The following is a 72,089-nucleotide window of genomic DNA, read 5'->3' as shown; positions in this document are numbered from 1 at the left end:
TACCCATTTTGCATAAAATCGGCGGCCATATTGGACGCCATCTTGGATTCTGAAGCGTTGTGAAAGCAAAATTTTGTAAGATTTAGATTTTTGTAAAGGAGAGACCATATATTTGCTCTGGTGTAAGTTTCAGATTTGGACAAAAATTTTGATTAAATTGCCCTTGGCTCTTAGGCTAAATGGTTCACCTTTAGCAAGTACATGCTGCCTTTCAATAAACATAACTTAGTGTACTAATAAAGGGAAGTAACCGCTGCAAGGAGTTTGCGCATTTCTGAGTTTTCCAATATTTACACAATTAGGCAGCCGAAGAATTAAAGGAAGATCACTGCGAGGAGATTGAGAACTAAGATGATCTTTTCATGGATTGGAGCTAGTTAAATTTTTGTGTCGCTTACGGAGTAGGAGTGGCAATAAGTAACACTCCTCCATTGTCTGTCCATCCGCCCACACTACCAAAAATACAGACAATCTATCTGTTAAACACAGAATGAAAGAGAACAAAAGATATCATTCTGTAACGACAGAATAAGAGGCTTATAGCCCTCTACTTAACAAAGAAATGGCACCTCATCCTATTTTCAGTCGCCTGTCCATCTGTCACGAAACTGTCCATCTGTTGCAATTTCATCTGAACTTTACAGGAATGGTCAGAACCAAGTCTAGTTGTGCATAATCGTCGGCATTTTTAATAATTTTCAATAAGGTTTGTCATAGTTATGGCACTTAAAAGCTTTTTATGTTGCCTTTGCAGAGTAGTGGTGACATATAAAAATCACTTCTCTGTGGTCTTTCTGTTCGTTCTTCACAAAACTTGTCTGGACTACTCCAAAAACTACTGGTGCAATTTCATCATAAATTTAAAGACTGACCAGTGGCAAGTCTAGTTTTTCGTATCATCGGCATTTTCCAGTTCAATGATTTTTGTCAGAGTTTTGGCCTATAATAATTTTTATTTTTATGCCTCCCCCCCCCCCCCCCCCCTCCTTCGAGGAAGAGGGGGTATATTGTTTTGCTAATGTCTGTCTGTCGGAAGACCACATGATTTCAGCAGATTATCTTGAAAACAATTAATCACAAAGTCTTCATATTTTACTGAGTGATTAATCATAATAAGTAGATGACCTCTATTGATTTTTGGTCAAAGATCAAGGTCACAGGGACCTTAAATGTCAGAATAATTTCCGCTGATTATCTTGAAAAGGAATCATCATGAAGTCTTCATATTTCATTTAGTGATTGGTCATAACTAAAAGAACACCCCCTATTGATTTTGGGGTCACTAGATCAAAGGTCAAGGTCACAGGAGCCTTAAATGGCAGAATGGTTTCTGCTGATCATCTTGAAAGTATTCATCACATAGTCTTCATATTTCACATAGTGATTGGTCACAACTAGTAGATGATCCCTTGATTTTGGGGTCACTTAATCAAAGGTCATGGTCACAGGGACCTTAAATGTTAGAATGGTTTCTGCCGGTTATCTTGAAAAATATTCATTACAAAATCTTCATATTTTACATAGTGATTAATCATAGCTAGCAGATGACCCCTATTGTTTTTGGGGTCACTAGGTCAAAGGTCACAGGGCTCTTAAATATCAGAATGGATTCCGCTTATTATCTTGAAAAGTATTCATCACAATGTCTTCATATTTCACATAGTAATTGTTCATGACTAGAAGATGACCCCTATTGATTTTGGGATCACTTAATCAAAGGTCATGGTCACAGAGGCCTTAAATCTCAGAATGGGCTCATTATTTTGGTTACAATTCATCACAAAGTCTTCATATTTCAGATATTGATTGGTCATAACTTATAGATGACCCCTATTGATTTTGGGTCAAAGGTCAAGGTCACAGGGGCCTTGAATGGCAGTATGATTTCGGCTTATTATCTTGGTTACTATTTATCACAAAGTCTTTATATTTCACATATTGATTGGTCATAACTAGTAAATGACCCCTATTGGTCACCAGGTCAAAGGTTAAGGTCACAGGATCCTTGAATGGTAGTATGAATTTAGCTCAGTATCTTGAAAGATAATTATCACAAAGTATTCATATTTCACATAGTGATTGGTCATAACCAGCAGATGGCCCGTATTGCTTTTTTAGTTCAAAGGTCACGGTCACAGGGGCCTTAAATGTCAGAATGGTTTCCGCTCGTTATCTCGAAAATTATTTATCTTCATTATTTTTTTCCCATAATTGAACACTACCATGTACCTTTTAATGACAAGTTTCTATAACAAAATTACCAATAATGTGAGTCAAGGGCTAGAAAAGGGGCCATACTTATGTGTAATTCGACATTTCTTGTTGTCCGGACCACTCCTCTGTAGCTCAAGTACTTGAGCATATTTCATTGGTTTTCCGGTTGAATGATATTGGCCGAGTTATGGCTATTGAATAAAAGAGGTGTTTTTGTGTGTTGTCAGCTAAGCAGAAGCTGGTCCAGACCACTCAGACACTACTGGTGAATTTCATCCAAACTTTACAAGAATGGTAAGTACTAAGTCTGGTTGTGTATGTGCATATCATCAGCTTTTTATGGTTCAATGATTTTTGTCAGAGTTATGGCACTTTAATTTGTTTCAAGTTTGTCCTGATACCACTAAAAAGCAGTTTCACTGGAACTTTTCGGTATTGATCTGCAACAAATATCACGCTACAAAATCTAGATTTCTGTTTTCTTCTTGATACCATGCGCTCGGTACTTACTACCCTATATTTATGAACATTTATGAGGCCTAAACCAGACATACGCTCACTCTCTATTGATTTTCAGAAGTAGTTTTTAGTTCAGCTGTTGCCGTTGACATTGGCATGACCATTGAAAAGGGTCAAACAATGACTCACACTTGGCTTGTAAGGAAATTGTTTCCTTCAGAAAAAATGGGGCCGCTGAGTTTGAATCAGTCCACCACATACGCCACAGACTATAATATATGAAAACCACGATCAACAAGGAAGGGTGTCATTCAATAAACGTAACTCCCACAAGGCCCAGCAACACAGGACCATCGGCAAGGACCCAAGCAGGACCCCCTAAACAAAATAGGACAGTGCACAAGGCAAATGCGGACGGGATAATACTTTAATTACAGACTTGCAGACAAAGATGAGTTTATCCACATTTAACGTTATGTAAAAGGTGAGATACAATGTCCTATGATCTCGGGAAAGGCCGTCATTCTGCACCTACATAATCAAGCAACTGTTATAACAATATATTACGAATGATAATGGTGTGAAAATTGTGTTTAGGTTCAGTGATGTTTTGGCATCCCCTCGTAATAAGTTATATATTTCATTACCTTACAATATATTAATCACCGCGTTATATTATACTCAAATATCTCCTGTCAGAAAATTAGTAATAACCATGTAGATTATGTAACTGGACCAAAATATAAAATTTACTTGAACTTTTTAAAGCAGCATGCCTCCAGATTCATGTTAATTTTCATGAAAATTTTATAATGTATTTGAAAGTAAATTATTGTGAGGTGAACAAATAGTTATTTACATATTGCACTCGACAAAATAACCAAATGAGGTCAAAATATGCAAAAACAGCCCTTGCTGTGTTAGAAACGCTGTAGAAATATGGTGATAAAATACTGCAAAATCGGTCTTAAATCGAAAAAAAAACAACATGTAAACTATAAAATGAATCTTGAATGTTTTTACTTTACTTAAAATTACTACATTTTTCTCAATTTTTATTTTCTTGAAATATTTTAAATTATTCTCATCTGGAGGCGTTCAGCTTTAAAGCATTTATTTTAGATCTTTTGTGAAAAAGGGTCATGATTAAAATGCATTGAAAGATATACGACTAAATTACCTTTAATAGTGATGCAACAGGGCATGGAACTGGCTTGATGACTCATCGCAATGTTTTGCTGACCATAAACACTGATAAAGAATAATTATAACACACAAATAAAATTTATACTGGATGGTAGAACATTGCGTAATTCTAGACGCTTTCAAAATATAAAATTATCTTGAACAGTCATACATTTTCTAAGTTTATAGGTCTGAACAATCTTTATATTGTTGATTATATAATGCTTTAAGTATCAAATATACACAGGAATTCTTGTGTACAATATTTCCTAGATTATATTTTGAAAAAGAGCTGGAAAGGTGATAATACAACGGCATCGCAATCATGGCAGTGTATGAAGGATACTTTCACATATTAATCTTAATTTGGAAATTATTATTGCCTGTTTATAAAATTAATGAAAAGAATTTTTTTTCAACGCAGCCAGTGGATTCGATTGCAACGCAGTGCGGTGGGTCCGATACCATTTATGCATATTTTGAGGGTTTATCTTGACATAACGCACTTTTCAATTGAGTACAGCCTTTTTTTTTACTTTGACATCTGAGAAAAGTGTCTATTTGATGTTTACAACGATTTTAACTATTATATATACGCTCGTACAAATACATATCCGAGTTCCGCTTATTGAAAATTCCTTTAGTCGTAATTATCATAGAATAATCCACGTTCAACTTTGTATAACTTTGTATATCTCGATGCAGACTGCATAGAAATCCAACACAAAAATGGATAATATAGAGGAGAGTCAGGAGGATAGAATCACATTTCGATTTTCTTAAAAAAAAAGATGAATTTTAAATAAATGTTTAAAAAGATGGAACTTAACCCTGCGATTGACCTATTTTTACAGTCACATCTGGTGTTATGCTTCACATCTGGTGAGGCGGAAATTCAAATATAATTTTTACCGATGCTCATTTTTGAGATACATATCAGGTTCAACCCCCGTGATCAAGGTTAAATATTATGACACCTTATTTCCGCCGGGTCTCCTACGGTTCGGGTTGTCAAATGCATGATCCCTGATATAGACTTGGAAATACAACTATAATGATAAGGGGCACTATATATATTCTTACTTTACTTTGGTAGTTGAAACAGGCAAGAATAATTTCCAAATTTTCAAATCAGGTTTAATTTGTGAAAGTATCATTCATACGATGTGATACCGTTGTATTATGGAGTCATTTTGCATACATTTGTACCTTTTTTAACCATAAATAAGCAAAAGTGGCGTCCCCTCGTACAGCTGTACAGAAGTGTTTGCATAAACGGCAATGAATTGCACCGTGTGGGTGTAATAAGTTGAAAGAGTCCATAATTTTTATTATGTGGGCTCTTTCCAGTAAAACATTATAACATAAAACAAAATTCAGTCATATCCTTACCGACAGTAGCAAACGGCAATATTTTTATCCATCGCTTCTGCGACGAATTCTCCACCTACGCTGCGATGGACCGAACGCTTCTGAGGAAGCTATAGCCAGTGTGAATGAAAGGCACCATTCTAGATTCTAGAGACAAGAATTCGACTAAATGACACAATTGTAAAAAAATGTAGTACATAGTATGCAATTTGCGTATAGTTCTTCTTTTTGTAATGCTTTCTCTTTATTTTTTTTTAAACGGATTGACACAACATCCATGAGAATATTGAAAATACGTAACACAAAACTGCAAATGAAAAAAAAAACACGCCCCAGTTTGGTTCGATCTCATGAAAACAGGTTAACAAGCATTCTGAGGTACCCATAGAACACGTTGTCGGACGTGCAAGAAGATTTCGCGCTTGATACACTTTTTCTGAATTTCTAGAATTCATATTGACATGTTTATAATAGGTGCTTAAAAAGCGATCGAAAAATAAATAAAAAATATTCAAAATGATAAAATATTGATAAACAAGAAATGTTGCTGGAGTTTACTGGTATATTTAGCGTATAATTTAACCAATATATGAATACAACTGTGTCGCATCATTTCTTAAAAACAATTATTTTCTTGGAAAATAAACAAAGCTTTTCAATGACCTTGCAGTAAGTGGTACAGTAGATATTTTGAAGTTCGTGGAAAAACTCTGAAACGGGTATACAAATGATTTGAAGAAAAAAAAACGATAGATAAAGCAATATAAACTGCGTCGTATCCACAAAACTTCATAAAATTCTGGCACGCTCCGAGTTGAAAGAAAAGTTCGCTATAACTTTTGTTTTACCAAATAGTTCTGCTAGCAACATATACCAAAAAGAGCAGAAAATTGTGGAGCGGGCTAATACATTTATCTGGTTTTCATTCATTTTCAACAAAGAGAGTAAGAAACAATAGGAGCTGTCGGTAGGACAGCAACGCTAGACTATTCTTAGTGCTTGATAGTAAAAGAGCCTTGATAATGTAAAAAAAATTTGAGATAACAAAAGGGCAATTTTTTTCTTTAAACTCAGGTTACAGTTATAGGCCTTAGAGAGAGTCTTATTATGCTCTCAAAGAAGAGTATAAAATTTCAACTTGTTTCAAATCCAGATGTCAATAGAATATGAAAATATCTGAGGTGGTATGCAAACCTAAATGTAAATTTTAAGTTGAAAAGGGGGCATTATTCTGTCAAAATGCTTCATAGAGTTACCTCCCCCTGTCTACAGGTTGGGGTCATGATGTTTAACAAGTGTGTAAAGTTTCAAAACCATATGTCAATGGACTTTAAAAATATTTGAGGTATTACAAAAACTTTAACATAAATTCTAAGTAAAAAAGGGCATAATTCTGTCAAAATGCTTGATACAGTTACCTCCTCCTGTCTACAGGTTGGAGTCATGATGGTGAACAAGTGTGCAATGTTTCTAAGCCATATGTCAAAATATTTGAGGTATTACAAAAACTTTAACATAAGTTGTTACTCCGACGCTCGGATGACTACAGTAGCTCTACTTATTCTTATTGAATAGTCAGCTAAAATGTACCATTTTCATTCAAAGATGGCGGCGTTTGTGATAAGTCCACATTTAGTATTCATAACAACAATAATATGACACTCTTAAGCAATTTTCATAATACCTCTATAGTATTAGTTATACACGGGTAACATGTTCTACACCCCTTTCAAGTTTACGCTCAGCCGAATCTCAAAAATATTTTCAAAAGCTTGTTCTCGATCTAGAAGGATATATTATTGAATTTTTAATTTTTGTGGTAATTGACTGTAACTTGGTAATACATAAACGGATTAACTCTATTTAAAAAAAAAAACAACACTTTTTGACATGATCTTCTTAAAGGTTGAACTGACCTTGACTTTGATCTTTATATGACCTTGACCATCAACGTCAAATTATTAAATTTTGGTTAGATTGTCACAATTTTGTTATCTATGTACGGAATTGATTTATACCTGGACAAGTCGAGACTTTCTACCAGACAAACATGTTGAATAACTCAGATGTGACCTTTAATTGACATTGACCATCAAGGTCAAATTAATAAAATTCTCTTATTTTTCATGCAACTATGAAAATTGGACCATGTGCATAGTTCAAGATGTAAAATTGAACTTTGATATCAGCCGACCTAGATTTAACATAGTGACCTAATTCCTGGTCCTTTGATGTACAGCAATGAAATTTGGACCATGTGCACAGTTTCAGATGAAATTTTGAAAATTGATATCAGTTGACCTAGACTTTGACCTAGTGACACACTTTCTTGATCTTTGTGTAAGTACAGCTATAGTGAAAAATATTTTACTGTGCTAAAACTTTTAATCAGAAATCTTGATGCAGTCGCCAACGCTGGGTGGGTAGTACAGCTCTCAACCATCTATCCATATTGCAATATTGGACTGGCAGACAGATGAACAGAAGGTAAACCTAAAGTCAGTAGGGGACTAAGCAATTGTGTACAATTTTCAATCTCCCTTCTACAGATTATGGTCAGATATCTACAGCTTGAAAGAAGGGATCGCTTAGGAATTATTCAGGTCGCAGAACCTAGATTGCGTAAATAGTCTTTTTGTAATAGAAAAACATAATAACTCATGGCTGTTTAGATCCGACTTAAAATACCTTATAGAACTATTAATGTTGTTTTGTCCGAGCTTTCAAAATTAGATGCAAAGAATAGAAAGTGGTCTATCTAACAGAAAATACATCTTACTGGACAACTTTTAACAGTTGTTTTGCATGATGCAGATTGTTAAAGACTCCAATATGGTCTAAAGAATGCAAATGTTACATTTTGCAAAAAAAAAAGGAACAGTGTCTCTTGAAAATTTGCCAGGGATAAGGAAACATGTTGATGACATTGCAGTATAGGGCAAAGACAAGGCAGAACATGACAAAAACTTGACAGACGCTTGAGAAGATGCTGCTCAACGGGACTGGTATCAATTCCAACAAAAAGAAATAAGGAAAAGGGAGTTTCCTTTCTTTTGTCATCTAATAACTGATCAAGGTTTAAAACTAGATCCTGCAAAGATTAAGGCCATATCAGATATGCCCTCTTGTACTTCTTAGAAACTATTGCAAGCTGTTTTAGTCATGGTCATTTTCTTACAGACAATTTTACTGACAGGACATGGTTTTCATTATTTTACAAGACCATTGGGTAATGTCAAATACCAATTAAGCTCTGGGTATTAAGTTTTGTCTATTTTTTAAAGACAAGTTTACTGTAAAAGTCAGATGTAAACTTAATATGTAATCCTCACAACACTCGTTTTTCAGTGTATTGGAACTGAAGGTTATTACCAATAAATTAAGTCAACAATTTAATCTTTAGATTTATATTTATTTCATAATACTAAACATTATGTATAAATCAGTGTCAAGGTATAAATATATCAGTTTCTATATTAAGGATCTCCCACTTGTTTAAGTCCAAAACTAATCGTTGTCATGATTAAATGATCTGTGAAAAGATACTTTTAACATTGCTGGACAAGATAATATGGTCTGTGCTTTTATACTGCTTGCAAATTTCTATTGTTTTAAATTTGAAATTCCTCCATTAACACATTATCATAATTTTTTTTAAAGCACAACAGTTACTACTCATTAAATAAGACTTAACCTACACAAGTCAACATCTTGTCTCTATTCAAATGTAAAAAAATATATTCATGCATAAACATTCCTTTTTCTTTCTTATCAATTTTTATGCTATAAAAATTTAGTTCAAAAGTGCTATTTTTGTTAGGAATGTACCTTAAAATCTAGGTGGTATTGCTATATAATTATGTATCACAACAAATGTCAGCATACGTTTCCCACTTACCCATGTTTTTTAATACAACAGATTAAATTGATATATCAGTAGACTTACAGATCAATTTTTCAATACTGTACTAAAAACTACATATTTATACCTTTTAACACATTCATTACACTATCACAAGTGTTGAGATGTTGAAACATATGCAGATCCAGTGAATGGTTAAGAGATCATTATAAGAGATCATTATTGCCCCCCCCCCCCTCCCCTAATGAACTTTACTGAGATTGCAAGATCAACTTACGTTTTTTACAGTGAAAATCATGCAAAAACTATTCAGAAAATCAGCTATGACTCATCATCCCCTTTTAAAATGCCAGATCTCCACTAATATATGTTTACCTTTCTCAAAATATTGCAACCACCCTCTGGTAAATCAATCAAGGATCCACACCTGTTAAACATTTCATAAGATTATCAACTGTAAGTACCTATCATTCACTAATATTATTAGCTTATAAATAACAAACAATATTCTGTTACATAATAAAACAAGAGGGCCATGATAGCCCTGAGGTCGCTCACCTGTATATAGGCCTCCGGAGCGGGGCCAATTTAAACCCCAGGGCTTTTATTTGAACAAACTTGGAAGACACCCATTAGAAGATGTTTCATGATGTTAAGTTTTTACTACACACATATAATGAAAAACAATGACCTCTCCCCCCCCCCCGGCAGGGCCAATTTTAACCCAAGGACTTTTATTTGAACAAACTTGGTAGACACCTATAAGAAGATGTTTCATGCTAAACATCTAAGCTGTAGCTCATTGGGTTTTTTAAAAGAAGATTTTTTAATTTATTACTATACACATTTAGTTAAAAACAATGACACCCCTGGGGCGGGGCCAGTTTTGACCCCAGGGCTTTTATTTGAACAAACTTTGTAGACACTTACTAGAAGATGTTTCATGCTTAATATCTAAACTCTAGCTATTTGGGTTTTTTCAAAGAAGATTTTTAAGTTTTTGCTTTACACATACATGTATAAGGAAAATCAATTTTGCTTTTAAAAATGTTATATTTTGATAACAGGGATGTTTAAAAGATAACTTTAGAGTGTCCTTCAGTCCGTCTGTCTGTCTGTACATAAAAACTTTTTCCTGTGATCACTTTTAAAGAACTTTTTCAACAAATTTACTTAAAATAGAAACATAAGTGAATGGCCAATGGCCCTTCAGAATGTTGCTTGGGCTCTTACCGGTAGGGGACTTATGGATTGTTTGCAATACTATGATAATTGCTTGTTAATTTAGATAATCCTTATTTTGATCAAATTGTGTCTGACATTTATCCGCATGAACTACAACTTAATAAAACGAACTCTTGAAATTTTAGTACATCATTTTTGGATCTTCATATTACTATCAACAACAATTCTATTCACACAAAAGAGATGACTTCGACTTTTGTATAGTTAACTATCCACATTTAGATGGAGACGTACCCCATGCAACATCTTACGGGGTTTTTGTTTCTCAGTTTATTAGATTCGCTAGAGCTTGTAGCAACGTAAAGGATTTCAACGAGCGGAATATTTTTATTACCAGCAAGCTTCTAAAACAGGGCTACCGCTATCATAAAGTACGGAAATATTTTACTAAATTTTACAATCGTAACTTTGATTTAATTTCTAAATTCAATAGTGATTTAAAAACTCTTCTGCGACAAGGGATTAGCCAGCCTGGTTTTATGGCGATATGATTTACAAACTTCGTAAGATTTTGGGTCATGGTAATTTTTCTGCTGTTTTTACTAAAATCATTCAACTTTTTATTAAAAGAGGTTATGACCCTACTATTTTAAGACATACTGCATGTTTAGTGTTCAACCCTTTTACAGTTGGACACTACGCTTTCCTCTTTTGATTGCATCTGACGGATCAAGTGGGAGACTCTATGATGGATAGTTCGTTAAGCCCTTTGGGACTGAATTGTCTTAATGTTCGTCTTCTGCCTTGCTTCGTCGGGCCCTTGTAGGTGATTTTCTTGTTGCTCTGTCTTCCTTTAGGACATTGGGTACTTTTGTTATGGTCATTGGGTTTACTTTTATATGTTTCTATATGATCATTTTATTGTTTTACTTATTTAACCTTTTGTAACCATGACAACTGTTAGAATTTCACTTGGCGGGAATTCATTTTATTTACACTGTCTCGTTTATAGGAACATGGTGGGGCTAAGAGCGAGGTTTGGTGCACCATTAACCGGTTTAAACTCCCCAGCAGTCATTATTATGCTGCTGACCGTTCCAAGGCGGCGCCCCACTGTGTTCCTTAGATGTATGTCTATGTTGTTTCATACTGTTTTGATGATACTTTTGCTTGTGTCCCTTGTTGTTTTCTCGTCTACGGTAAGTATCTTCCCCATTGCCTCTAGTTTTTATTTCTTTGATTAACACCCCCCCCCTTCCCCCGGTCCCCTGTCCCCTGCACCCTTTGTGGGCCTATAATTATTTTCTTTGAATTCCTTATCAGTTACAAATTATTTATCATTTAATGATTAACCTGTCCGTGCTCTGTCTTTGCCCTGTCCTGTTTTTGTTTGGGGTCCGCCTGGGCTCCTTGCCATTGGTTCTTGTTGCTGGGTCATATGGGGGTTGCGTTTATTGAACGCCGCCTTTCCTTGTTGATCTTGTTTATCATATTTTATCCTACAATTTGTAAACAAACGCCGCCATCTTTGAATAAAAAGGTACATTTTAGCTGACTATTCAATAAGAATAAGTTAGAGCTACTATAGTCACCCGAGCGTCGGAGTAACAACTTATGTTAAAGGTTTTGTAATACCTCAAATATTTTGACATATGGCTTTGAAACCTTGCACACTTGTTCACCATCATGACCCCAACCTGCAGACAGGAGGATGTAACTCAATGAAGCATTTTGACAGAATAATGCCCCCTTTTCAACTTAGAATTTACATTTAGGTTTGCATACCACCTCAGATATTTTCATATTCTATTGACATCTGGATTTGAAACAAGTTGAAATCTTATACTCTTCTTTGAGAGCATAATAAGACTCTCTCTAAGGCCTATAACTGTAACCTGAGTTTAAATTTAAAAAAATGCCCTTTTGTTATCTCAAAATATTTTTTTTACATTATCAAGGCTTTTTTACAATCAAGCACTAAGAATAGTCGAGCGTTGCTGTCCTTCATACAGCTCAGGACTATTGTTTCTTACTCTCTTTGTTGAAAATGAATGAAAACCAGATAAATGTATTAGCCCGCTCCACAATTTTCTGCTTCTTTTGGTATAAGTTGCTAGCAGAACTATTTGGTAAAACAAAAGTTATAGCGAACTTTTCTTTCAACTCGGAGCGTGCCAGAAATTTTATGAAGTTTTGTGGATACGACGCAGTTTATATTGCTTTATCTATCGTTTTTTCTTTCAAATCATTTATATACCCGTTTCAGAGTTTTTCAACGAACTTCAAAATATGTACTGTATCATTTACTGCAATGTCATTGAAAAGCTTTGTTTATTTTCCAATAAAATAATTGTTTTTAAGAAATGATGCGACACAGTTGTATTCATATATTGGTTAAATTATACGCTAAATATACCAATAAACTACAACAACATTTCTTGTTTTTCAATATTTTATCATTTTGAATATTTTTTATTTATTTTTCGATCGCTTTTTAAGCACCTATTATAAACATGTCAATATGAATTCTAGAAATTCAGAAAAAGTGTATCAAGCGCGAAATCTTCTTGCACGTCCGACAACGTGTTCTATGGGTGCCTCAGCATGCTTGTTAACCTGTTTTCATGAGATCCAACCAAACTGGGGCGTGTTTTTTTTTATTTGCAGTTTTGTGTTACGTATTTTCAATATTCTCATGGATGTTGTGTCAATCCATTTAAAAAAAATAAAGAGAAAGCATTACAAAAGAAGAACTATACGCAAATTGCATACTATGTACTACAATTTTTTACAATTGTGTCATTTAGTCGAACTCTTGTCTCTAGAATCTAGAATGGTGCCTTTCATTCACACTGGCTATAGCTTCCTCAGAAGCGTTCGGTCCATCGCAGCGTAGGTGGAGAATTCGTCGCAGAAGCGATGGATAAAAATATGGCCGTTTGGTACTGTCGGTAAGGATATGACTGAATTTTGTTTTATGTTATAATGTTTTAGTGGAAAGAGCCCACATAACATGACCCTGGAAAAGCACATTAACTCAGTTTGTAGATCTTGTTATGGACAACTACGCCAGATTGGTCATATAAGGAAATACCTAAATACTGATGCAACAAAATCTTTAGTGAATTCTTTAGTCACCTCACGCATGGATTATTGTAATGCACTTTTATATGGTGTACCTAAAACGACATTGAATAAACTACAACATCTTCAAAACACTGCTGCCCGCATCATCACGGGAACATCCAGATTTGAACATATCACTCCAGTATTAAAGAAACTACACTGGATTCCTGTAGTTTATCGAGTAGATTTTAAAATCCTTATGCAAACTTATAAAGCCCTACATGACCAGTCACCAATTTACCTTAAACATTTACTGGCGCTATATCAACCAACAAGAAACTTAAGATCAAAGAACTCTTCAAAGCAACTTGTTGTTGCCAAAAGTAGGACTGTAAGATATGGTGAACGCAGTTTCTCTTCGGTGGCACCTAAACTGTGGAATGCTCTCCCAGACAGTATCAGAGACTCAAAAACAGTAGATGTGTTTAAGAAATCTTTAAAAACACATTTTTTCCAGAAAATTTATAGTAACTAACTGTGCTGTATTTGTCATCACTATGAATTGGCGTGCTGTCTTTTGTTATGAGATATCTGGGTACACATTTGAAATATAATAGTCTATTTTTGAATCACATTTCCATTACTAATTACTGTTTTCATCAAATTGGATTTAGATTTCAGTTGTCTTATCTTGATTTGTGTTGTTTTTTTTATTAATTTTAATAGTTTTAACGTTTCTCTTTACTTTATTTTCAAGTCTTAGATTATTCTTCATATACATTTTTTTATTTGATCGACTGAGTTTTAGACTTTTAGATTAATCATGGTATATTTTATACTTGTTGAATGTATACATAAATGTGTGTTATTATTTTTATTACTTTTTTTTTTGTTTATAAAGTCATTGTAAATGTATATAATTCCATTGTAAAGCGCCTTTGAACATTTTATTTTTTGAGAAGGGCGCTATAGAAATGTGGTAATTATTATTATAATAAAATTATGTACTCTTTCAACTTATTACACCCACACGGTGCAATTCATTGCCGTTTATGCAAACACTTATGTACAGTTGTACGAGGGGACGCCACTTTTGCCTATTTATGGTTAAAATAGGTACAAATGTATGCAAAATGACATAATTCAACGGTATCACATCGTATGAATGATACTTTCACAAATTAAACCTGATTTGAAAATTTGGAAATTATTCTTGCCTGTTTTAATTACCAAAGCATCTCCCGGGGATCAAACTCAACCAGAGAGAAGAGTTCCGCTTTTTTCCTTTGGCCGTTATTATCATAGAATTATTCACGTTCAACATTTTATTACGGGTTATTAATAAGTATCAAGTAATTTTTGTGCGTGTATGCACCATTTCAGTTGAAATGTGCGGTAAAGTAAGAATATATATAGTGCCCCTTATCATTATTTTTGTATTTCCAAGTCTATATCAGGGATCATGCATTTGACAACCCGAACCGTAGAGGACCCGGCGGAAATAAGTAGTCATAATATTTGACCTTGATCACGGGGGTTGAACCTGATATGTATCTCAAAAATGAGCATCGGTAAAAATTATATTTGAATTTCCGCCGCACCAGATGTGAAGCATAACACCAGATGTGACTGTAAAAATAGGTCAATCGCAGGGTTAGTTTCCGTCTTTTTAAACATTTATTTAAAATTCATCTTTTTTTTTTTAAGAAAATCGAAATGTGATTCTACCCTCCTGACTCTCCTCTATATTATCCATGTTTGTGTTGGATTTCTATGCAATCTTCATCGAGATATACAAAGTTATACAAAGTTGAACGTGGATTATTCTATGATAATTACGGCTAAAGGAATTTTCAATAAGCGGAACTCGGACATGTATTTGTACGAGCGTATATATAATAGTTAAAATCGTTGTAAACATCAAATAGACACTTTTCTCAGATGTCAAAGTAAAAAAAGGCTGTACTCAATTGAAAAGTGCGTTACGTCAAGATAAACCCTCAAAATATGCATAAATGGTATCGGACCCACCGCACTGCGTTGCAATCGAATCCACTGGCTGCGTTTAAAAAAATTCTTTTCATTAATTTTATAAACAGGCAATAATAATTTCCAAATTAGGGTTAATTTGTGAGAGTATCCTTCATACACTGCCATGACTGCGATGCCGTTGTATTATCACCTTTCCAGCTCTATTTCAAATTATTATATGATCTAAAAATAGCTGCAATCTCATTGGTCCAAACTGTAGTCAACATAACTTTTTATAAAATCATAATTACTGGGTGTAGTATCATATTAACTGGCTGAATTGGATTTTCCAAGTCTAAATATAGATTGAGACTCATATTCAATGACCATACACCGTAGACTGTTAATTACGTGTGTTTATTGCGTTTTGTTCTTTATGGCATATTTCTCGATTGAAATATCATTACTTTACTGTTATACTTAAAGGCTAAACCGCATAGATGAGTATAAACTTGAATTACTTTTGTATGCGCAGCGTTCGTGTAGTCGTTGCACGCCTAACACGTGCGTCTTTTTTCCCGCGCTCCAACGAGGCAAAATTTGTACATGTAAATAAGGATGTACTTTTTCGTGATTTTTTTTAAATTCTTAGCCTATTCATATAATAAAACAATTATTGACTGGTGAGCCATTGAATATGATGTGATATTCACCGGCAGAAAGTCATATTGACCTCGGCTATCGCCTCGGTCAATATGTCATCTGCCGGTGAATATCACATCATATTCAATGGCTCACTAGTCAATAATTGTATAATATAATCTAGGAAATATTGTACACAAGAATTCCGGTGTATATTTGATACTTAAAGCATTATATAATCCACAATATAAAGATTGTCCAGACCTATAAACTTAGAAAATGTATGGATATGCTAGATATTTTTATATTTTGAAAGCGTCTAGAGTTTTGCAATGATCTACCATCCGATGTAAAGTTTATTAGTTTGTTAACTTTATTAAATATAATTATTATGTTATACTTTTTAACTAGCAGTAACGTTATAGTAATTCATTCTGCTTACGTACAATCTTCACATGACTGTAAAACATCCTATGTTTCAATGAAAAATTTCATCTCGATTCTATGCACTTATTTAAAGGAAACGCCAGATTATTTTATAATTATTTTTATCAATGTTTATGGTCAGCAAAACATTGCGATGAGTCATCACGCCAGTTCCATGCCCTGTTGCATCACTATTAAAGGTAATTTAGTCGTATATCTTTCAATGCATTTCCTTAATCATGACCCTTTTTCACATAAGATCTTAAATAAATGCTTTTAAGCTGAACGCCTCCAGATGAGCATAATTTAAAATATTTCAAGAAAATAAAAATTGAGAAAAATGTACTAATATTTTAAGTAAGGTAAAAACATTAAAGATTCATGTTATAGTTTATTTACATGATTTTTATTTTCGATTTAAGACCGATTTTGCAGTATTTTATCACCATATTTCTACAGCGTAACTAACACAGTAAGGGCTGTTTTTGCATATTTTGACCTCTTTTGGTTATTTTGTCGAGTGCAATATGTTATTAACTTTATTTGTTCACCTCACAATATTTTACTTTCTAATACATTATCAAAATTTTCATGAAAATTAACATGAATCTGGAGGCATGCTGCTTTAAAAGATTCACGTGAATTTTATATTTAACTCCAGTTATTATCTACATTGTTTGTTATAACTAACTTTCTGACATTTCTGAAAGAAGATACTTGCGTATTATATAACGCGGTGATAAATATATTGTAATGTAATGAAATATATAACTTAATACGAGGGGATGCCAAAACATCACTGAACTTAGTCACAATTTTCACACCATTATCATTCGTAATATATCATTATAACAGTTGCGAGATTATGCAGGTGCAGAATGACCGCCTTTCCCGAGATCATGGGACATTGTATCTCACCTTTAATTTAACCTTAGATGTGGATAAACTCATCTTTGTCCGCAAGTCTTTGATTAGAGTAATTATCCCGTCAGTGTTTGCCTTTTGCACTGTCCTATTTTGTTTGGGGGTCCTGCTTGGCTCCTTGCGCTACACCACTTTTTATGTGTGACTTTGAGGCAAAATATAAAACTCAGTAGACGGTATCATTATAGATTGGTAGAACTACACAGTAGAATTCTATAAACCTTGGTCCTGTGTTGCTGGGCCTTGTGGGGGGCTACGTCGACCTTCCTTGTTGATCGTGGTTTTCATATATTATAGTCTGTGGCGTATGTGGTGGACTGATTCAAACTCAACGACCCCATTTTTTCTGAAGGAAACAATTTCCTTACAAGCCAAACGTGAGGCATTGTTTGACCCTTTTCAATGGTCATGCCAATGTCAAAGGCATAAACTGAACTAAAACCTACTTCTGAAAATCGATAGAGAGTGAGCGTATGACTAGTTTAGGCCTCATAAATGTTCATAAAGAACCGAGCGCAGAAAACAGAAATCAAGATTTTGTAGCATGAGATTTGTTGCTATATCATCAGTTTGAAGGTCGCACAATAACAAATTCTGTAACATGTACTAAAAATCGATTGTAAATAAAAAAAAGTGTTATGGTACATGTAACGTATTTTTTTCATTTTACATATTGTAAAATTAATAAGAAGAGTTTGAAATCATCACCAATATGTGGTCAATGTAGCCGATGTGCTATGAAATTGAAGCCCCCTAGGTACGGCAAAAAATACCTGCGAATGTACAGGCTAAAGGAACACCGTCTTTGCTTTAGAAACTCCTTATATATGCAAAATATCACAAAAAAACTGGTGCTCAACATTGTAGATTTTTTGCTACTGCTTAAAGTTTGTACCTACCGGCCCCGCCCCCTTTAAAATGAATTGTTTTATACTGTGCATGCCGTTTAAAAGCAATGTTTGCAAACAATGGCGACCTTGACATCTATAATACAGCATGTGATTTTTGGCCATGTTTTCGAATTGGCCAGTGATCATATTAGATGTCACAAAAACAAATTTCATGCTGAAGAGGAGACAGCAACTTCATAGAAGGTCGGCATAAAATCATTAAACTAGAAAACCCATGTAATATGCACAAGTACTTGACCAACAGATCAATACCGAAAAGTTCCAGTGAAACTGCTTTTTAGTGGTATCCGGACAAACTTGAAAAAAACTGAAGTGCCATAACTCTGACAAAAATCATTGAACCATAAAAAGCTGATGATATGCACAACCAAATGTTGAATGAAATTGCACCAGTAGTGTCTGAGTGGTTAGTACCAGCTTCTGTGAAGCTGGCAACACACAAAACCACCTCTTTTATTCAATGGCCATAACTCGGCCAATATCATTCAACCGTAAAACCCATGAAATATGCTCAAGTACTTGAGCTACAGAGGAGTGGTCCGGACAGCAAGAAATGTCGAACTACACATAATTATGGCCCCGTTTCTAGCCCTTGACTCACATTATTGGTAATTTTGTTATAGAAACTTGTCATTAATGGGTACAAGGTAGTGTTCAACTATGGAAAAAAAATAATGAAAATAAATAATTTTCGAGATAACGAGCGGAAACCATTCTGACATTTAAGGCCCCTGTGACCGTGACCTTTGAACTAAAAAAGCAATACGGGCCATCTGCTGGTTATGACCAATCACTATGTGAAATATGAAGACTTTGTGATAATTATCTTTCAAGATACTGAGCTAAATTCATACTACCATTCAAGGACCCTGTGACCTTAACCTTTGACCTGGTGACCAATAGGGGTCATTTACTAGTTATGACCAATCAATACCTGAAATATGAAGACTTTGTGATGAATTGTAACCAAAATAATGAGCCCATTCTGAGATTTAAGGCCTCTGTGACCATGACCTTTGATTTAGTGATCCCAAAGTCAATAGGGGTCATCTTCTAGTCATGAATAAATACTATGTGAAGACATTGTGATGAATACTTTTCAAGATAATAAGAGGAAAGCATTCTGATATTTAAGAGCCCTGTGACCTTGACCTAGTGACCTCAAAAACAATAGGGGTCATCTGCTAGCTATGATTAATCACTATGTAAAATATGAAGATTTTGTAATGAATATTTTTCAAGATAACCAGCAGAAACCATTCTAACATTTAAGGTCCCTGTGACCAAGACCTTTGATTAAGTGACCCCAAAATCTATAGGGATCATCTACTAGTTGTGACTAATCACTATGTGAAATATGAAGACTATGTGATGAATACTTTCAAGATGATCAGCAGAAACCATTCTGCCATTTAAGGCTCCTGTGACCTTGACCTTTAATCTAGTGACCCCAAAATCAATAGGGGGTCATCTTCTAGTTATGACCAATCACTAAATGAAATATCAAGACTTCATGATGATTCCTTTTCAAGATAATCAGCGGAAATTATTCTGACATTTAAGGTCCCTGTGACCTTGATCTTTGACCCAAATTCAATAGAGGTTATCTACTTATTATGATTAATCACTCTGTAAAATATGAAGACTTTGTGATTAATTGTTTTCAAGATGATCTGCTGAAAGCATGTGGTCTTCCGACAGACAGACATTAGCAAAACAATATACCCCCTCTTCCTCGAATGGGGGGGGGGGGGCATAAAAATAAAAATTATTATAGGCCAGAACTCTGACAAAAATCATTGAACTGGAAAATGCCGATGATACGAAAAACTAGACTTGCCACTGGTCAGTCTTTAAATTTATGATGAAATTGCACCAGTAGTTTTAGGAGTAGTCCAGACAAGTTTTGTGAAGAACGGACAGACAGACCACAGGGAAGTGATTTCTATATGTCACCACTACTCTGCAAAGGCAACATAAAAAGCTTTTAAGTGCCATAACTATGACAAACCTTATTGAAAATTATTAAAAATGCCGACGATTATGCACAACTAGACTTGGTTCTGACCATTCCTGTAAAGTTCAGATGAAATTGCAACAGATGGACAGTTTCGTGACAGATGGACAGGCGACTGAAAATAGGATGAGGTGCCATTTCTTTGTTAAGTAGAGGGCTATAAGCCTCTTATTCTGTCGTAACAGAATGATATCTTCTGTTCTCTTTCATTCTGTATTTAACTGATAGATTGTATGTATTTGGTAGTGTGGGCGGATGGACAGACAATGGAGGAGTGTTACTTATTGTCACTCCTACTCCGTAAGCGACACAAAAATTTAACTAGCTCCAATCCATGAAAAGATCATCTTAGTTCTCAATCTCCTCGGAGTGATCTTCCTTTAACCCATTACTTCATGAGCATTTTGTGAAAAATGGCTGTTTTCATTGAAAAGTCTCCCGTTACAAGTTTAAATTGCTATAATACTATAAAAACTGCTTCAACACTAATCAAACTTGGCACAAATGTTGACTCGACCATTGTCCTTGCAACAACATGTGCATGTAAAGGACAGTGTCGGATTAATGCAACTTTGATGTGCAGGTCGGTACTCTCAATTATCATAATTGTATACAATTTGATTAAATCATCCCCTTTAGGTGCTGCAATATACAAGGTCTTTAATCAGCATGGATTAGCACGTGTGATAAACAATACAACAGCTACTGTCCTCCACTGATGACCACATTGCTTTTCGGTACACATAGTATGGTCAAAATAAAGACATAACTGAACGAAAATTTATAAGTTTTTCTTAATTTTACATAATATAAAAATATAATAATAAAAAATATGGTTCAATGCTTTGAATAACTTCTTGGTACTTTTAACACAACATCTTTCTGTCCTTCACACAACCTTTAAAATATTAGAAATATGATACAATAATATATGGTATTGAAAAATCGTGTAACTAATCATAATATTTTAAAATAAAATAAGTTCAACTTAATAAATCAATTTATCACACTTTCACATAATTAATATGAAGGATTAGTGTGATTTATATAAATATTCGAGTGCTATTCGGTAAAGTAGTTGTACTTTAGCATTACCGGAAAGCAATCAATACAACTATGTAGCAACTTTGAAAATCGCGTAATGAAACATAAAATATTTATAAAAACGTCATGATATACAGATCTTCAACTACTAAATAGATTGAAAACACTTTCAAACCAATAAAATAAAGTTTCCATGTATAACTTTGATAAACAATATTGCTATCCGGTAATGTACATGTATCTTAGCAGGACCGGAAAGCATTCGATATATCTATTTTCCTAAATACTCGTAATAATTATCAATATATTTTTATAAAAATGACTTGTCTGTAAGATTTTGATCTAATAAATCGATTGGTAACACTTTCAAACCGATTAATTAACGTTTTCATATGTTTTTATCAGAAATTTGAGTGCTTTCCGGTTTTTCGGTGCTATCCGGTGCTTTCCGGTTTTTCTATGCACCGCATGCTCAGGCTTAAATTTTCTGTTACCATGGCAACGAGGGGACATCTCAAAATTGCCAAAAATCACCTATTTTGCGTTGATTTTTTCTATCATAATTAATTTCAAAGTGCTGCAACTTCTCAATGGATTGAGATAGAGTCAAATGCTTTTCAGCGTTGGTTACACGTTACCTTATGATCAATCTGAGGTCATTTATAGCCTCTCACAAGTCCAAAATTTTCTTGGCGATGAGGGGGACTCCGCCCCCCTTCAAACCCCCCAAACAGAAGGGGGCACATCCCCCTTCTGGCAACCCCCTGATGTATCTTTTGGTTGGGGAGCCGCGCCGAAAAAGTGGTCACTTTTTTTAACAACATTTCTCAAACAAAAACAAGTGTTGGGGGCCTAAATAAGGCATTTTTTCACCATTTGAGACAACAAAAAGGGTTGGGGGTGAAAAGGCGTTAAAAGGCGTGTATATGAAGTAATGGGTTAATTCTTCGGCTGCCTGATTGTGTAAATATTGGAAAACTCAGCGCAAACTCCTTGCAGCGGTTACTTCCCTTTATTAGTACACTAAGTTATGTTTATTGAAAGGCAGCATGTACTTGCTAAAGGTGAACCATTCATTCTTTTTTCAAAGCAATAAAAAGGGAACTTAAGTTGGTGAGCATAGGGATACCACATTTATGAAAATATCAGAATTTTCAATTATGGTTATAAAAATATTTTGTTTTACTGCACATTTTTTTTCACCAGAAATCTAGACAAGGACACTGAAGTGAGGATTGCTGTCTATATGTGGTTCATAAAGTCAAGTAAAACAAAATTCAAATATTCATTATATGCTTTAATCTCCATCAGTCATGCATACAAAGTACACATGCACATCAAAATAATATTTCACAGTAACACAAATATAAATACATTATAACGTAAAAAAACACGGTTTTTTGATTCTTTGGTCTCTTCAATGATTGTATTCATATCAAAAAACAAAATATGTAAGGAATGCAACTAACTACCATAAATATAATGTGATAATATCCTTAACAACCATATTAAAATCAAAGTACAAAAATGTACTAATGATCGGCGCAGTACCAGGTTTAAATTCTTTTCAGTTCACATTTTGAAGGGGAGATATAAATCTGAATAAAATCATTCAATAAAGATTCATGACCCAATCCTTTGTGATAACTTTGATATTGGACGCCAACTTGGATTTCTCGAACCGCACTATGATTGAGGCTATCACCCGACCATAATATTCTTGCAATAGCAGATTCTACAACAGTTATAAGGGATTCTTTCATGCATACTGAGATCCCTAAGAAACAAGATTATTGTCGTGCTACACTACTGAACTTATCAGATCCCTTAGGGGAATGGAATGCTGCATCTCAGTAGTCAAAGTAATTTGATGCCTTTGAATTAATTATAAGAGAATCGCTGTATTTAATTTTCAAATTAAATTGTGTCATAATATTTCTACGGCATAGAAGAAATTTGTTTCTTTACACATTTTCTTTAAAATGCTTGGTTCTGATTTACTAAAATGACATCAACCTTATATAATACTGTAATTGGTATGCATGGATGTTGTAGCTGTTGGGCCTATACAATTGGTCCCGATAACATCACCTTCCAAACAGAAATGAAGTGTATAATTTTTTTCAACACATACTTCTATTGTAAGCACAAATAATACATCATTTAAATACATCAACATTAACTAAATAGTCATCACAATCTCGAAAGTATTCCAAGTCACAACAAAGTGTTTCATAAATTCATACAGTAAAATTTTCAATGTTTTAGTTTAAACATTGGAATAACTTCATGAATTCAATTGAAAAAAATTCTTTTGTGTCATACAAAATTTATGATGGTTTAGACATTTGAAATATTAGGTGTTGTTTCCATCTTGTGTAGCTGCAAACAATTAACATTCTTATATACAAATGTATATAAATATAAATGTTTATAAATACAAGAGGGCCATGATGGCCCTGAGGTCGCATCTGTATATAGGCCTCCCCCCAGCAGGGCCAATTTTAGTCCAAGGGCTTTTATTTGAACAAACTTGGTAGACACTCATAAGAAGATGTTTCATGCTAAACATATAAGCTCTGAGCTCATTGGGGTTTTCAAAGAAGATTTTTAAAGTTTTTACTATACACATATAGTTAAAAACAATGACACCACTAGGGCGATGCCAGTTTTGACCCCAGGGCTTTTATTTGAACAAACTTTGTAAACAGTAACTAGAAGATGTTTCATGCTTAATATGTAAACTCTAGCTATTTCGGTTTTTTCACAGAAGAGTTTTAAGTTTTTGCTATACACATATAAGGAAAATCAATGACCCCCGGGGCGGGGCCAATTTTGACCCCAGGGCTTTTATTTGAACAAACTTTGTAGACACTCACTAGAAGATGTTTCATGCTTAATATCTAAACTCTAGCTATTTGGGTTTTTTCAAAGTAGATTTTTTAAGTTTTTGCTATATACACATAAGGAAAATCAATGACCCCCTGGGGCGGGGCCAATTTTGACCCCAGGGCTTTTATTTGAACAAACTTGGTAGACACTCATTAGAAAATGTTTCATGCTTAATATCTTAGCTCTAGCTCTTTGAGTTCTTTTAAAGAAGATTTTTTAAGTTTTTACTATGTGCATATAGGGAAAGTCAATGACCCCCTGGGGCGGGGCCAATTTTGACCCCAGGGCTTTTATTTGAACAAACTTGGTAGACACTCACTAGAAGATGTTTCAAGCCAAATATCTAAGCTCTAGCTCTTAGGTTTTTTTTAAAGAAGATATTTAAATTTTTTTCTTTCGGTTGCCATGGCAACCAGAGTTCTGCATGGAATTAAATTCTTTGAACAATTTTTAAAGGTGACCACCAAAGGAACATTCCTGTGAAGTTTGGATGAAATTGGCTTATTGGTTTATGAGGAGATGTCATTTAAAGTAAAAGTTTACGGACGGACGCTGGCCGGACTCCGGACGAAAAGCGATCACAAAAGCTCACCCTGTCACTTTGTGACAGATGAGCTAATAACTATATAAATTGTCTTAGCATTGATACCTTAAAATAATCTCCTGAAAAATTGTCGCCTTTTGTTTAATAGTTCAATAATGTTCCTTTCTCTTATTCAAATAATGAGTTCCAAAGAAATAAGAAAGCTTGTTTATTACATGCTTTTTGGTTGATATTGATTTTGATAATTTCAGAGTCAGATCTAAATATGGATGAAAAAAAAATCTTACATAAGTGGAGATATTGGCAGAAATAGTCACTCCATCATGAGTTAAATTAGCCTAGTTTACAAGAAAATTTGCATAATTATATCATTTTAACTAGGTAACATAATTTGTAAAAATTTACAGAATTATACATATTTTGTTGCCATGATTTTATAGCGAAAGATCTAAATGTTAAGTTTTTCCAGATATCAAAAAAATAAGAATCTCTTTATACTAATACAATCTCAAGTAAATTTGCCATTTAACAGACTTATACACTAACAAAGTTGTAAAAAACTGGCAAGAACAAGTACATTTACTCCCAACAAGTCAATAAAACAATAACCTCATGTTGGCAATTATATTATATCATACATGTGACAAATGAAATGGGCCAAATCTGGATTTTCAGCTCGACTTTGAGGCTCAAAACTGGATTTTTTATTGACTCGAATTTCAATGCGTGTTTGGCACATTTGGTTCAAAGAATCTATATTACCCTCAAAATCATTAAATGATTATATTTTTTATGTTTTTTTTTGTAAATCAATATTAATAATAAATAAATAGATAAATAAATAAGTGTCGTCATACAGGCTATTTCTAAAACAGTCACATTTTCACATTTCATTATTTTCAGTCTAAATAATTATAGCAATTGAGGGGAAAAGCTTTTTGACAAGGTCCTTGTGACCTTGACCTTTGACCTGGTGACCTCAAAATCAATAGGGGTCATCTACTAATCATGACTAACCTCCATGCCAAACATGAAGACTGTGGGTCAAAGGAATCTTATGTTATTGGGCGGACAAGCTTTTTGATGTCAAGGCCCTTGTGACCTTGACCTTTGACCTGGTGACCTCAAAATCAATAGGGGTCATCTACTTATCATGACTAACCTCCATGCCAAATATAAAGACTGTGGGTCAAAGGAATCTTAAGTTATTGGGCGGACAAGCTTTTTGAAGTCAAGTCCCCTGTGACCTTTGACCTGGTGACCTCAAAATCAATAGGGGTCATCTACTAATCATGACTAACCTCCATGCCAAATATGAAGACTGTGGGTCAAAGGAATCTTAAGTTATTGGTCGGACAAGAAAAAACCGACGGACGGCCGGACAGCCGGGCGGACAAGCTGATTCCAGTATACCCCCCTTACAACTTTGTTGTGCGGGGGTATAATAATTATATCTGTCTTTTCAGTCATACAATAATGGCTAATAATTTAAAACACAAGCTATTTGAAACTACCCGCCTATATGACTGAAATACTGTTGGAAAAAGGCGTCAAATGAAACAAACAAACAAACAAAATTTTGAAAACATGCAACAACTATTCATGAACATAAGACTCAGACAGTTAAATAACGTAACATAAGTAGAAGACTCAAAATAAATGCAAGAATCGTTCCGTTAATTAAATCCACATTTTTGCCTCCATGATTGTGTAATTCCTAAACAAACAAAAAAAAATACCCACTCACTAAAAATAGGTTAATTAGACATGGTTTTGCCGCATTCTTTTTAAATATCGGGAATTCAAGCTGTAATATCGGGAATCGGGATCAGTGTCGAAATATTGGAATTTTCTTGTGACAGGTGAGCTTAACCCATGCTGTGACCTTGACCTTTTATATAATAACATAAACTTTTTACACAATACATCGTCTACAAATGCTAGCAATGTGTACAAATTAATGATAATATTCCACTTTAGAAATTCACTACCCTTTAGAAAATATGAGAATTAACTTAATTACATGGTTGCAAGTTAAAAATATCAGAAAAATTGGAAATCCTGAATTAAGCATTACTTCAATTGCCTTTATATAGAAAAAGAGAGCTTTCATGGGTAGAAAACAAACCTGAAGCTTGAACACCCATAAAGTTAAAGCCTTCACCTTCGACATAGTCAGCATTCATACTTTTCTGATCACATGCACAGACAGGGGTAACAAACTTTAACCTACCCAGCCCCCGCAACCAATTTTATAACAAGGACATAATTAGTATTACAAAAAAGAGACTATAAAAAGGACAAGATCTGGCAAATGTGGAAGTATATTCAAGATTCTTAAAAAAATCAAAATTACTATGAATGTGATTAGTTATTTGCGTGTTTTAACCATTAATCTGGTAGAACCAAATTTTATTAGATTTTGCCACCATTTACGAGTCAGGCCAGTAGTCTCACCAGACTCTACACTGTTGGTTAATTTCAATTTTTTGTTTTCATTTCCCAAATTGATAATGGACAGTTAAAAAAATTGAGGCTGGTAAAATAGATTTACAAAATTCAGTAGGTTAACAGTTTAACAGACCAATACCTACTATCAAATATAAATACATAAATGATATCAAAACAATAAAAGTACTAAACAAGAGGGCCATGAAGGCCCTGAGGTCGCTCACCTGTATATAGGCCCCCCAGAGCGGGGCCAGTTTTAACCCCACGGCTTTCAATTTAACAAACTTGGAAGACACCCATTAGAAGATGTTTCATGAAGTTAAGTTTTTACTACACACATATAATGAAAAATAATGATCCCCCCCCCCGACAGGCCCAATTTTAACCAAAGGGCTTTTATTTGAACAAACTTGGTAGACACCCATAAGAAGATGTTTCATGCTCAACATCTAAGCTCTAGCTCATTGGGTTTTTTAAAAGAAGAATTTTTAAGTTTACTATACACATATAGTTTAAAAACAATGCCACCCCTGGGGCGGGACCAGTTTTGACCCCCAGGGCTTTCATTTGAACAAACTTTGTAGACACTTACTAGAAGATGTTTCATGCTTAATATCTTAACTCTAGCTATTTGTGTTTTTTAAAAGAAGATTTTTAAGTTTTTGCTATACAAATATAAGGAAAATCAATGACCCCGGGGCAGGGCCAATTTTGACCCCAGGGCTTTTATCTGAACAAACTTTGTAGACACTTACTAGAAGATGTTTCATGCTTAATATCTAAACTCTAGCTATTTGGGTTTTTTCAAAGAAGATTTTTAAGTTTTTGCTATACACATATAAGGAAAATCAATGACCCCCTGGGGCGGGGCCAATTTTGACCCCAGGGCTTTTATTTGAACAAACTTGGTAGACACCCATAAGAACATGTTTCATGCTAAATATCTTAGGTCTAACTCTTTGAGTTCTTTAAAAGAAGATTTTTTAAGTTTTTACTATAAGCATATAGGGAAAATCAATGACCCCCTTAGGCTGGGCCAATTTTGACCCTAGGGCTTTTATTTGAACAAAGTTGGAAGACACTCATTAGAAGATGTTTCATGCTAAAAATCTTAGCTCTAGCTCTTTGGGTTCTTTAACAGAAGAATTTTTAAGTTTTTACTATATGCATATAGGGAAAATCAATTACCCCCTTGGGCGGGGCCAATTTTGACCCCAGGGCTTTTATTTGAACAAACTTGGTAGACACCCATTAGAACATGTTTCATGATAAATATCTTAGCTGTAGCTCTTTGGGTACTTTAAAAGAAATTTTTTTTAGTTTACTATATGCATATAGGAAAAATCAATGACCCCCTGGGGCGTGGGCCAATTTTGACCCCAGGGCTTTTATTTGAACAAACTTGGTAGACACCCAATAGAACATGTTTCATGCTAAATATCTTAGCTCTAGCTCTTTGAGTTCTTTAAAAGAAGATTATTTAAGTTTTTACTATGTGCATATAGGGAAAATCAATGCCCCCCTGGGGCTGGGCCAATTTTGACCCTAGGGCTTTTATTTGAACAAACTTAGTAGACACCCTATAGAACATGTTTCATGCTAAATATCTTAGCTCTAGCTCTTTGAGTTCTTTAAAAGAAGATTTTTTTAAGTTTTTACTATATGCATAATGACCCCCTGGGGCGGGACCAATTTTGACCACAGGGCTTTTATTTGAACAAACTTGGTAGACACTCACTAGAAGATGTTTCATGCCAAATATCTAAGCTCTAGCTCTTAGGGTTTTTTAAAAGAAGACAGGGCTGCCAACAGCAAATTGCAAAATCAGAGGAAAATACGCCGGGGGTCAAGGAAGCTGTGCAAGCCACCTTTGCGGGTCCAGGGCAGAACCATGGTGGGAGACCATGGGGCGAAGCCCCCAAAAGCTCCTGGATTCTGATGATTTGGTATGCCCTAAAATAAATTTCCTGGACTCTAAATTTGTCTTCCTTGGTTGCCTTTAAAGCCATTCAGAGACACTTTAGTTTGACTTCAGGTTTTCATCAGCCCTCAAAACAAATATCCGACATTTTGACGCATTTTGACAACAGACAAGAGCGACAAATTAAACTGTAATTTGATTGGTTATTCTAAAATAGAATGCCGGAAAAGACTCGATTTGACCAATGAGAAAAGCGCTTACAGACGTACCATAGGCGGCTAGCGTAACGATAAAAGCCGAAGCGTGCCGATTTTGGGTACTGTATAAAATATGACAAATGAAATTTATTGTCTTTGTCGAATTTACATCAATCTCAAAAATGACCCAGGAGCTCAGGAAATCCGCGGATTTCCGCGAATCCAAGGAAAATCGGCAGCCCTGAGAAGATATTTAAAAAATTTTCTTTCGGTTGCCATGGCAACCAGAGTTCTGCATGGAATTAAATTCTTTGAACAATTTTTAAAGGTGACCACCAAAGGAACATTCCTGTGAAGTTTGGATGAAATTGGCTTAGTGGTTTATGAGGAGATGTCATTTAAAGTAAAAGTTTACGGACAGACGCCGGACGGACGCCGGATGAAAAGCGATCACAAAAGCTCACCCTGTCACTTTGTGACAGGTGAGCTAAAAAGCAACAATGCATTAGAGGTGGAATAACTGACACTGTTACAATCATGCAAGATTATTTTATTCTTAAAACACCTTAATTTATCAAACATGAACAAAGAAGATAACTATGAAATTCATTGATAATTTTTAGTCAGATCTAATATGCCTCACATCATAAAATTTTACCATAACTTTTCAGCAGAGAAGTTATGATACTCAAAATGGAAAAAAGCCTAGTTTTAAAATATTCATAGGCTGATAAAACATGTTCATAGAACATCAAATTTGCTATCATATAACTTAACTATTAAGGATTTTTTTACCTGAAAAACATGAATTCACATTCATTTCCTATGTAGTGAATAGACTGAAATTAGATGTAAATTTTAAATAATTTCGTAACCAATATACCTAAATAATTTACCTGTTTAAAAAACATTGTAATTTGGAATTGCACTATTTTGGAATGTTCATTGGCTTTGAAATAAATAAACAAAGACAAGTTGCACTAAAGTGTGCTGGTTAAAAACATATGTGCTGAACCAATTAAAATAATAAAAGACTGCATAAAACTTTGCACTGAATTAAAGTTATTGCATAACGTTGTAAAGTGTCATATATATATTGCCCTTGTTTTCTATGTAATATAAGTATCATATATTATACAAATATGGACTTTTTACCCAGGTGATAGCCGAGGTCAATATTAATTTTTCAGTACATATCACATTATATTCACTAGCTAAAAAGTACATATCTATTTTATTATATAATTTATAAATAGCTTTCGGAAATCTTTATTTTTCAGGTTGTCTTCCTTTTCCATAATTTATAAATAAGAGTCAAATTAGACTATTTTAGTTACTGTCTTTACATTTTTTAGAATAATACGAATATTAGCATGCCAATGCGCTCATTTTAAAAATAGAAAGGGCCAAATTGTTGAAAAAGAAGAAAACCTGATTTCCGAAAGCTATTCATAAATTATATAATAAAATAGATATGTACTTTTTAGCTAGTGAATATAATGTGATATGTACTGAAAAATTAATATTGACCGAGGCGATAAGTCCATATTTGTATAATATATGATACTTATGTTACATAGAAATGGAATGTTTGTTTAAAACAAACATAGATAACAATATGGTCATCACAGAAAATGCTTGTATATGAAAACATTTATATTTTACATAAAAATACATTGTATAAAAATTAACAGTCCTGTCCTGTATATTAAACATAACTTTATAAAAACAAAATAACAGATAATAATGTAGGAATGTTTCAAATTGAAATTTCTTTAACATCACAAATTTTGAACTTAAGTCATTAAGAAAGGTCAGTATTCAAATTTTCCAAACAAAAACAGTTAAATGCAACAAGGGGTGAGACAGGCATCACATCATTTCAGTACTTCATTGCCAAACAAGAACCTTAAGAAGATACACATTTTAACTGATAGCCTGAGTGAAATATTAATTAGGTAAAATTCAAACCCAATTATTGAGAAAAACTTTAGCCTGTGTTTGCCTGTGTAAGAAATCGACTGTTAATGAGACACAATAACATCAAATCTAAACAGTTAAAATGCACCTGTGAAATTTGAATAGCACATTAAATTTTAACAAGCAAATTCGTTGAATTTATATCCCCCGCCGAGTACTGGTTATTACTAACACAACAACTGAAGACATTAAAGGCTTTATTTATATATTTATCATGGCATAAACAGTAATATTCTTTGAACTTGATAAATATTCAGGGCAATAACAGAGTCATAACTCTGTGTTAAATAGTTATATCTGGAAATGCCAATGAGATGTATGCATACTGTATAACTAATCAAGGGCCATAAATCTGAGTTTTAAGTGTCTGACTGGAACAAGGCGACTATATGCACATCTCCTCTTCGTATCCCATAAAGTTTCATTGAATTCCAGCCAGTAGTTACAGAGAAGTAGCACGGAAACGATTATTGCTCTGGTTGTATACTGCATAAGTTATCAAGGGCCATAACTTTAAGTTAAAATGTCTGACCCGAACAAGACGATGATATGCCCATCTCCTCTTGGTATTGAAGGTTCCCATAAAGTTTCATTGAATTCCAGCCAGTAGTTGCAGAGAAGTAGCGCAGAAAATAATATTTTTCTATATGCATACTGCATAACTAATCAAAGGCCATAACTCTGAGTTAAAATGTCTGACCCCAACAAGGCAATGTTATGCGCATCTTCTCTTGATATTGAAGGTTCCCATAAAGTTTCGTTGAATTCTAGCCAGTAGTTGCAGAGAAGTAGCGCGGAAACGATTTTTACTCTATATGCATACTGCATAATTAATCAAGAGCCATAACTCTTAGTTTAAGTGTCTGACCCAAACAAGATGACGATATGCGCATCTCCTCTTGGTATTGAAGGTTCTCATAAAGTTTCATTGAATTCCAGCCAGTAGTTGCAGAGAAGTAGCGCGGAAACGATTTTTACTCTATATGCATACTGCATAACTAATCAAGGGCCATAACTCTTGAGTTAAAGTGTCGGACGGGAACAAGCCGACGATATGCGCAACTCCTCTTGATATGGAAGGTTCCCGTAAAGTTTCATTGAATTCCAGCCAGTAGTTGCAGAGAAGTAGCGCGGAAACGATTTTTACTCTATATGCATACTGCATAACTAATCAAGGGCCATAACTCTTGAGTTAAAGTGTCGGACCGGAACAAGCCGACGATATGCGCAACTCCTCTTGATATTGAAGGTTCCCGTAAAGTTTCATTGAATTCCAGCCAGTAGTTGCAGAGAAGTAGCGCGGAAACGATTTTTTCACTATATGCATACTGTATAACTAATCAAGGGCCATAACTCTGAGTTAAAGTGTCAGACTGGAAGAAGCCGTCGATATGAGCATCTCCTTTTAATATTGATGATTCTCATAAAGTTTCGTTGAATTCCAGCCAGTAGTTGCTGAGAACTAGTCCAGAAACGAAATTCGGACAGACGGAAGGACAACGCCAAAACTATATCCCCCTCCCGATTCCATCGGCGGGGGATAATAAAAAATACCGGTACTGATGCTTAGGTGGAGATTAGTAGAACAGTACTCATTATTCTTAAAATAGACTTCTTGAAATTAACAAAGTTGAAAAAATAACTAAAATAATGATACATGACATATGATAAAACAAATTATTACACAACAATAAAAATTTGCATTAATGCTGAAAATGAACATATTGCAAAATATATAAAATAAGGTATATCTCAACATAACAAAAAATACTTCACAAGAACTGTCACAGGAGACAATGATGGTCAACTAATTAAATACTGGACGTAAAAAATACTGGTAAAGGAAGACAAAACTAGGAAAAAAAAACAATTATGATACAAATATATATATCTGCACCAGTATTAATAAAGCACTCAAATGTTCCAATATTTTTGCACCACATTAAATACATGTGACTATGTCAATAAAAGTTTAACAGACATTTCTATGATAACAATTTGAAACCTGCAGTCAATCCCATCAGTACAAAAATTGATATAGAGCAAAAGTATATAAAGTTTTAAAGTAAAATTAAAATCATTAATTCAAAGAGGACTCTTGAAATAAAGATGCTAGAGTTTGAACCTTGTCATGTATGATGTGAGTAATGACAAAGACCAATTATCTTAAGTCTAGAATAGATACCATTTATAATAAAAATATAACAATTTTCAAATAATTCCAAGTTTGGAGATAATTCTGGAAAAACGGGAGCAAGACGTATAAATCTTAATACATATGACAAAGATGTTGATAACAAACATATGTTTGAAGTCTTAAGTAAATCCCTGAAGAAATAAAGAAGTTACGGCAAAATTAACTTCAAGAGGAAGATAATTTGGAAAACATTGACACAAGAGATATGAACCATGTCATATTATCATTTAATACATGTATAATATAAACATTAAGAAAAGTTAAAGGAAAAATTTACAATTTTTATAATTATACAAAGTCCAAGTTCAAGGGGTGAATAATTCTGGAATTATTCAAGCTAGAGTTAGAATCATGTCACAAATGATTAATAAAACACAAATATTTGAATTTTGAAGAAGACATCTTAAGAAATGAAGAAGTTATAGTTAAAAATTACATTTTTATAAACATAGATTAAGTTCAGGGGGCTACGTTACAATAGAAACTGTCAAACTATAATGTTGTTTACCTATTTACTTGTAGTTAATGCAATATGCAATTTGTCTGCGGTGTCAAGACATATGAATACATGTAGTCACAAATTTGATAGATGTAATTTTACAGATTCCTCATCTCCACAAATGTTGCCTTGCTCTTTAATTTGAATGCTCTTAATTTCAATGCCTTTTATTTATGCCCATAGATATCACTGTTAATAATTCAGACCATTTTAATAAAGAAACGTTCTGGATACATACACAATAAAATCTGTTCAAACAATCTTTGAAGATGATCTAACAAATTTTGACAAAAAAACAAATGCCAAACGTTTTCCTTTTCATGGACATAGAGTTCTTTTTTCTTTTTTCCCCCTCCTCATGGGCATGTGGGGGTCGAGGGCATCCCCCTCCATACTTTACAAAGATTTTCATTAATCATATATATATATATATATATATATATATATATATATATATATATATATATATATATATATATATATATATATATATATATAATATATATATATATATATAATATATATATATATATATTTTATACACATGTATCAAATATTTTTTGATTAAGTAACAATTATTGTCATTGAGTATTTATCACAACTCCAGATTTCCACAATATATACACATGTACATACACAACATAATATACAAACAAAATCACAAGGGAAATAAAAGAAGAGAAAAAAGGAAAGGTAGCTCATACATTGAACAGAGACAAAGAGTTCTGCAGGAGAACAAAATTCTTCAAAGAAATCTTAGGATTATTCCTTTGAAGTTTTCATGTCATTGACCAATAGGTTTAGAAAGAGTAATTATTTCAAAAGTCTGGAAGAACAAACATACAGATGCTTTTTCTATACATAAATTTGTAATTGTTTAGTTAACACTATTTTTTTTTAGGTATTTTTATCAGTTTCTATCTCAAATCAATATATACATTTAAACAACAAACTCTGATTATTATTTACACCCAAAACAAAGAATTTTGATGATTATTTACACCCAAAACAAACACACGTCATTTATTAACCACTTATACGAAATATCTTTTCACGTATACGTCTTTTACAGGAGCAGTAGTCCAGTGGTAGGACGCGCGCTTATGGATCGAGAGGTCCCGGGTTCGAACCCCACTAGGGGCACTGCTAATTTCCTTGAGCAAGAAATTTACCTGCGATTGCTTCACTTCACCCAGGTGTAAATGGGTACCTGCGAGGGTGGTATAAATCCGTTGCGCCAAAGTGTCGGCTGCACTAAGCGGAGTTAAAAGACTCCCCAGGGAGATTGATAGATAGATACCAGTAGCCCGATGACCAGGGGTAATAGCTGTAAAGTCGGTGAACGTGCGTAAGCATGAAACTTAGACTATAAAATGCAATTACTTAATTACTTTATACAAAACAATACTTGGCACCTGGCGAGCCCAAGCTCTAAACAACTTATGATCAAACAAAACAATAAAATCACCACAAAATGAAGAACACAGAAATTACTATTTTTACAACTCTAAGATACAGTAATAACCACAAACATTCATCCAACAATATTAACTTCACACAATCTAATCAGCATCAGAAAAGCAAACTAAAGCACCCAATATTTACATATATCCTCAAAACAAAGCATCAACTAATATAATCTTGACCGGACAAACATTCAACCAATATCAACCAATTATATCTTCACAAACAGATATAACTCAACAACCAAAACAACTAATTACAACCAATAAACCCTGATCAATTAAGATCACCACAATAACATTCAACCAACTTCAACAAATTAACAAAAGTCCCTTTTAAACAACAAATTATCTTCTCAACAAAAAAATAACCGCTACACACTATCAGCGTGTCTCTCCTAACTGATGTATTTATTTTTAAACCGATTTGACTTTTAAACATGTATACAGACAGCGACTGGTTTAAACATGATATTTACACTCTATTTAAAACAATGTATCACTGTAAAGAAATATTAACTCGTTGTTTCATCTACAACAATATATCACTGTAGAGAAATATTAACTCGTTGTAAGATAAATATCTACATATAAACTTCATAATTATTCTGACAAAGATGCAGATAAAAAAAGATGGTGTGTGGCTAATATAACTTAACATGAGCATGTGGTGCTTCAGGTGATGTAAATACCAAACAAAAATTAAAGTCATCTAATGACTGCTTAATTACAACAAGGCCTCTAACAATGATATGTACATTATTATAGTCATTATATAACTATCCGATATGACTGCTAAATTACAACAAGGCCTCTTACAATGTACATCATTATAGTCGTATAACTTTAAGATATGTCTTACTGAAATGCTTTGTTTTATAAATACTTATCACTGTATTATACCTAATTATTCATGTTAAACATTCTTCCTTTGACACAACAAAAATATCCTATGGAATATAAGAAAAATTAAAAGCTTTGTTGTTAGCACCATTTGCATCTTTCCTATACATTATGATCCTATCTTACAATGTAGGCCTTGTAATCATATCTTACAATGTAGGTTGTATACCTTTGCATATGTTAAATTAACAGAACATAGTATCTAATATAAAAATATACTAGGGAATTTAACTCTTTAAACATTAGAAATACAGACAGGACACTTATTTGACAAATTATCATTCTATAAATGTAAGAGCTGGGGAAAAACTTACTATTCATATTCATACAAATGAATGAAGTAAGCCACATAATATAGAACAGATATCAGATTTTGTCCTATGTACATTTTAATGTTATACACTTTTGTAACATCTGTAAGCACAGGTCTTAAAGTATTGCCTCACATAGACACCACTGTTTACATCCTCCTTAACTGACACATGACATTGTTGACAGTTATTCTTTCTGTAAATATAAAAAACTACATCATTTTTTCATTATGTTGCCTCAATATTACAAATGTTCTGCAAAGCAATGTATATAAAAAGCTATTACTCTAACAAGAGGACAACAAATGTTCCATTCAATGAATGCAAAATTTAGATTTCAAACACTGAAATTTACAAATGGAACATATTTGAAAGACTGAATCTAAGATAGTAGGTTAATAATTATTGGTCATCACTGTGAACACAAAGTGGATGACTGACAGACCTGAAATTGAATCCCACCGTATGGGACCATGTCTTAATGCTGTATACCAAATATCAATTTCCTACCATTCACCATTAATGTCTAAATTTAACTAAGTCAGTAAATAGGAAGTTGATGAGCAACAGACCTGAATTTGAATCCTTCTGTAGGGGATCATGTCTTAATGCTGTATACCAAATATCAAGAGGCTGTGATAAATCGTTGCTAAGAAAACTGTTAGGAAAATATTTTCCTGTCGATACAGACGGGAATATATCTAGCTATCAGGTAACTGTTTAGCGGAAACTTGGGCAAAGCCTCTTTACCCCTTACCTTTCAAGCTAGATATTCCAGTCTGCAGGTGCCACAAGCAGCCAGTGAAAGATTCTTATAGCATGCAACATGCCAGAAATGTAAGATGAGGCAGCTGAAGGCCATGCAGGATTGAACAAGAAGGTTAAAAATTGTTCTTGCTGTATTTGTTTTTGTTGTTGTTTTTTTTGCTGTAAGTTTATGTAAATTTTGTGACCCCAAAGATGGGACCATTTTTTTTACCTCAAGAGCTTGATTTTACATAACTTGCATTTTTTGGTAAAATACCTACACATGCGGTTTCAACTTCATACATACATTTCGACATAAGTATACAAATTTAATAAGGAAGACCATGTAATTTTGACTTCAAAGGCCATAATTTCAGCAACCTTGGCCCACAAGATAATGTTTCATGCAAATTTTGATGGGGCCATGATTTGAACATTCTTGGTAAAGATTTACAAGATGATGTTTCAGGACAAGTATCAATTGCCCATGGGATCTAAAAGAAGAGGTTTTTGAAGGTTTACTATAACATATCCGGAAAACCAATGACTCCCTGTTCAATATTAGTATGTAGTAACCCAAGGATTTATTAATGTTTGACACACAATAAAAATGATTTACCTCCAGTTCTGAGTAGTCTCCGTATAACATCTTCAACATCTCCTCTTGTAAATCCAAGACCAATAACTGTTGTCCCGATACTAGAGTCTACAAAAGCTTGTACAATACGGTCAACCTGTAATGTAAAAACAACATCTAAAAGAATACAATAAATAAATACAGACCTTCATTTAGATGTTGTTAAATAAAAATATAACTAAAGTTGTGGAAATATTTATTAAGAGGGCCATGACGGCCCTGAAATTGCTCAGCTGAAATAAAAACTACCAAGAACAAGGAACAAGTTATATTGTAAACTATAAACAAAAGGAGATATAAAATCTAAACTTAACCTGTTATCACAAAGTTCATAATTTGTATTTGAAATAGTGCATGTGTAAAAACATTACAGATTGCTATTGCTAAGGGAAACAACAGTTCCAAAAGATGTTTACATATCAGGAAATTCAATGAACCACTGGGGGCCAATTTTGACCCCAGAACTTTTATTTAAACAAACTTGGTAGACACCCATTTGAAGATGTTTCATGCTTAATATCTAGGCACTAGCTATTTGGGTTTTTTAAAAGAAGTTTTTTTTCCCTATATACATATACATATAAAGAAAAAAACAACCCTTGGGCCCCACCAATTTTGACCCTAGGGCTTTTATTTGAACAAACTTGGTGGACAACCATGAAAAGATGTTTCATGCTTAATATCAAAGCACTAGCTCCTTGGGATTTTTAAAAGAAGATGGTAAGATTATTAAGTTTATACTTAAAATACACATAAGGAAAATCAATGACTCCCTAGGGCAGGGCCAATTTTGACCCCAGGGCTTTTATTTGAACAAACTTTGTAGACACTCACAATAAGATGTTTCATGCTTTTTATCTAAGCTCTAGCTATTTGGATATTCTAAAAGAAATTTTGTAAAGTTATTCCTATATACATATAAGAACGTTATCTTTACTGTGATATTCCAAGAAAATATATGGTTGCTCTTGCAAGGTTTCGATGTTCCTGTCACAAATTAACGATTGAAATGGGAAGACAAAATAATATACCACTTCATGAAAGAATATGTTTATTTTGTTTTAACCAAAATAATGTAACTGCTATTGATTGTGAATTTCATGCCTTTTTTCAATGTTCTAAGTATAATGACGTCCGAAATAATTATCTCTATAATTGGTATTCAAATGGTACTACAATTAACGATTTTTATTCGCTGATGAGTACACAAAATGAAGAAAATATTTATAAACTATCTCTGTTTGTATATCACTTGTTGAAAAGTACCAGCTCTTGACTTATTTTATTCTAATTTTATATGTTATGCAACGACATTCAATACATGTATACACTATAATATTTATACTGTTGTGTATTTTGGGCCAGAGGCCTTTATTTACTTAAATAAAATTGAGTTGAGTTTGAGTTGAATACATATAAGGAAAACCAATGACCAGCACCCCCCCCCCACCCTGGCGGGTCAACTTAGGACTTTCATTTGAACAAACTTAGTAGACACTCACTAGAAAATGTTTCATGCTTAATATCTAAGCTCTAGCTATTTGGATTTTTTAAAAAAGATTTTTTAAGTTTGTCCTATATACTGTATGACTGGTTATTTCTGCAGATAGCTCATTTCAGCAATATTTTGCGGGTCCCTTCCAACCGCAAAAATTAAATTCGCAAATATTTCGTTTTATATTCAATTTTTCCCCGTTAAATGTCACCTAAATTTACCTGTTAAATAAATCAATACACAAATCAAATTGAAATTTTTTATGTTCCACCAAATTTCACTGACAAGCTTCAGCCCGTGGATTTATCTGTACAAAAAAATTGTAAAAGATAAGCTTAAATTGGTATGCTAAATGTATTTCTAAGTAAATGGCTAAAGCTGACTGCGCAATAGACTGCGGGGACACAGTGGATACATGAGGTACACATGGACATTAAAGGAGACCAAAAGTTGATTTATAAAGGTTTTGAAAAAGCAAGTATTGCCCAAAGTCTGGGCTACAAATTTGAATACACACAGAACTGACAAAAACTGTTTTTTTAAGAGCAGTTTTATGTTTTACTATACATTTTTAACATTCTGCTTTACTTGTATTTTTAAATGCGCTATATGGATATATTTTATCATATGAAATACATACTTTTTATACTTGACACTTTACCTTTCTCTTCAAAGAACCAACTCCCAAAAATTTAATAGGAAAACACAGAAATTAAATTTTATAAACGATTTTGATGAAAAACATAGAAATTAAATTCGCAAAATTAATATACCCATTTTCAGTTCCAAAACTCAAAAATTTTCACCCGCAGAAATAACCAGTTATACGGTACAAATAAGGAAAAAACCAATCAAAGGTGACATTCCTGTGAAGTTTGATGAAAATGGCTTAGCGGTTTATGAGGAGATGTTGTTTAAAGTAAAAGTTTACGGGTGACAGATGATGGACAAAAAGTGATCCCAAAAGCTCACCTTGTCACAGCTCTGATAATAAGTGGAAAAAGAGAAATCTTATTCAATATTGGTTGTTCAATTGTTCCCATGCTTAACTTAATCTAATTTTTTTCTATTGTTGACATATACATGCAGTTTTAAAGATACAATACTTAAACAAGAGCCACCCCCGGGCGGGGGCAACGCTCAACTTTTTACTTTCTCTAAAAGCAAACAAAGAAATGTTTGAACAAAATATTAACGTTTCCTTTTTTATAAAATAAATCATTCTGTTTTGTCACATTAGTTTTGTCTATATATTTTATTATAATAAAAATTTACTAATTTATATATATATAAATAGAGACACCCAATTCGAAGTCAATTGGTGGTGTCACGTGGTCAAGTCTTGTGGTGGTTTCACGTGGTGGAGTCACGTGGTGGAGTCACGTGGTAGAGTCACGTGGTGGAGTAACGGGGTGGAGTCACGTGGTGTAGTCACGTTGTGGTGTCACGTGGTGGTGTCATGTGGTGAAGTCACGTGGTGGTGTCATGTGGTGGTGTCACGTGCTGGTGTCATGTGGAAGTCACGTGGTAGAGTCATGTGGTGGTGTCATGTGGTGTAGTCACGTGGTGTAGTCATGTGGTGGAGTCACGTGGTGAAGTCACCTTGTGAAGTCATGTGGTGAAGTCACGTGGTCGAGTCACATTGTGGAGTCACGTTGTGAAGTCACGTGGTGGAGTCACGTTGTGAAGTCATGTGGTGGAGTCACGTGGTGGTGTCAGGTGGAAGTCAATGGTAGTCACGTGGTGTAGTCACATGGTGAAGTCACGTGGTGGAGTCATGTGGTGGAGTCACGTGGTGGAGTCACGAGGTGGAGTCATGTGGTGGTGTCACATGGTGGAGCCACATGGTGGAGTCACGTGGTGGAGTCACGTTGTGAAGTCACGTGGTGGAGTCACGTGGTGAAGTCATGATAAACAACAAGGTCTTGTCTTTAAGTATGTTCTGTTACAATATGAAGTTGATCGCTTCAATAATAGCAAAGTTACAGCCAAAACAAAGTCAAGGTCATTCATGAGTGAAGGTCAAGGTCTGTCGGGTTATTTTTAAGGGTTATCCTTGAAGATTATTATGTTCAAGTTTGAAGACAATCCATTCAAAATAACAAAGTTACAGCCAATAATAGCCAAAAACATGAAAATTTCAATAATTTGACCTTCAAAGTCAAGGTCATTTATGAGTGAAGGTCAAGGTCTGTCGGGTTATTTTTAAGGGTTATCCTTGAAGATTATTATGTTCAAGTTTGAAGACAATCCATTCAAAAAATAACAAAGTTACAGCCAATAATAGCCAAAAACATGAAAATTTCAATAATTTGACCTTCAAAGTCATGGTCATTTATGAGTGAAGGTCAAGGTCTGTCAGTTTATTTTTAAGGGTTATCCTTGAAGATTATTATGTTTAAGTTTGAAGACAATCCATTCAAAAATAACAAAGTTACAGCCAAATTAATAGCCAAAAACATGAAAATTTTAATAATTTGACCTTCAAAGTCAAGGTCATTTATGAGAGAAGGTCAAGGTCTGTCAGGTTATTTTTAAGGGATATCCTTGAAGATTATTATGTTCAAGTTTGAAGACAATCCATTCAAAAATAACAAAGTTACAGCCAATAACAGCATGAACAAGCAAAATTTGGAATTTTAACCTTGAAGGTCAAGGTCATTTATGGATGAAGGTCAAGGTTGGTGTGGTCTACTGAAAGGTCTTGTCCCAAGGGTTGTTGTGGCCAAGTATGAAGACAATACACTAAGAAATAAAAAAGTTATGATCCAGGTACAAGTTTGCAGACAGGAACAGCAACGGCTACGGCAACGGCAACTCCGTCGCGACTATAACAATACCTCTACTTTAAAAAAAAAAAGTCGAGCTGAAAAATTACATTTATAGTAAAGAACAAGTCAATTTATACCAAGTTTAGTCCTATATTAATACATTAAAAACAAAAATAAAAACATGACCAGCCTGTGGACAAAGCCAAAAATAGATATCACTAAGAAAAACTAAATTATAAAGTTACATGCCCTTTAGAATAGCATTCTTAATTAAAAACTGAACAAGCATCTAAGTATAATTTCAAGCGATTAACTAAGTAAAATGAATTTAATAATTATCTGCCCTTTGAATGGTGTTAATTTTGTTGACCAAGTTTAAAATGAATAGTTTTTACAGTTTCTGAGAAAACAGACTTCAACAAAAAGGTCAACCAACGCTGACATTAATGCAAGAGTTAACAATAGCTCCGCGTTTTTCTTAAGAAAGAAAAGCTAACAAACTCAATAGGAACAAGTACATATATATAAACATGATAAAAGTTGCTCGATTGAAGCTTATTAGTATTAGGTATTAGTAATGTTTTACACATGCACTTTTTTCAGATACATGAACTTTGTGATGTCACTTTAAGTTTAGATTTTATATCTCCTTTTGTTTATAGTTTACAATATTACATGTTCCTTGTCTTGGGGAGTTTTTATTTATCTGAGCAATTTCACGGCCATCATGGCCCTTTTGTTAAATATTGCCACAACTTGAAATATATTTTACTCAACAACATCTAAATGAAGATCTGTATTTATTTATTGTATTCTTTTAGATGTCGTTTTTATATTACAGACTGATGGTATTGTACAAGCTTTTGTAGACTCTAGTATGGGGTCAAGTATAGAAACTTTAAAACTGCATGTATATGTCAACAATGGAGAAAAGAATTAGCCTACAGATTAAGTTAAGCATTTATCATTTTCGTGAACAAATTGAACAACCAATAAGATTTTTCTTTTTCGACTTTTGTTAGCTTTTGTGATCACTTTTCATAATTCAGTGTCTGTCTATCCTAAACTTTAAACAACATCTCATAAACCACTCATCCAATTTCATCCAAACTTCACAGGAATGTCACCTTTGAAAATTGTTCAAAGAATTTAATTCCATGCAGAACTCTGGTTGCCACGGCATGTTATAAGTCAACATAACTCACACATCTTCGACTTACTCTTCTAACTCTATCCCTTTCACTTTGAGAACTTGGTAGATCAGCTGAAGTACCAGTAGCTCCTGTCATAACTAAAGTATAAAGAAAGTAAAATTATTTTAATAGCCGTTTGTAAATCTGTTGACTTTTTAGCAAATAAGAATTTGCATTACAACAGTCTAATTGTTATGGATTATTTACTTTAGTACTACCAGTCAAAGACTACATTTCTACATGATAAAAACATAACTTTAGGTCATATTAGATTAAACTAAAGAGAAGATAAATATGTTTATTCTTAGATAAGTATACATGTATGATACAAAAGATTAATAATTCACAGAGGACAATACACCAGACAAATCAGTATCATCTTTGAATAATGACCTCCACGTCTTAGAATCCTCAAGACACGCATTAAATTTTATGTGAATACTTTAAATAGTTATGAAGATTGATGTTGCTGGAGAAAAAATGAACCAGAAATTTTCTTAATTCAAAAATGGCCATTATTCAGTCAAAATTCCTGTCAGAATTATTAGTGCTGCAAATCAGCCCATTTTACTAGCCTATTTAGAGGGGTAACTGGTCTATGTCAGCCAACAGCAAGTTTCATATACCAAAATGTTCGTCTGGATCTGTAGTTTCTGGAATAGATATTCATTTGGCCCAACCCCGATGCGAAGCTAAGATATCCAAGATGGCGTCAAAGATGGCCGCCAAATCCCTAAATATTCTAGTATTTTTACGTTGGCTTATTTCCTTTTTCAGTTTTGTAAATCAATTAAAATTTTGCATAAAATTTCTTATTTTCAACCTACTCATGCTATAAATTTTGACTTTATTGATTTTTTTCTAGTTTTCATCGCCTAATTTAAACAAAAGAAGAAAAAATATGTTGCAAACTGGGTGTGCTTTCTGAATATGTGTAACTTAATAGTTTTATTCTTGTTTAAACTGAATAACATTCATGATTTCGTTTAATACAGCTTTAAAACTATATCTACACATATTTAGAATAAGTAAGAATAAGCAAACTATGCCATAAATGTGTTTTGTTGATCTAAATTCATATACAAAGTGGGTGGGGTATTACGAATTTAAATTAAATACTTTTTAGTTTTATATTATAATAGTGTTATTAAAAAGTTTAACACTTATATTTAATTGGTTAGTGATGAGACATCTTACCTTTCATAGAAAATGCCCTGCATGTGTGTCTAAATGTTGAAATATCTCTTTTATTTGTTTTATGCACACAATAAAGAACTAATTTACTGACCTGCAATTCGGTATTTGCGTTGACCTTGTGCTTGTCTTTTGTTAAGGATTTGTTTGCAAGTTTGTTTCTCCTTAGCCATAAACATTCATTGCTAGTCTTCAAATGGGATTTTGATTTTAATTGTAGGTGATTGTCACTGTTCAAGACCCATAAGATAAGCATTTATTAGGAATTTATTAACTTACAGAATTTTTCGGACCACAATCATCATTATTGAAGGTTACATCCCTCTAACATGTTTTTATTTCAAAGAGTTATACTACTTCATAAATAAGAGAATTTTTAAATCTTTATTATGCAGGCTGTTGATTTTAAATATTCGAGCGTGCTGTCTGACATGCAGCTCTTGTTTTAAGGCATTGGCTTAACATATGATAATCTACAATTGAACCATATTTGGAGCTTTGTCATTATTGATGACGGATATAATATATACATTAAAATGTAAAATGTAATTTGCTAGAACATTTAAAATTGGTAGGTTATTCAGTTTACAGTAAGAGACTTTTCTGATAGACTGGATCTGAATTATGAATAATATATTATATAAATATATATATATAGTATATATATAAATTGAGTGAATTGAAAATATATATTATTTTCTTTTTAGCTCAACTATTCGACGATTAAGGACAACTATCCTAGTCGCCCGAGCGTCGGCGTTAAAGTTTGCGTACCATCTCAAAGTCCATTGACATATGACATTGAAACTTGCACACTTGTTTACCATCATGCCCTCCTCTTGAACACTTGAGGAGGTCTATCAAGCATTTTGACAGAATTATGCCCCTTTTTTCAACTTTGAATTTACAGTACCACCTCAGATAATTTCAAAATTCCATCGACATATCGCTTTGAGACCTTGCACACTTGTTCACCAACATAATCTCAACCTGTGTACAGAGGAGGTCACTGTATCAAGCTTTTTTACAATATTATGTCCTATTTTTTTACTATCAAGCACTGAGAATAGTCAAGCACGCTGTCCTACTGACAGCTCCTGTGTATGATTTTGAGCATTTTGTTTCAAGTTTGTTGTTAACTTCATGGGAGGAATTAAGAATAGCTTTCACTTGGACGAAAATAGCTAATCTTTTCCCTGGCGGGTACTTGATAGTAATACTATGTGCTAGGGGGCGTAGAGTAACATGCACTTTCCAGTACCGTCCATGAACAGGCTCAATCAAACCGAGTCTGCAACAGCAGGTTAACAGTGTTATATTAATAGGTCCTTCGGGAGGATGGTGATGTTTGTGTCGGTAGTTTTCAATCCGGATCACGGCAGTAACCATATTGAATTTACCAGAGCACAGTTCAGCCACCGAATCGTTCCTGGACAGGCTGTCAAGCAGTTTACCAGTTCTAGTTGCTCTCACTTTCGCAAGGAACTGAAACTTCTGTACAAAACAGAGCAGTGGTACAGTGCGAATAACCGTAGAAACTATTTCATGATCAATCACAACGAAAGTGACCTGCCCGTCCGGGAATCAAACACGGGTTGCCCGATTCACAGTCCAACGCTCTACCTATTGAGCGAACCGGACGACTTGGTCTTTCGGGATCATTGATTGCAAACCTTTATAGTTGAGGTTTGGATACTACTTAGTCGGTACTAAGAGACGTGAGATACGGTCTCTCATGAACAGACCCAATCAAACTGAGTTTGAATTATCAACTTTGCCATGTTTAATTGCTCTCATAAGATCTTCTCTTTTCCTGATTTTTACAATCATAATGTCAATGACATGTTAGTTTACTTTATTTACTTTTATATTGTTACTAGAGGGATTTTATGTTAAGTCTCTCTACTATTTCACAACCGGAAGCTATACGTTGCATTAAATAGCATTTACCGCTACCTAGATGATATCCTTAACATGAATAATCAAATTTGATCAAGTGAAATCTTAAATAAATCTAAGTGAACGTAAAATGAATAAAACAAACTCTTAATATTTTCAAATTTAAACATTTCTATCATTAACAATAAGATAGTAATTAAAATCTATGATAATTGTTTTTTTTTCAAAAACAATGTAACGATGTTAACTGTTCACATGTACTTCATGCAACATCATATTGGGTATATATATTTCTAAGTTAATTAGATTTGCCTGGGCCTGCTGTCGTGTGGATGATTCTAATGAACGCAATTTATTTATTTCTGGAAAACTTCTTTAACAAGGCTATCGCTATCATAAATTACGTAAATATTTTACAAAGTTCTGTCGTCGTAATTCAAATATATTTAAGATTTAATTGTACTTTAAAAACTCTTTTACGCCTAGGTATAAGCAGGCCTGATTTATGTGGAGATGACAGCTTATCTGTGGCATGCAGGCTTCATAACCTCTGATCCCCTTTCAAAGTTCCATGTTATTTAGTTCCGCTCATTGTTTTCTTGTTTAGGGCACACACATTCTTGTACTTTGGGACCATACGCCGCTTTCTATGGAATGACACTAACGTGTTCCATGATAACCACATTATAAGCGCGTCTGCGGTTGTTTCTAAATCCAAAAGTTCACCATAACCATGATTAAATGTTGAATTCTGCTTAATTCGGTGCTAGGGGGCGTGTACTGTAGTTTGCACTTGACAGTGCCGTTCATTAACAGGCTCAATCAAACCGAGCCTGCAACATTTTCGTTTTTGACGTTTTGTGCGTTCTTAATTGTTTTAATTTCGTCTTCTGTCTTGGTAAGTGATGTTCTTGTTGCTCTGCCTGCCTTTAAGGCATCGAGTACTTTGGTTATGGTAATTAGGCTGTACCTTAATTTTACATATTTACACGATCATGTATGTATTTTATCTATTTCGTCTAATGTAACCATAACAATTGTTAGAATTTCACTTGGCGGGGATTAATTTTATTTACACTGTGTCGTCATACAGGAACATACCGGTAGTGGTAATTGCAAGTTACCTACCATCCACACCCTCTAGCACCGGCTTAAGCAGAATTCTCAGTTTTATATAAACTGGTACACTTTTAAAGGAAGTGAAGACACGTCCACATATGTATTCATACGAAAGTGATCATGGTATCTTCAATGTTAAATGTTCGTGCAATTTCACGACATACAACTAATTGTCCACAAGAAATAGAGAACAATGGGCGAAACTAAATAAAATGGATTTATATAACGGGATCAAAGGCCAAAATATAATCTTTAAAAGCAGGTAACATATCCAAAGGCTTATTATACACTATTTAAAAAGAAATACTAGAACCACACATCTCGAAAAAGGTCAAATAGAAGGAATTAAAATAGCACAAACACAATTATAATGCCAAGAACGATTTTCATATAAACATTATGTTTTATCCGACTACTATGCATGTTTCATGAAACCGAAGGTCAACAGAGTAATGATCTATGTAGATAAAATATCAAACTTTTTAAATGACTATTTTGTCAATTTAAGAAACTTTAAAAAATAAATTACATTTCATTTGACATAAAAAGGTGTGTAACATATAAAGAGCAAAGGTTGTATTGCATACATTGTACTTTTCAAATCCTTAGGTGAACTTACAACAAAATCATGCTTATTAAATTGGTTAGACATTTTTGAACAGATTTTTAGATCTGATAGGATGAAAATCACCTTATGATTATTAACTTACGTAAATATTGTCATTCCATATAATCAGTATAATCGAGAGGTCAGAGTTTCTCTAGATTTTTATTCGTAGTGGGTGGGGTACGATTTGAACAACAATTCATTAAATAACCAGAAGCAAATTGTCATATTCCTGGTTTATTATGTTAATCAGTTACATGGACTGCACTAAAGAAGCTATAATTTGACAGAAACACAAAATTTGGGGAAATAATTGATAGAACAAAAAAGTACCAGTTACAACCTTACATTGTAAAACTATTTTAATGTACCGCCTCTCATTTTATATGTCTTACTGCATAATTACAAAGAAAGATTTCTTAAGATATGATAGGAATGCATTAAAGCATTACTCTCATGAATACACTACAATAGTGGAATAACAAATAAATAATAAATATTTCTCTGTTTAAGCTAAGACAAGAGTATCATAGCACAAACCCATAAATTTAGCTTTATTTTGCTTAATTACGTATAAAAAAAGCAAAAAGCAATCTGTTTTCTCAAATAAAATTAAATCTCTTCGTATAAAACGCTTTAAATGATATCTTCCGTGCAAAAATTTTCACATTGAAATACAAAAGCGGCGAAACAAATATGAGCAATATATTAAATTCTAGAATATTTAGGGATTTGGCGGCCATCTTTGACGCCATCTTGGATTTTTAAGCTACGCATCGGACTTGAACCAAATGAATATTCATTCCGGAAACTTAAGACCAAGACGAATAATTTGGTATATAAAACTTGCTGTTGGCTGACATAGACCACTTCGGTGTCATTTTACCCTATGAATTTGCAGCACTATATAGGCTTTTGGATAGTGACCTCTGGTTATGACCCCAAAGACTTGTATTAAGTTTCAATACCTTCAGCAAGACTTGATCCAAGAATTTTCTGAATTAAATAGGGCTATAATTCAGTCGTAGTCTATGCTAGAGTTATGGGCCTTTGACCTTGACCTCAATGATATCAAAGTGATGTACATTAAGCTTCGAGCAAATATCTTTACCAAAATTTGTTAACACACTTTAAACTAGCTTATAAAATTCTGGCCCATGGCAAATATCAAAAGAGTAGCCAACTTTAGCATTTTGTAAGCAAAGAATTTTAGAGCAAAAAAAAAAAAGAAGATATATTTACAACCATCGGCCTGTAATGTTGCTGATCCTTGACCAGTAGTAGCTGGATTACCAGGTTGTGTTGCCTGAAAAAAATAAATATTCAAAGGTCAGTAACAATTTTAACTTATAATCAATCATGATCCTATCCTGTAAACATATCAAATTCATACACAATACAGGTCTACCACGACAGAAAAATGGTACCAATTTAACTAATTTAACATCTTTCTGTTAGCAGCTAATTATGCATCAATTACACAATTTACAATGTGTATCATAGGCACTAAAAAATCAAGGAAGTGAATTTGAATGACAGTTTGACAGGCTATCAAAATTAAGTGGTAATATTAAATAGTTTATGCTTTTATTAAGTTGCCAAGACAGTAATTACACAAGTAACTTCCTATTTTTACCATTGCCAAGTGTTCTGTAGTTAATCCATTTTCTCTTGGAGGGTCCTGACGTAGATTAGACTCTTGATTTGCATGTCTTGAAATGCTATTGTTTCCATCCATTCTCTGAGCTCGATTTTGATGCTCAACTAGGTTTGGCCATGGAAGGAATCGTTGAGCTTCATTGTAAGTTGCTCCGGAGGGAACAATTTCTGAAAAAAGTCTACGCATCTGTTGAGCAAATGAACATACTCCCTGCTGTTGGTAATGGCTTCCTGAGACACATAAACTATCATGGTTTCCTTGCATAACTTGCACATGATGTGCAAGGTTAATTCCATAGATAGCCATTGAAATGTTATGAGCTAAATTACAGATATGTCTATGCCTTTCCAGGAAGACATTCAAATGTCTGTCTCCAAGACGTAGATGATACTGCTGTAATGAGCGTCCACAGAAAGCACAAATTATATCTGAATTATTGTTACAGAAAAACCCTTCTCTGGCTAATAAAATACTGATACCTCTTTCTAGATCAACTCTCAAGCAGAATGTACCAAATCTGTAAGCTTCTTCCCTTGCTTCTGCTGGTATGAATGAAACACTTATTCTTACTGCCCAAAGATCATATATCGTTTGTGTTGGTTGGGAGCATTTATAAATAGATGCAAATGTGTCATTTTTCTCTAAACATTTAGTGTTCTTTTTGAAAAATAAAAACATATGAAATCTCATACAAATATCAAAAATTATATCATATATGTTTATCTTCGGCTGTCTAACTAAAACTTCATCACTTCTTATTTCAGTGTTTTTCAGATTTTCAATATTCCCTTTGCTGTCATCTGCATCTACCTCATTTATACTTGAAACACTCTGATCTTGTTCATAAAAAGCTCCCAGATCTGACTCATTTTCAGGCTCATTATCAGTAAGATCAAAAACTTCATCTGAATCTTCACCTTTCTGAACATCCATTTCGGGTTCTTCCACATTGTCATTCATTTGCTCTGTCTGGCTGTCATTCTCACCCTTCAATATGGAACATACAGGCTGACAGCATTGAAATGATGGATTACCTTCAGAATGTTCCAAGTTCCTGGATACATGACCAGTCTCTTCCTGTTGCTTGGACTGGCTACGAGGGCAAACACCTGTTGCATCCAACTCCTCTTTTTTTTCATTTATCTTACTTTCACCACTGCATTCCGGTAAATTTGAACTTTCTAAATGATTAAGAGGTCTTTCAGTTTGCTGCTCTGGTGTAGTTTTAACTTTCCTCAACTTCTTTAGGGTTCTTATTTTCACTCTCATCACTCGAATTCATTTCACAAGTCTTTCCAGTTTTATCCATGACTTAAAGAATGTACTTTATATTGAAAAGTTTATGAAACTGGTGTATTGTCCACAACGGAGAGCAAAACAAATAAAGAAAGACAGCAAAAATCTTGTCACAGAATTATCTAACATTCTAATGCATGGGTTTCCTTTTTCTTTTATGCATTACAAGTCTTTATTATGTTGCTGTAAGTTCTTTTTACCTGAAAATGTAAAATAATACATAAAAATTTATGAAATTATCAAGTTTAAGTGAATTTAACAATTACAATAAGAGCCATCGCCTAGTGGGGCCCTACTTCTGGTTCTACTTTTTCATATTTCTATAGCCAAACAAATTGTCATCAGAGTAAGAATACGCATCATTTTCTTGTACAAAAAATATAACTCAAATTTCATATTTGACATTTACATTCAATGTCAGTAAAATGTCAAGGTCACCTTTGAAGGTGATTCCAAATCCACACCCGCCACCTTATCTATTTGTAAACAAAGGGCCATTGGCTCAAAAGCGCTCACCTGAAAAAAGACTATATTTGTGTAAGGGCCAATTTTGAGACTAGTGGAAACTTTGAACAAGTTTTGAGGACATATAGATGATACCATCTTCCAAATATCAAAGTTCTAAGCCTTATATCTTCTGAAAAGAAGAATTTTTAAGTTTTCACTATGTTTATAGTGAAAATCAATGACCCCCAGATTGGGGCCAATTTTGACCCCAGGAATGTAATTTGAACAATGTTGGTAGAAGTCTACTACACACTGTTTCATGTCTAACCTCTGACAATTCAAAAAAGATGATTTTTTAAGTTTTTACTATATACTTTTAAGGAAAATCAATGACCCCAGGGCTATAATTTGAATAATATTTTGTAGTTTCATTAGATGATGCTATACACAAAATATCTTAGCGCGGTGTCCTTGCACTTTCAAAAAAAGAGTTTTAAAGATTTCATTTCAAAAAATTATTTCTAAGGCCTTTTGTCCCACATGTCCAATGGAGCAGAACCATTTGAACAATTTTAGTAGAGCTTCATGCTAGGAACAACTCAGGTAAATTTCATTAAATGTGTCCCATGGTTTCTGATAAGAAGTTGTTTGTAAAAAAATGTTGACAATCCATGTACTGACTCAGACGATGGACAAATTGTGATGAAAAAAGCTCACCTTGAGTATTTGACAAGGTGTCTAAAGGATATAAGGAAAACCGGCAATGCTACAGATCATCTAAGATAATTAGCATTAAGTGTATTAATTGAGTCAAAAAATGTGACCACTAGAGTATTAACAAGGTATTTTTTAGCTCCTGTGACCTTGTTTTTCATCCGAGATGACCACATGTCGAACTCATCCAAGCAATTACCTAGACAAGCATCCTGACCAAGTTTGATGATGATTGAGTCAAATGTGACTACTAGAGTGTTAACAAGGTTTCTCTATTTTTAGCTCCTGTGACCTAGTTTTTCATCTGAGATGACCCATGTTCGAACCCATCCGAGCTTTTACCAGACAAGCATCCTGACAAAGTTTCATGACAATTGAGGCAAAAATGTGACTGCTAGAGTGTTTAACAAGGTTTTTCTATTTTTAGCTCCTGTGACCTAGTTTATCATCCGAGATTACCCATGTTCGAACTCATCCGAGCTATTACCTATATAGCATCCTGATAAAGTTTGATGATGATTGAGGCAAAAATGTGACAGCTAGAGTGTTAACGAACAAGTGTGGGCGGACGACAGACTACATACATTCAACAATCCTAAAAGCTCACTCTGAGCTAGCTCAGGTGAGCTAAAAACAAACAGGGCATCCATGGATAGATGGGAGAAACAAAAAGAGGGCCAAGATGGTTCTAGATTGCTCACCTGACCCATCTCATCTGAGCAATTACTTAGACAAGCATCCTGACCATGTTTGATGACAACTGATTCAAAAATGTGACAATAAGAGCGTTAATAAGGTTTTTTTTCATATTTGGGTTAAGTGTGACCTAGTGTTTGACCCCAGGTAACCCATATTCAATCTTGACCTAAAAATCAGTGACACATACTTGCAGACCAATATCCAGGATATTTGGATTAAAGCAGTAGCCACTAGAGTGTTAACAAGATATTTCTTTTTAGCTTCTGTGACTTAGTTTTTCATCCAAGATGACCCTTGTTGGAACTTATTAGAGCATTTAACTAGACAAGCATCCTGACCAAGTTTGGTGACAATTGAGTCAAAAAATGTGACCACTAGTGTTAACAAGGTTTTTCCATATTTGGGCAGTGGGACCTTATTTTTGACCCCAGGTGACCCATATTCAATCTTGAGCTAGAAATCATAAAAACGTACTTTCAGACCAATTTCCATGATATTTGGATCAAAACAGTAGAAACTACAGTGTTAAAAAGATTTATCTATTTTTAGCTCCTCCGAGATGACCCATGTTCTAACTCATTCTAGCAATTACCCAGACAAGCTTCCTGACAAAGTTTGATGATGATTGAGGGAAAAATGTTTGTGATGTTTAAATATGGTCGTTGAATTTCAAATTATCACTGAATTCAACTCCTAAATTTATACGAATGCCGGTTGGCTATTTCCAAGCTTTAGCCTTTCATTTTGTAGACATATTTCTTTTTATGTGGAGAAGATGAAAATTGCATAATTACGCATTTTTTCACATTTTTTCAGAGCTAAGTTGTCATGATTACTTATTGGCCGATCACACATTATCATCAGCGAATAAAGGTATATTTGATTATTATCTGCGATGTCATTTATGTAGATTAACAAGAGCGATCAGTGATCACATGTGTCGCCTCATAATGGCCAATTTCATGTTGGGACAAGTTTTGTGACAGACAGACGGACAGTGCACAACTAGACTTGGTACTGATCATTCCTGTAAAGTTTGGATGAAATTGCACCAGTAGATTATGAGGAGTAGTGGGGACAAGCTTTTGTGTATCTGGCAACATACAGAAAAAAAACACCTTTTTATCAAAGGGCCATAACTCGGCCACAAATCATTCAACCGAAAAACCCGTGCAATATAAGCAAGGACTTGAGCTACAGATCAATCCTGTAAAGTTTCATTGAAATTGCATTAGTGGTATAAGAGAAGTAGTCCGGACAAACTTTAAAAATAAAAATTATTAAAGGGCTATAACTCTTACAAAAATCATTGAACCGGAAAATTCTGACAACATGCACAACAAGACTTGGTACTGATCATTCCTGTAAAGTTTGGATGAAATTGCACCAGTAGTTTATGAGGAGTAGTCCGGACAAGCTTTTTGTGTATCTGGCAACACACAGAAAAAAAACACCTTTTTTATCAAAGGGCCATAACTCAGCCAAAAATCATTCAACCGGAAAACCCGTGCAATATGCGCAAGGACTTGAGCTACAGATCAATCCTGTAAAGTTTCACTGAAATTGCATTAGTGGTATAAGAGAAGTAGTCCGGACAAACTTTAAAAATAAAAATTATTAAAGGGCCATAACTCTGACAAAAATCATTGAACCGGAAAATGCTGACAATATGCACAACTAGACTTGGTACTGATCATTCCTGTAAAGTTTGGATGAAATTGCACCAGTAGTTTATGAGGAGTAGTCCGGACAAGTTTTGTGACGGACAGACGGACGGACAGACAGACGACGGAGAAGTGATCCCCGTAGAGGCGACACAAAAAGAGTGTTGGTTCCTTGAGGAAACACCAGATGTTACTGAAGCTAAATCAGATGATGTGTTGTCCACTTAACTACTTGCTTAATTGTTCTATTAGATTTAAAGGAATCAATCCAATGCCTAGTATTGCCGGAAATACCGTTATACTCTAGTTTGTGAGATAAACGACCAAGAGAAACTTTATCAAATGTTTTAGAAAAGTCTACTTGTGTACTGGAATTTAGTGTTTTTATGATGTCATCGTTCATCATTAATAGTTGTGATTCACAAGATCTTTTTGAGCGAAATCCGTGCTGATTTTCATGTAAAATACTTTGAGATCAAGATGGTTCATTATTTGTGACACTACTATATGTTCAAGAATAGTTTATAAATATTGATTGGTCAAAACAAGTAGATGACCACTATTGATTTTGGGGTCACAAGGTCAAAGTCACAGGGGCCTCAAATGTCAGAATGGTGTCTTCTCATTATCTTGGTAACAATCATGGCAAAGTCTTCATATTTCACATATTGATTGGTCAAAACTAGTAGATGACCCCTGATATTTTGGGGGTCACTAGGTCAATGTTCTAGGTCACAGGGGCCTTAAATGTCTCATTACTCTTGAAAACTATTTATCACAAAGTCTTCATTATTTTTCTTTTTTCCATAAATTGAACACTCCCATGTACCCATTTAACGCAAGTTTCTACAACAAAATTACCAATTATGTGAGTCACAAAGCCATATATTTCACACATTAATTGGTCATAACTAGTAGATGACCCCTATAGATTTTGGGGTCACCAGGTCAAAGGTCAAGGTCACAGGGTCTTTAAATGGTAGAATGGTTTCAGCTCATTATCTTGAAAGATAATTATCACAAAGTCTTCATATTTCACAAAGTGATTGGTCATAAACAACAGATGATCCGTATTGCTTTTGGGGTCACTAGATCAAAGGTCAAGGTCACAGGGGCCTTAAGTGTCAGAATGGTTTCCACATAAAATCTTTAAGATTTTTTATCACAAAGTCTTCATATTTCACATACTGATTGGTCATAACTAGTAAGTGACCCTATTGATTTTGGGGTGGCTAGGTCAAAGGTAAAGTTCACAGGGTTCTTGAATGTTAGTATGGTTTCTGCTCATTATCTTGAAAACTATTTATCACAAAGTATTCATATTTCTAATATTGATTGGTCATAACTATTAGATGACCCCTATTGATTTTGGGTCACTAGTTCAAAGTTCTGGGTCACAGGTAGAGGTGTAACGCTTCATCGCGATCTGCCCTGTCCTCGATGTCTGCATCGTAATGAAATTACAAATTCCAAATATATTTGCGATGCAATACATATTTCACCTCCGATGTATCGATATAGTGGGAAAGTATCACAATACACTAACAATATCTTTCCAGAATATAAGGACAAACGTATTTTTTGAAAGACTGAGGAAAGAAAAATAGCTCGATGAAAACAATGAACAAGAGCAACTATTATCATATCATCATTGTCATCTCGTTTCCCCATGTCCGCAATAATTTAACGGTAACTAACCAAGTTTTAGCAATTCCATATAAATGGGCTTGTGTTCTTTGAAGTTGTTTATAATAAAAAAAATTATTTGAGATCTATGCGTTTTCAAGAAAAAACAACAAACAAACATGAATTTGTAATTTTATCTAGTCGCACTTGATGTCGAATTAAAATAGTGATGATGACGACATTCCCATGTGATATTCGTCATGTATTTATACTTTCACTTCCGTTGACATCATTTTCCTGTAACAAACAACAAAACAAACAAACAGAAAACATGTACACTGCAAAATATTTAGTTAATCCTCCCTGGTCATATAATTCACGAGTTTTGGGAACATTGTAGTTTGATAGTTTTGTATAATGTAGAAGACCGGACGTGGAGTCTAAAAGCGTGTCACAATTAATATGTTTACAGATTAGTCATTTAATGCCCACAATTACATTGCTGATATTTTGAATCTTCAAGAGATATTTCTTTGATTTTAGCAGCAGCACCACCACAATTTAAGCAGTTTCGATGATAGACTGCAACAAATATGCCACTAGAATCAGTCAACTACTACTTCAACTACTATTACTATCAAGCAAGTTAATCGCTAGTATGGGATCAAACGTGTTAAACTACTGTACACAATTCAATCATTTTGTATTCTGCAGAAGTATGTAGGATTGAAAGAGAAAGAGATTTTGGAAGCGAATATTAAATGAGGTAACACATTTTAACACAAATGCTATAGATTGGTATCTACCTTCTGATGATGACACGAATGCCTGTACAGTCTTTTAAACATACTGAATATGAAAATTGATACAGGTGCTCAGGTCAATATTCTCTTAAGGTCAATATTCTGATCATTAGGTAAATAAGAATTAGTACTTCCAACACAAAAGTAATAAGCAATTATCTAAGTATAACTATTGCAAGCAATACACCAAAGTCCCCAACAACACTCTGAAGGGCCATGTTCAATCAATAGGCTTCGATCTTGAAGGTAACAGTGTTCTTAAAATAGATTTTACCTAATCACCACTCCATCACCTGTACTGACTTTATGACAAGCGATTAGGAGTAACAATATACATGATGTAAATCAGCGGATATTTGCAACTTTGTTAACATGCAATATTTTAGAAATTTTATACAATTGTAGAAAAGCAAACGAGTTGGAAATAGAATTTAGTGTGAAAAGAAAAGGGACAGCTAAACACTACTTTTAAGTTACATTTAAACATATGTCACGATCTGCTCTGGCCTCTATAGGGTAAACTAATTTTAAGTCGGACGCGATACAGAGTCGGACATTTTTGACGCTTATTTTACAGCAATTTACTCACTTGGATCATCGTAAAACATAAACATACCGCGAGATAAACAATCTTACTCACGCGCACCGTTTTCAATACCCTGATGACGTATTTCCGGTCTTTTCCAAAGTCAAGCACAACAAACCACAAAACGCGCGAAAATTTGAAATCGTTTTCAGGTAAAAATCAAGAGTTGTTCATCTTTGACTGTTACTAAATTTGGCTATATTACTAAATGAAGATATTTAAACCATGTGTATATAGTTAATAGTCATTTTTTCTTTAAATAATGACTATATTTATCCATTTGCTATTGTGCAATAAAATGTGGCGTGATTATTGTTAGATTATATTATATGATGTTAAGTCGGACAGCTGAAAATGTTAATTCAATGCAGAGTCGGACACTGTCCGGCTCAACATCATCATTTCATATTTAATTTAATTGATTAGTTCTAAATCATACATTAACAAATTTAGTATATTTTCTTGAATCTTGTCCTTTTCCTATTTTTTTTGGCGCAAAAATACATAACAAAGATAAACTATTAAATGATTAAGTCCTAGATATATAAATTTCTTTGAGTGCATAATTTGAATAATCTGTACATATCCAATGTTTTCACATGACAAAAATTCGAGATCATAAGATATGATAGAATATCTTCGCTTTTCTCAGTTATTTTTAATCTCTTATAAATTATTTGAAATATTAACTAATACATTTAATTATGATGCTCTGTCTTCTGTTTATTTCAGTTTCACAAACTTGTAATAGGAATAAAAGAACGTCTATTGAATATTTACTGATTCTCAATATCCAGCAAAAAGAAACGAGTTAGTATTAAAAGTAATTATTATTTCTTTATTTAGTTTTGGTCAATGAAAATGAAGAGAGACAAGAACTTCGCTAGACCCATTTAGTTTTTGTAAATACTTCATGATTTGTAACCAATTTAGTGTTCGAAATTAATTTATAAGTAGTTGATTTGCAAAAATGATTTGAGTTAAGTGACTTGCAAAAATAAATGCGTAACACTATTTGAAGCATTATTATTCTATTACACAAGAATTGTTTTAAACATAATTACTTTTAGATATGCATTTCCTAAAACAGTCTTCTAATTCTCAGATAAATATGATATTCAGATGTTTACGTAACAAAAAAAGTTACTGAAATAATGCGTGTTTATTTTTTTTTTTTAAAATACCGCTGACTTGCGTTTCCGTTGTAAAATTAATATAAATTCAATTATTTTTGTTTGGCGACATTTGATTTGGAAAATGCTCAAGGTACAATGTGTGGGTTATTATATTTTAAATTTTATGTATCAAAATAAAACTTTTTGATGTTGCTATATAAATTTAACTGTTTCTTGTAAGGAGTACTGTGCTTTTACATATGATAAGAATAATTATCGTAAAAGTAAACACTTTTCTTTATCTTTTCTAATATTCAGGATGAAGAATGTTATTATCCGTGGTTTATTTACTGTTGGTATGCACCATTGGGGGAGAAAAGAATTAGAAGTCGGGATTCTGTATTATTGCAAAAAGGAAATTGATAATCCAAAAGACCAAAACGCTATTGCCGTGTACAGTGACGTAAACTTGCAGAACAAAGTGGGCTATTTAATTAAAGAGGATGCATCTAAACTTGCACCAGTTATGAACCTCATCTCTGGAAAAATATATTTAAGAGCAAAATTTGCTGCAGAGAAGTTTTCACGCTTCAAAGGTCCCAAACAAAACTGTAGTATTGGATTTAAATGTTCTGAAAGTATGGCAAACTTTATTGTAGAGAACCTTGGTCGTACATATGAAGTAAAAGTCTTTTAAATCGATATGTAAATACAATTACACCAGAGTTATCATTGTAAAAGACAGTATTCCTTACATGAAGTGATCTTATTGTGAAATAAATGGTTTAATGATTTTGATTGTTTGCTTATGATTTATACATTTTTTTTTCAGCAGATATGAGGGACTGGTCTGCGGAAGCTATGTCGTCGGCATTAGCTGCCGTTCGAAATGGTATGTCTATTAGAAAGGCGTCAGAGAAATATCAGGTTCCAAAATCTACGCTGTATGATAGGGTTAATGGGTCTGTCGAGGAAGGAAGTAAATGGGGCAACGATAGCCATTTTAGTAAAGAGGAAGAAAATGAAATGATAAATGCCGCCGTCAAACGGGCTGAGAAGGGCTTGGGATTTTCGAAGGGTTCGTTTCTAAGGTTTGTTGGAGTTTATGCTGAGGAGAAGGAAAACCCTTTTAAGAAGGGCAAACCATCAGACATGTGGTGGCGGGCCTTAAAGTCAAGACACCCAACCTTTTCTTTAAGATTTCCTGAAGCTACCGCAACCAGTCGCCATAATGCCATGACTAGGGAAAGGATTGCAAAGTATTTCAAAGACTTGAAGGAAGTCTATGATCATACAGATTTGCATCATTTCCCTAGTCGAATATGGAATATGGATGAAACCGGGATTAATCTTCCCATAAGCCATGTAAAGTTTTGGCAACTAAAGGCGCTAAAACAGTACATGGTAAATCGAATGTTTCACGGGAGACGATAACAGTTATTGCCTGTGGAAATGCTGCTGGTCGGGCAATCCCACCACACTTCATCATCCCAGGTAAAACTTCCAAAAAGTTGCATGGGTTTGATATTGAAAGTGTTGAGTGTCCTGACTCACCTATTAGAGGTTCAAAGTTTTCTGTAAGTGACTCTGGGTGGACAAAAGTCGGTATAGGGAAACTTTGGTTTGAAAAGACATTTTTACCATGCATTGGAGATGAACGTCCACAACTATTGATTTTTGATGGGCATGGATCACACAGTAGCATAGAATTTATGAAGCTTGCAAGAGAGGAAAATATTATATTGGGTGAGCTTCCAAGTCATACCAGTAATTGGACACAGCCATTTGACCGTGCTGTCTTCAAGTCATTGAAGACAGCATGGAATGCCGAAGTTGATGACTTTGTGAAGCAGACAGGTATATCTTTAGGTCATGCTCAATTCCTGCGAATATTTGGTAAGGCCTGGAAATCCTCCATCCGTTCAGACAATATAGTAAGCGGATTTAAAGCTACTGGCATTCTTCCGTTCAACCCTGAAGCTATTCCAGAAGCAGCATTTGCCCCAAGTGACCTCCAAAATCAACATCATAATACAATAACACATCCGGAACCGGACTCAGAGGCAGCTGTAGCTGTTTCATCAGCATCATTAACATCGGTCTCTCTTTTAACTGAATCAGAGGGCACACCACTACAAGAAAATAGCTCGGATCCGTTCCTCCCCACAGTGTACGATATTAATATTGAAAATGAACTCACGAACGAAAATGCCGTCCAAGTAATTGATCTCCCATTAACTCTTAATCTTGAAAACCAGGATGATAATATGGAAGACATGGAAGATCAAAATTTAACAGTGGTTTCTGACAAAAAAGCACTTAAAGTAATTGAATCAGCATTATCCCCAGATACATTAGCAAAATATTGCGCAGCCTATTTGAGCGGCATTGCCTTAAACGACAAATTATATGAAACTTGGAAAATGTATAAGTCAAAAATAAATGATATTGCACCTAAGGAGGCAACAGCAGTAAACAAGGTCATGGAAGATATGTTTCCATTACCAAAACCAGCAAATGCAAAGAAAGCTCCCGCAAAACGCAAACATACTGGACAAAATTATTTTGTTATAACCGCCGACGAAGTGTATATGGAAAAACTTAACTGTGAAGAAGAAAAAAAGAGAAAAAGTATTGAAAAAGAAAATAGAAAACAAGAACGTGAAAGAAAAAGATTGCTTAAAGCTATAGACACACAAAACAAAGCTAAGAAGAAACAAATCAATAAAAAGAAATGAAAAGTAATTGTTGTACGACAAACGAAAGTATCAACATTATAGTTCGTCACAAAGTAATTTAAAGTTTTGTTACTTAATTAAGAGTTTGTTAGATAGAGAAAATTATTTGTTTTACTTAAAATGGACTAACTTTTTACTTGGGCGTACTTACATACTGTTACTGTTACAATTTTAGTAAAATGATATAGAAAAATATGGTTTATAACAAATAAAAGAATTAAACATTTATATCCATATAAATGTGTTTACTGTTTTCTTTTTTCTTAATTTTTAATTGCTAACAATTATACGATACAAGTAACAATTACATTTTATAAAGTACATGTTTACAGTTAGACCTTTCAAAACTATAGATGAAAGTTTTATATATACTTGCCCCAATTGCATGTTTCCCTTACCAAATCAGTTCATCGAAAGGTTTTGAATGAATTAAGAAATGGTCCATACCAGGTCCGTCGTCATGATTTTGCGATTCGTGCTGCAAATTTGGTGGTTCGAGAGGGTTACGGGGGCATGCTCCCCCGGAAATCTTTTTATTCTAGGATGCTCTCAGGAGCGTTTTCCAGTGTATTTGGCATAGTTTACAGTCTGCCGTAGAACATATTATTTTGGCATATGTCACTGATTTTTACAAAGATGTGCGCGTCGAAAGTTTAAAAGAGTATAAGGTTGACTACCGATCGCATAACGGACGGACAGTTGTATACATAAAATATGAATAATTAATATTTGACAAAAGAAAAATAAACATTACCGGTAATTGATGTTCTTATAATTCTTCATTTTTATCTGATAATTATAAATAAACAAATACAAGAAATATTACATACAGGAACAGAAGTTCGTAGATTGTGTTCACAATATCGTTAAATAGCTTAATTAATTATCAGTTGATTATGTGAATTTTCCCAAAACATATCGCCGTCGTTCGTTTTGGAAACGAAAATAATTTTCATTGATTTGGTTTCGATGGAACTGTGTCGCACGTTATGATATATCTTAATATTTTAAACTGTTTGTATTAAATACTTGTACGTGAACAGCAGTAAAATTTAAGGAATTGTGATGTTATATTTTGTATATAAACATATATAAACGGTAAACTGTCCGACCCCGTGCCATTTTTAAGATAACTTCACACTTCACTTCGTGGTACCCCTGCATGTACCTGGTCAATTAACGTTATCCAGATGTTTAGCGTCATGTTTGTATACTTGCAAATTATTATTTTAAGTATAATGTTATATAAAATTCCAGTCTTCATAGGAAATTGCTTGTATATAACAATTCATGCACTTCTCCTGAACTAATTAGTCGTATTCTAATGAAAACAGGACTGAAATCTTAACGGTCTTGTTAAAAAAAAAGGTGTCCAACTCTCCATCAAAACTGTCCGAGTCACCATCAAAAGCTGGTACCTGGATTAATACGCGAATATTTTCTTTTCTTTTACTTGTTCCCAGCATTTATGACTATTTTTCTGCGTATTAATGAATAACCTCGGGTGTAAGTTCTCTGGAAACCCCATTATGTTTCTAAAAATAGATCTTACACGCAGAAGAAACCGGAAGGTGTCCGACTCACGATCACTTTACCCTAATTGTAATTTAAATCTGTGATAAGAGTTAATATTTATTTTCCAAAAAGAAAAGAAAGGTATTCTAACTGGTACTTCTTGTTTCTCGTAATTTTCGTTGACTCTAATCTTTACTATGTTTTATACTTTTTTCACACCTTTTTTCCATAGGCACTCGGTTCCAAAAGCTTTTATGATTTTGATTTATGTAAAAAAAAATTCATATCATGTATATAAAATACTACAAGGTTTCGCAGCCGCCTTTTTTAAAAGAAGGGAAAGTGCGTTGACGGGTGAAAAATTTTTTAAAAAAAATTTAACGGGCTCCCGAGTCCCCAAATTTAAAACATTTGGTTGATGCGGGTCCCAGGGCAAATATCAAAAAGTGTGGTCCCCGTATTAGCAATAGTCTCAAATTATGGGAATCGGATAGTTTTTTTTAAAGGGAAAATTTACCCCACCCAACCCCACTTCCTTTGTTTTAAAAAACTTTGGCCCGGCTCCCAAAACCCCGTAGTATTTTTTTATACATTTTTGAATTTTTTTTAATTTTTCAAAATAAAAAGTTTTTGGGCCCAAAGTGCCTATGTTTTTTTCGGTTTTTAAAATTCCAATAAACCCTTTTTCAAAATTTGTGAATATAAACTATTTTTAAACACTTTTTAAAGTTGGGGGGTGAAGAAAACCCTTAGAAAAATATAATCATTTCTCAGATAATTAAATGAACACCTTTTAATTATCTTAAAACCCCTGTCACATTTGGGGCGTGGCCTTTTTGGGCCCAAAAAAAATTTCAGAAACAGGGAATGAGCACAGACAGATCCGGGCAAGTTCCACCCAAGGTCACGGCTTATGCATTCCCATTTACACTGTTAGAACCCCGACCAACTATCCGGCTTTTTTGATCATGCTAAACAAAGTCATCACTTCCTTCTCATACAAACAGGGGGTGGAGCTTATATAACACAACAGGAGTGCCATGAAAGAGCAAAAGGAATGCAAATGATCGTGGTGGTTTTAGCATGGCTTGTACAGAGATTTAAGCGGCGTCTCTACATGCTGCCAAACGCAGAGGAAGTGCAAAGAACTTAGTAGAAGTGTAGTCTAAACGCAGATAATCGGCATAATTTAAATTCGTGGAAGCTCCGTAGCATCACCAGATCGCTGTGAGGACGCCGTGAAGATGCCTTGAATTCTCCATGTCATTCATCAAATATTTTTTTTTTTATTGCGATCTCCCGGCTCTTTAATAAATTTAACAACGCATGCCAACGCAGTGCCCAAACGCAGTGAAAGTGCAGTCTAGTGTGACAGGGCCTTAAAGGTTTAGTGATAACGGACACAGTTACAAATAAAAACAGCCTCCAGCAGTGTTTGTTTCTCCAATAATGCACAGCGTTCCGTTACGGCGGCTGTGCCAAATTGAAAATGGGCATTTCAGGCTGGAAAATTTTTGGCTAAATCCAAGCAGGGAGCTGTACAACTTGAAGCTTTCGGCATCTGGGGAATAATTTTTTGGGGTCAGAGAGTTAAAATCATCAGGCCAGTACCCAGGCAATGTTTTTTAAAAATCATCGAGCAGTACCCATGCAATGTTTTTTGGGATTGGGCGTGATTGTGATACAAATAAAACCATTCAATTTTTAAGGGCACCCTGAAAACAATTGCTCGGGCCACACACGCTTCCCGAATAGACCCCCATTGCAACTGGACGTCATGGAAGGGGCACCAAATGTGTCATTCTGTTGTTGAATTGGGGACCGGGCTGCTTGGAGTTTGTTTGTAATTCTGGTTTCACTTTACTAAAAACTTGTTTTTAAATTGAGCTTCAAAAAAATCATTATTGTTAACTTCCCTTTGGTTTAACATGAAATTTCTTGTCGAGCCAAAAACGTTTTTACATGCGGAATTCTTCTTAAGGCAAAGCCAAAATTTTAATTGTTGCAGCAGGCTTTTTATGACGAGAGTCAACACAGAAGTGGTTTGTAGAAAAATTTTTTGTGGGTGAACCATGGCTGCAGAGGATTATCTTATGCTCTAGAACTTCCTTTGTTGCATATTGACCAACTGACTATTTTAAAGATAATCATTAAAATGTTCAAGCTTGAACCCAAGGCCCGCACAGTGGACTTGCATCCATTTATGAAGCACACAGGGCATCCATCCAGAATCAGCCCCGGGATGCACGATCCTTGAATGCTTTCTGTAAAAGAATTCAGCAAAAAATTTGCCCGGGACCTTTCATTTCATGACCACGCAAGGTGTCAAACTTTAAAATAAAAAATTTTAAATTTAAAAACCGCAAGGTATCAAATTTTAAAATTAACTTGGTCCACGAAATTGTCCAAGCGGCCGATCTGCTGTTAAATCTTTAATTGGGCAGGCCATTTCATTTGTGACCTAGGCATTAAATTTATCAATTCTATAGTGGTTTGATTAAATAGTGAGTATTTAAATGGGTAAAAATAGTTCTGCATAGATGACAGTTTATGTAATTTAAGTTTAAAAAATAGTATTAATTTAAAAAATGTTCCTAATCCCCTTCAATGTGTAAATCCCATTAGTGAATTCGAATAGTTTTATTATTTGCTTAAAAGATTCCCCTTTTTCCCAATTTATTTTACCTGGTTAATTAATAATTATGTAAATAATATTAATCTTTATATTAAGAAAAAAATATGCATTGGAAAGTCTGCACTACCGGTATGCGGACCAATTTCCCCCCCAAAATATAAGAGAGAAACCACTTATTGAAGAATGGTATTAATCCAAAAAAAAAAGGGCAGAAAGTCTAGGAAATGAAAAGACCAAAACAGGTTGAGCCCCAATATGCAGCTAAAATCCCTTTTGCCCCTTTTTTAATTTTATCACATGTTTTGGTAAAATGTTCTTTTCTTTTCCCAAATTATTTTTCAGATTTTTGTTAATATTTACCCAGTAGAAAAAAATTTTTCCCAAATTTTTAAAAAAATTTAAAACTACTGTCTTTTATTAAATTTACAAAGCATAAATTTTTGTTTAATCATAAATATGTTTATCCATTAAAGATTATATTTTTAATACTATGTCATATTTGGGTTTAAAATACTTTTATTCCCAGAAATCTATTAAAATTTTTTTTAAAATTTTCCTAAAATATGTCAAAATTTAAATTAAAAGGGACTTTAAACCCTATGTTTGAAAAAGCACTTTTTTTATCATTTCAAATTTATTGGGCCCTTTTCTTTTAAAAACTGCCTTTTTTTTTATGACAATAAATTTTTACTTGTTTGCCAGTAAGTTTTATTTACATTTCAAAAAAGGGGACAAATAGATTATATAATAAACGGGTTTCCCTTCTTTTTAAAACTTTAATTTGGCATTATTTTTAATAGAGCTTACAATAAGGTTATAATATTACTGTTTTTTTGTTTATCCCCCGGGGATCGGGGGGGGGAATATATTTTTGGCTTTGGGTCCGCCGTCCGTCCCCCTTTCCGAATTTCTTTTCCGGGGAGTGGGTTTCTGAAATTTATGGCGGGAAATTCAACAAAACTTTAGGGGGAATCATCAATTCAAGAGGAGATGGCACACCCGGGACCGTCCGCCCTGTCCGTCCGTCGTCCGGCCCCGTCCAAATTTTATTTTTCGAAGTATTCTCTGCAACTACGGGGCGGGAAATTTAAACCCAAATTTTAGGGGAATACCCCTTTAAGAGGAGACCCATATCGTGGGTTGTTCCATATTTTTAACAGGTTTTTCCCCTTAAATTTTATGTATTTAATGCTATAGGAAAAAATCTTTTCCCCCGCTACTTCTCTGAATATGGGGGAAATTCAACGAATTTTTAGGGAAACCCTTCCCAATAAAAAAGGGGAGCGATCCCTGTCGGGGTTTGGTTGGCAGCCTTTTAAACTCAGGTAGGGCCCCTTTTATTAATTATCCCAAAAAGCTATGGGAAAAAATCTTTTCCAAAGATTATTTCTGAAAACAAACTGGCTAAATTTCAAAAAAATTTTATGGGAAAACCTTCAAATCCCAAGAGGAATGCGCTTTTCATGGGTTTGGCCCCGGTCAAAACCCTTTAACTAAAGATTTATGGCCCTTTTTATTTTGTAGTATGTAAAAGAGAAAAAATCGTTTCCGAAACTACTTCTCTCAACTACTGGGGGAAATTCAACAAAAACTTTAGGGGGAACTAAATTACCAAGAGGAGATCCCGCTTTATCATGGCTTTTTTTGGGTTTTCAGACATTTTAAACTCAAGATTAGGGCCCCTTTGATTAGTTTTATCCCAGTACCCATTTTGGGAAAATATTTTTTCCCTCGCAAATTTTTGGTACCCCGGTTTAAATTCAATAAAATTTTAGGGGATACAAAAGAGGAGTGTGCTTTAATAGTTCCCTTTTCCAGCCCAGATATTAAATCAAAATTTAGGCCCGTGATTATTTAGTTTGCATACTTTCTTTTTGGGCTTTTCCCAGATTTTACTATTTAACAAAATTTTATGGCTTTTTTTCCCTGAATTTTAAATTTCCCAAAAATATTATTTTTATGCCTGTTTAAATATATAAAAAACCCTTTTATTCTTCAGTTGTTGGGTTAATTTAAATAACCATACTCGGCGGGGGATATTAAATTCAACGAATTTGCTTTTTTATCTCACCTTTCATTACCATTTATCTGTATTATTTCTTTCTTTTGATAACATTAAAAAGAAGGCCAGGTGGTTTATTTAAAAGCGGGCAACATTTGCGAATGAGTTGAATTTTGGTTCCCGAGGCAACAGTTTGGGCGTTCCCGGGGGGGGCGTATGTAGAACTCGTGTCGGATTTCTTGGCGGAATCTACCCTGATCCAACATGGAATAGTTGAGGATAACGCTCGTTTTATAATGGGGTTCAATTTTTTCTATTTCCTATGCCTAATTAAATTTTTTTTAAAAAAACCTACATTGCTTGTTTCGTTTTATATAAACCTTTGCATTACATGACTTCCCTTCATAATAATACTGTTTTAATTATAAGTGTTTTTAAATTCCATTAAGCTGTTTTTTGTTTGTTTGTTGTATTAAATCCTAAAAATTTTAAATTTCAAAATTAAAAAACAAAATTTGGGTTTTTTAAATTGGGGTTTTGGATAATTATTTTTTTTTAAATTTGGCTTTTAAACTTTTTTAAAACCCCAAAAAATTTTTGGGTCGGGATAAAACGGGGTTCAAAAACAAACTTTATTGTTTTGGGCCCATTTGGCCTGAATTAGTTTTTTTGGCCCATAATTTTTTGACAAATAAAAGTTGAATTTTTTTAAATTTTTTTTTTTAGGGGGGTCAGAGCAAATTGGGACAGGGGATTTTTAAACCCCCCAAAAACCAACTAAAACCCTTGCAAAACCGTTCTGGAAAGGGGCCCCCACCTCCACCCACGGAGACGTAAGTGGCCTTTTTTTTATCACGATGAAACGCACCCAAAACTTGCAAAAAAAAAATTTAAACAGAGCAACCCAAAAAACATATAGCCTTCGCCCAATTTCACAGTTTTGTGAAGGTGGACCTTTCTACAATGCTGAAAGGGAGTAAGGGCATTTTTACGGTGAATCATATTTGGACGATATTTTACATTTCCAGGCCTTTTATTACTATTTGAGGCCCGCTGACTTAAATTGGGGAAAATAAAGTATGTTGGGATTTAGGAAAATTTGAGAAATTTCAAAGATTAAACAAAACTTTTTATTTTAAAACTTTTTTTTTTACCCCAATTAATGTACATGTTTTTGTGTATAAAATTTTTATAAAGCCTGTAATTTCTTGGGAAACAAAATCAAAAAACAGGTTAAGAACTTTTCACATTAACGTTGAAACAGTTCAATTTTTTGTTAAAGCTTTGGTTGGGAATTTTATGGAAAAACCCCAAAAGGGTTTAAAAATTTAATTAAGGGGTCATATTTGTGTTTTTAAAAAAAAATGAACCTAAACAAATATTAACCCATTTGTTTTTAAATTTCCACCCTACCCCCAGAAAATATATTACGTCCCATTCTATGGTGTTGGGCCGTTTTGGGCCCTTTAAACGCAAAGCTATCCCCATCAAAAAGTTGCTTTTTAGATTAAAAGGGTTATTTTGGGGGTATGTACAAAAGGGACTTCTTGAAGGAAAAAGGGGGCACTGTCGCCAGGGGGTTACTTTAGCCCACCCTTGACTGTAATCAAAGGATTGACTGGCCCCCTTGGGGTTTTTAAAAATTCCCCGTCCCCGGGAAAGCCTTTTTTCCTTTGGGCCAAAAAAATTTTAAACAGGGTATTTAGACCCTTGTTGATTTCCAGAAAAACTTACATTTGTGTTTTTATAAGCTTTAGTTTAATTTTCTTTAACTTCTTTTTTTAAATTTTTTATTTTACAAATATAAAAAAATTCCGAAATTTTTTACCTACATGTTTTTTCCAGTCCCGAAATTGAAATTGAAATGTATGGAAGGGGTTTTCCCCAAATTTTGGTGATCTAGGGACCCCTTTAAATATCTTTTAGCCCTTGTATTTAAAAAGGGCCCGGCATATAAAATTTTTTTCCCGAAACCCCGGGAAAATTTGAAAATTTTACATTAAAAATTTTTTTCATTTCCCAAGGTAAAACCTTTTAGAGATGCCGAAACTGTAAAGTTTAAATAAAATGGGGATTTTTTTTTGATAAAGGGGCCGGGATAAACAAAAGATTGTTTTTTTTAAAAAAAAAATTTTTAAGGAAAGACTTTCCCCAAATTTGTTGGCCCAATTTCCAATTTTCCCCAGGCCCCAAAAACCCCAATTACATGTTTTTAAAAGGGTCCCATATTCAACGTATATTATGGCCCAAATCCCCCCCTTATTTTTTTGTATTTTGGGCCATAATTCTTGTTTTATGGGCCTTTCCCCAAATTAATCATTTTGTTTTTAGGGTTCCCCCCCATACCCTTCCCCTTTATTTGTTTTTTTTTCACTTTGTAAATTGTTTTAACCATTTAACATGTGTATTAGGGCCCTCCCCCTTTTTTAAATCATGGTTTTTAAATTTGGGATATCCCCAAATTAAATTTTGGTTAGGGTCGTCCCCCTTTAAATCGGGTTTTAATTTAAAAAAGAAATTCCCCCATTAAACCCATGTGCCTTTTAGGGTTTATACCCTTTTAAATCTTGTGATTTTTATGGCAAAATACCCATTAAATCAGGTCATTTATTTCGCCCCAAATTATATGGTTTTACCATCCCCAATTTCCCCCAATTTCTTTGGGGTTTTTTTAATTGGCCCCATCCCCTATTAAATTTCATGTTTATTTTTTTAAATTGGTCCCTCCCCCTATAAAATCTTTATTATGCCCCCATCCCCCCAAATAAAATTTGGGTTGTTTATGTTCCCCCTGTAATTTCCTTTTGGTTTAATTAAAAATTTGGGTCCCATCCCCTTTTTTCCAATATGTGCTTTAATTTCACATTCCCCCATTCAATATGTGTTTTGGGGGTTACATAACTTAAAATCATGTTATTATGTTCACATACCACTTTCCCAAATCAATGTCCTTTATAAAATTTTCCCAAAAAATTGTGTTAAAATATTTTAATAGTTAAAAATTTTTAATTGGGGTTTTGTGAAAAAATTTTTGGATTTGGGGTTTTAAATTTTTTTATTTTTCGGGCCCTTTAGGGTAATTTTATTGCTGAAATTTTTTTAAAAAATTTGGTTTTTTGTTTTTTTTTAGAAACTTAAAATTTTTTAATATAAAAATGCAAAATTTTAAAACCTTACCTCAAAAAAATCATAGGGGGAATGTGCCAACAGATAAGAAAAATAAAAGCCCCATTACTAATATCTAGGGCCAAGATTTTTTGGGGAAAATTTGGGTATTTTTTAGATAAACTGAATAATTAAAAGGTTAAATTTTTGTTTTTTGATTTTTTAAAAAAATTGAAAATTGACGGGGGGCGGGTTTCCCCTAAAAATTTATATCACAAATTGCAATTTAAAAGGGAAATTTAAAGTAAAAGGGGGAAAGCGAAATTTTTTTCCCATTGTTTCAAGTTTATTTGAGATATAGAAAATAAAAGGGTAATACCCTGCACTAAAAAAATGTTTTCGGGAACAAAAAATTTGGAAAAAAAAAAAAACCACAACAAAAAAAACCCAAAATTTTTTCCTTCCATTTCTTTATTTTGTTTTTTTCTATATTTGATTTTTTTTTTGTTTAAAAAACATTTTAATGTAAAGAGGGGTTTTTTTACAGAATTTTCAAATCTTTAAATTTTTTAGTTTTCAAGAATTTATCAATTTTAGAACAATTTGTTTAAAAGCGGATAATCTTTTTCATTTTTTAGTTATTTCATATAAAAAATTTTCAGTTAACCAAATACAATGCCTAAAAAATAATTTTTCCTATTTGGACAGATTTTTTCCTAAAGGATGAGAGAGAGAGAGAAAAGATGATCTTATTTTTTTGGAAATCTTCATTAAGTAAAAAAATATGGAAATTGTGCCTTCAGATTATTTTTTAACCATTTACATTCTTGTATGGGTATTTGTGGTTTTTTTGTAGTATTTTTTTTTTAATCAAATTTTTTTTAAAATTAATTTAAGTACCATACGGTATCTGTTTACATAAATAAAAATAAAAATTTTTGATAATAATTCCCCAAAAATTTTTGAATTTTGAGGTGGTAAAGAACTAACTATTTTATTTTGGGAATTTTTCATTCTTTTTTTGGGTTTTTTTGCTTTGTTAAATTTTTATGAATTGTTTTTTTACTTACTTTTGCCTTTTAAAAATAAAAAATTGAAATGATTTTCTTAATTTTTCTTTTTTTTTTAATTTGAAAAAACAAAACATGATAGAATTTAGTCGGGCCATCTTTAAAAAAAATTTTTTT

General features: G+C 33.8%; 1 protein-coding gene and 1 long non-coding RNA gene across 2 annotated transcripts; one reads left to right on the top strand and one right to left on the bottom strand.

Annotated features, from left to right (window-relative positions):
• Positions 1–38,001: 38,001 nt before the first annotated feature.
• LOC132729483 (uncharacterized) lies at positions 38,002–49,605 on the bottom strand. Its single transcript, XR_009625628.1, has 3 exons — positions 49,540–49,605; positions 43,506–43,576; positions 38,002–38,116 (listed from the first exon to the last, which is right to left on the bottom strand). It is a non-coding gene; the product is annotated as an uncharacterized LOC132729483 (long non-coding RNA).
• Positions 49,606–57,724: 8,119 nt separating this feature from the next.
• Positions 57,725–63,238, top strand: LOC132729485 (uncharacterized). Its single transcript, XM_060715258.1, has 3 exons — positions 57,725–57,944; positions 58,525–58,602; positions 59,226–63,238. Exon 3 carries the CDS (start codon positions 60,620–60,622, stop codon positions 61,643–61,645), a length of 1,026 nt encoding a protein of 341 aa, XP_060571241.1. The 5' UTR covers positions 57,725–57,944; positions 58,525–58,602; positions 59,226–60,619; the 3' UTR covers positions 61,646–63,238.
• Positions 63,239–72,089: the final 8,851 nt, after the last annotated feature.

The sequence above is a fragment of the Ruditapes philippinarum genome, unplaced genomic scaffold, assembly GCF_026571515.1.
Source record: "Ruditapes philippinarum isolate M1 unplaced genomic scaffold, ASM2657151v2 ctg1273_1_1_1_1, whole genome shotgun sequence".
Lineage (NCBI taxonomy): Eukaryota > Metazoa > Mollusca > Bivalvia > Venerida > Veneridae > Ruditapes > Ruditapes philippinarum.
This window is presented reverse-complemented; position numbering and strand designations above follow the sequence as displayed.

Bases quoted from the DNA above. Each gene is read 5' to 3' on its own strand.
- LOC132729485 (XM_060715258.1), top strand. From the start codon at position 60,620: ATGAAGCTTGCAAGAGAGGAAAATATTATATTGGGTGAGCTTCCAAGT.